Genomic DNA, 72,089 nt, shown 5'->3' on the forward strand with positions numbered 1-72,089 from the left:
ATGAATAAATGAATGCTACAGCATTTGAATGTTTACTATATGCCAAGCACTATGTAAATTGTAGAGTTACATATATAGGCAAGCAAATTAATGTATTCATGATATTTACATTCTAATGAGGAAAGACAATCTATAAAGGGAATTGTGAGGTATGAGGTATAGGTGGGAGGGGAACCAGCATGATATGGAAATGATCTAGAAATGATATATAGGACTGATTAACAGCAAATTAAACTCTTTGGTAGTTCTACCTGCCCCAATGTTAAGAGAATTTTTAATAAAATTGATATTTCATTCTCCTTGCCAGTATATTGACCAGACTCTCTTAATTTCTCTCTGTCTGTGACTGTGATTGTGTTTATATCTGTCTCTGTTTCTGTTTCTATTTTTCTGTCTATCTCTCTCTGTCTCTCTCTTTCTCCTCTCTATTTCTGTCCATTTCTCTTTCTATCTCTCTCTTTCCTCACTTATTGACCTACCTACTCCCTGTCTATATCCAAATACAACTCTTTTTTGTGCTTTTATAGATTTTTAAACTTTTATTAATCCATTTTATCTTTAATTTCCAAATATATTCCTTTTCCCTCTGCATTCCTCTTGAGTGAATTATTCTTTGTAACAAATATTTTAAAACGAAGGGGAAAAGGCACTGTAACACAATGAACCAAATATATCAATTCTGTCTTAATAGTAAATGTAACAGTCCCTAGCATCCTATCTCTATAATGAAGAGCAAAAGGTAAATTTTCTCATCATATTTTTATTGCAGTGTCAAACTTTAAAATAATGAAATACCAATGACAAAGAGACTCAATGAGGCAGCTTATTTGTAATCTGATTTATCTTTTTTGTAGGACAATAGATGAAAGATTCATACATATATACTTATGTAGATACATAGTTATATAAATATGCATGCATATATACATATATAACTCTATATCTTTAGGATCATTGTTAAAGTACTATCTATCTATCTATCTATCTGTCTATATATATATATATATATATATATATATATACCTACACCTCTAAATATTCATATGTATACATACATATATATGTGCATGTGTGTATACATATATATAAAACTTTTGCATTAGAAACATCCAAATTTCATAAACTTTCCTAGATGTTTGTGAATACCTATTTTTCTTGAAGAATGTTTATTTTCTATTCACAACCCACCATACCCAAACTGACCAAACAAAGAAGATCAAGGACTTGCTGTTCAAAAGCAGTACAAATGAATCATCAAATTAAATTCCTTACTCAGAAGTTTTCCTAATAGTGTTCTGTGTGGGCACACCTGTTGGCCATCCTAAAGAAAGAAAGTACCATCCCAAGGACCATTTTAAAGTGAAATAAAAGCAGATCTAGATAAACTTATGTTCTCAAGGTCTATTTGTAAGTCAATTATTAGAGTAAGTTCATTTTTCCATAGAAAGAGTACAAATAAATGTGATTGATTAAGCTGACAATAACTTATAGATTAAATAGTATACATTTGTGAACAAAAAAAGTAGTTTAAATGTTTCAATATTAGCAATTAAACAAATTAAGGGAATTAAAGTCTATCAAATTTATCATAGAAGGCTGGTTCTTAAGGAAAAGAACATGCAATTAGAGTTCAAAGAGAGATGGAGCCTTTTGTTGAGATTCTGACAGAGAATTTTAGGTATTTTCATGAGCTTTTGGGGCTAATTGCATTGGTTCTTTTTGTCTATTTTTACCTCAGAACATACGGTTTTTCTTTTTTTCTTATACAGATAAACCACTTACCTTATTATGGACATAGTAATTCTTTTGGTTTATGAATGGAATGAAAGGAAAGAGTGTAAAAAGAAAAGCAGAATGGAGAAGCTTTCATGTTATAGCATAAAAGTTGACAGAAGAGAAGAGACAAGTTAAAGGGAAAGTTACAAAAGGAAAGTATCTTCAACAGGACTCTAAAATGTTAATTTTCTAGATGAGAAAGCAAAAAGAGATTAAGTGATTTGCTGTTCACAAAGATGCTGCTACTGCTGCTGCTGCTGATGATGATGATGATAGCCACAATTTTGATGATATGGAAAGGAAACTAGAGTTGGAGTAGGGGCCGAGAAGAGAGTGCATTGAGAAAAAAAATCATCTAAAATTAGGGTAGTGTTTATATTTTGAAATAAAGTATATCTATGAAGAGTAGAAATAAAATAGAGATTATATGAATACTTAGCTTGGTTTTAATTTGCATATAGCTTGAAATCTCCCACCCAAGAAAAGTTGCCTACATGTTTATAGTATGTATATATGTACTGAAACATATTGCTGTTTCTCAAATGAGAGGAAATGTGATCATTAAAAAACCTGAATAGAAGTCTGTGTAAATGCAATAAACATTAGCTTAACAATCATCCCTGGCATTGTCAGTTGTCATGAAATTACTTGATATATTTCCATGGTTAATAAAAAGATATTGCCCTGTGGTAGCTTATGGTTTACTACATCTGTTAGACTGGCCTGCTGAAACATCAAATTACTTTACAAGCACTCTTATAAGCAAGCATTAAAATACTTTTCTGGGTTATTAAAACTTAAAGGTGCACTTTGTATACATCCTTGGGTCCAAGATTCACATTACAAGGACTACTAAAATTGTTTTCCTCTATATTCAAGTGATATAAGATTTAAAGCAACATGAGGAAGAATATGAAAAAAAGTTGTGAGTAAAGTATGGAAGGACTCAGAGACAGATATAAATTGTATTCATAGTAGAAATATAATATTCTGCAATGTTATTTTGGTATCTACAGTGAATAATATTATTTTTGTTTCTCAACAAGGCTATGTAATGGTTGGTATTGTTATTCAAATATTATGGGCCATGCTAAAATTTAAAAAAATCTATTACAATTTATGGCTGGTATCATTCCTTCATATTTTGTTTCACTTTCAAATCCCTTCTCTCCTTAAATCATTCATCTTTATTTTTATTAAATTCATTCTGTAAGTTGGACCTGTATCCTAATTACTCTGTTTTTGCGGCTTTTTCTAAATTCATTAGTAATTTATTTCTAAAAACCAGTCATAGGACATACCCATATTCCAAAACACTTTAAAAGCACTTTAAAAAACTTTAAAATCATAATATTTCTGGTCAAATATGGCTAACAATTCATTTTACATAGTTATCCTATTATCATATTTTCTGATAAAAAAAGTATTTGCATATATGAGCATAGTAATGCATAAACAAATGCCCTATATTAAAAGAATAAGAAAAACTGGTTTAAAGTTAAATTCACAGAACCGACATTCTGACTAAAATAATTTCAGTATATATAAAATTCAAAGGAATGGAACTGAAAACACATGGACCTGTGTGGAAAATGATAATTTATTGAAACTAATCCTGGCGTTGAAAGCAGGAAACTGGGTCATTTTGGAAAGAATGTCTGGTGGTAAACTAAGAGGACTTTGACCAGTAATGATAGGGAGTTTCAAGAACTAGGAAAAAAAATAAAATCCTTACCCAAGTTATAATAATAGAACAGAAGCATAATACTAGATTATTTCAGATTATTCAATACTATGAAAACATGTTTTTGAAGATTATTATTTGACATTTCTATGAAAATCTATACTTTTCAAACACTGAACATAAATGAGTAGTAGTATAATCTAAAACCATTTCAATATAAAAGGTATCCCCAGATACATCAAATTTCTATTTTAAGAAAGTTTCAAGTCATGTTCACAGGACCAAATGGTTAAAAGATATAACATAAAATTAAAATACCATATAGTATGAGAGACTGAGTTAGAGAGACACATAAACAGATAAGAACAGAGACAGAGATACACAGAGATAGATAGAGAGAGAGAGACAGAGAGACATAGACAGAGACAGAGAGATGACAGAGAGAGAGACAGAGGTAAATTTGGTGAGAATAATGGGATCAATAGTTCATATGATGGGATTTACCTTGTTAAGAAAGGTGAATACTTTATATGAAATAGGAGTAAAGTGAAAGATAGCTTGGAAAGATGTCTGAGTGATATGAGGTGAAGAAAGAGAGGAAAATGATCTTAATCTTTTCAATGATTGTAAATTGAGAGGATGAAGGAAGAACTGAAGAGAGACGCTTGAAAAAGGATTAGAAGGTTTGGAATCATTGCTGTGGTAAGTAGAATAGCAAATTGATTACAAAGGTGAAAAAATTATTTTGCTATAATTTAGACTCTGATTATACATCATGAATTTAAAATGTACCAGTTCTATTAAGTAAAATATAAAAGAGAAAAGAAGGCATATGATGGGAATAATACAGGATGTGAATCTGTCAAAGTATTATTAAAACTAGGACAAGGGGGGGTAAGAGATTTGAGAATAGAATTGAATTGTCACACCTGTTTATTGAATATTACTTCTTAAAATAAAATGGAGAAACCTCTTTTCCCACAAGTATTTACTGATGTCGTTATATGTCAAATCCTATAACCTCCTAGATTTAAATAAACATAAAAATTGCTAGTTATACAATATATTGATAGTATAACAAAAATATTCTTATATATTTGATATATATTATATAACAATTATTTATATTTCATATACATACATACATACAGAAAGATCATAGCCAAAATGTTCTTTGACCAGTATAACAACCATTGAATTCTCAATTTTAATAACATAGTCCCAATATTCTACTTGTTCAGTATAATCACTAAATTATTTTCTTAAGAATTTTCTCAAGAATTCTCTTTGTGTTTCTTTAAAAAAATGAGAATTTAATGTGATTCTCTCAGGAAATAAGTCCAGAAATTCTTAACCTTTTGGGGGGGAAATCTGATGAAGTTTAGAGACCACTTTTGTGATAATGTTTTTGGATAGAACATACTATTAATCATAAATAATATAAAGTCATATTGAAATGGGACTATGGAAATGTTTTTAGGCTCTTGGCTCCAGGCCAAGCACTCTTGACTTAATCTTTTTTCTTTGTTCTTTTGTCACCCATCACCATGACTGAAGAATAACAGCTAAAATTCATCACAGATTCCTAAGAGAATGACTCCAAGATTCCACTTCCTCTTAGAGAAATAATAAGAATATCTCTCTATATAAGAGCCTATTAAAGCTAGAGCTAGACTGATAGCGAATATTTGTAGAAAAACAACAAGAATATAGCAATTTATGGGAAATTGCTCAATTAAGAACTTAAGAGAATACTCAAAATGTGAAGGTGATCAACAGTTTTTAATGTAGCTATAAGTCAAGGAGGATAAGAAATGGCAATGAGATTTAGCAATTAGGAAATCATTGATAATTTTGGATATATTACTTTCTTTTGAATGTTTAGGTTGAAAGTCACATAGCAAAGTATTACAGAACAAGAGGAGAGGAAATGGGAAACTGCAAGAACAATCAACTTTTGTCAAGCAGTTTGGCAAAAGGAAAAATAGTACATAATAGCTTGAGAGAATGATGAATTCTGTGGAAAACAGGTTTCTGGGCACTAAGGAATGAACCAGTAAGTAGATTTGAGGGGAGGGGAATTATAGTTTCAATCTGCTGGAGAAGATCTCTGAGGTAAAGGCACACATTCAAATGTACATGAAGAGGAGCTGGTGTTGGAAATCAGATAGGTCTTCTTTATCACCCATTGATTGGAAGAAAGGAGCAAAAGAAAATGCCACTGGGGATTTAGATAAGAGAATTGTTGAATTCTTTTTTTTTTAGGTTTTTGCAAGGCAAATGGGGTTAAGTGGCTTGCCCAAGGCCACACAGCTAGGTAATTACTAAGTGTCTGAGACCAGATTTGGACCCAGGTACTCCTGAGTCCCAGGCTGGTGCTTTATCCACTACTCCACCTAGCTGCCCGAATTGTTGAATTCTTCATAGCTTACCTAGAATGGCCAGGATTTCCTCAGTAAACTAAGGATCCAGATCCTTAGAATAAAAAAAAAAAAGAGAGAGGTGTGGGCACCTTAAGGAAGAGAATGTTTGCAACATTTTCTGTAGATAGTAGAATGGGGAATCAAATGAACAAGAATAAAAGGACTGCATTGTTATGATGAGGATCCAAGTGAAGTTAGATTAATATACATTTGCAATGTACTGTAATAACACAGTTGTGAGACTCCTTCCAACTATGTTCAATGACTTGTGAGAATGTGTGGAGGAGGCAAGTAATGGATGTAACTGAGGACTGAGGTGAAATGAGCTTGGATAGTATAAGGATCAATAGATTCAAGAACAGAAGAAAGTATAGAGTTGAAATGGCTAATAATTAAATTGAGATTGGAAAGTGAGGAAAAAGGTAATGGTCTGAGACAGTACTCCAAATTAAATCCATCCAAGCAAAACTCATATTCTACCCTTCTACTGATCTCAACTAGTTGTTAGGTTGAAAAGAAAAATTCATACTAAAGTATGAATGAAGGAATATTAATTGCAATATGCCAACATCTTTTGGAATATTAGCATTTACCAGAAGTTTCTTGTCAATCCCAAGGGATGAGCTGCTAAAATAGTAAAATTCCAGGCAGAATGACAAAGCAAAGCAAATTATTTGGGGGGACGTAAGAGTTATATTAGGGGATAAATTTTGCAGTTGAAGACCTTCCTGGCACCTTTTCACTTATACTAAATGATTGACTTATCATCACAATCCTCCTAAGAAGAGTTCCCTTGTGTATCACAAAAGGGTGTTAATCTTCACAACATTTCCTAAGTAGCAGCAGCATGGTATGATGGCGAAAACCTTGGACTAGGAACTAGGTCTGGATTTATGTTTAAGTTTTGTAATTAATTGAATGACTTGTAAATATAACTTAACCTCTCTGAAGCTTAATTGACTTGTCTGGAAAATGTGGAAAATAGAGATACTAGACATGAAATCACTTTAGTAATTACAAGGAGCTACACAAATTTTTACTATTGTACTTGCACTATAATTCCTCATGTTGTGAGGAGTCTGACTGTTCAAATGTAGATAAAGCTTATATCTAATAACATGCCTTATGGTAAAAAAATCACTTTTCTATAATTTTTTAATGTTTGTAATAATAAAAAATTTTTAATGTTTGTAAAATATTTTCTTCCTATCAGTCTTCTGGGAAAGGTAATACAAATATGTTCATTTTCCTTTTACAGATTAGGAAACTGAGATTCATAGAAGTTAAATGACTTCCCAACTAATTATCATTAGATCTGGGAGTTGAACTTATGCCTATTTACTTTAAGAATGGGACTATGTAGTGGGGGGCATTAGAAATTGAATGTAAAGTAAGAAACGACATCAGATGTCTGAATATTTCCAAGCATTTCAATGTCTGGCATTTCATAGACAAACATCTGACTGTTATTTAGGTTTTAAAAATATATGCCTTTTCATGAATTAAGATATTCCATAAACACAAAATAACCTTGCCTTGGTTTTCCTAGAAACAGAGGATCTGTATTTCACTTTTGTACTAAGTATTGAACCATAATATAATAAATTGACTTTGGCTGGTACAATAAGTAAAATTAGATACCCCTAAAATTCATTGTCTGGCAGGCTTCCATTGCAGCTGATCTCATGATGCTATATTCCCTTAAATGTCTTTCTTTCTTTCCTGAAGTTTTTTCCTATTAGCCAACTAAATAGATGGTTCAACTAGTTGAGCAAACAGACTTCTCAGCAGTGAAAACCAGCCTAAACCATTAGTTCATTCACATTAATTTTGAAGTTTCAATTTTAGCAAAAAGTTTATCCTATTTGCAACTTAAAACTGACAGGTCTCACACAGACTGACTTTTAACACCCCATTAATCTTATTTAGTTAGACTGGCATGCTCCAGCCAAAAACTAGAAACTGGATTAACTGGTCCAGTGTATTAGCTATCTCATATGTATGGTATTTTAAAATATTCTCCAGATATATAAAGTCATGAATTCTTTTCCTCCATGGGTCTATATGGTTTAAACATGAAATACATCACCTCTTTATGAAGTTGTACTTTTTTAGTTATTACAGAATGACTGTTAGGCTAGAAGACTGTTACTGATAAATGATGTTAAACATCTCAGAAAACACTAAACAGTAAACTATTAAAGTTCAACTTTGATTTGCAATATCTTCTTAGAACAGGGAAATTTTCTAACCTTCTTCCTTGTTGTAAATTTTCAGCCCCTCTAGATCTTTTTTTTTTCATGGATATTTGAGACTATTTTTCAATATTATGAAATGCTCCCAGACCTTAGACATGAATCCATTTGGAGTCATTTTGAAATGGATTGTCAATTTATTGGATTTAGTGGATGAGGTGGTGAAAAATTCATCCTCCAATCAGAGGAATTCTTTTAACAAAATAGAATTTCTTTTCCCCCTCCAAGTCTAACTCCTTAAAGCCTTTCTAAACATCATGGAAAGGCTTAATGATAGTGTTTGAAAGTGTTTTATTCATTTGTGATTTTTTTAAACTAGCTTATACAGCATGTTCACAGGGAAAACCTATGTATGACACAGAAGCTGATCTTGGAAGTCTATGTATCACATAGTCCTTAACAAAAAGGGGAAAAGCCAGTCACCACGAAATCAGGAGAACACCACAGCTAATCTCTTTTAACTTCTTTGCAACCAGAAAAGCAAGTAGTAATACACAAGGACATTTTCTCCTAGAGGTTTTGGCCATGAATTCCGTCTCTCTTTTCTCTTCTGTACATTAAGCAGAAAGAATAGAACAATAGCTTGAGGCAAAGCAAGGCCTCCTGAATAGTGTCACTGTTGGTAAAAGCAATAGACAACAAGGTTCCTTGCAACAGACAGATTCACCTGATGAACAGTACAGCTTTAACAAAAAAGTCTGGGAAATCAGCAGTGGCTTTTTCCCCTCATGCCACTTATTTATCAACATTAAATCAAAACCACTAAACATTTCCACTAAAATGCAATCATTAATAAAAACAAATACTATCATCCTAGTTGACATGCAATTTATAAAATAGCACAGGGCCTAGCAAATAGATTTTATATAAATTTTAGTTATTATTAACATTGTTATTATTACTTTTTTGATTCAGTATAGTGAGAACTTTTAAAGAAGCTAGATGGCTCAATAGATAGAATGTGGGACTGGGAACAAAGAAGACTGTTCTTCCGAGTTCCTATCTGACTTCAGATACTTACTACCTATGTGATACTGGTCAAATTACTTCAGCCCGTTTGCTCCAGCTTCTTGGAGAAGGAAATGGCAAACAACTCCTGTGTGTTTGTCAAGAAAACCCAAAAGAAGGTCACAAAGAGTTGTGCACAACTGAAAGAACTGAATAATAACAAAGAGGTAAAAACTTTACAAGAAATTGCGAAGATTGTCAGATTCTTATAGATTTCTAGACTATTATTTTAAGAAAACTAAGTCTCAGAGAGAAGGAATGATTCATGGAAGTCACAGTTTAAAATATTCAGTTATGAAAGTGATCTTCCTAAAGCACAGGTTTAACCACATAACCATCATAATTAATAAACTCCAGTAGCCTCTATTAAGTCTTTTTGAAGTTTAATTCCTCTGGAATTCAAACTCTTTCATAACCTAGCTCCCTTATAACTTTCCAACTCTTTCATATTGTATACAACCTATCCACCCACACTCCTTGATCCTACCTTCTTTGCTATTCCTTAAAAAAGTCATTTCATCTCCCAACTGAGGGCATTTTCACTGATTTTCCCCTTGACCTAGAATATTCTTCCCTCTTATCTTTGTCTCCTGGTTTCCCTGGCTTCCTTCAAATCCCATTTAAAATCTCATCTTCAACAGGAAGCCATTCCCAATTTCCTCTTAATTCCAATACCTTACACACATTTGAAATGCTCCCAGGCAAACAAAGTTATCCCTGCAGCCATCATCTGGATGTCAGATGTCAGATAGAATATAACCACTTCCCCTTCGATCTTCCTCTTTTCCAGTTTATGGAGCCTACAATGGCTAAGGTACAGACCTATGCATAAAACAGATGCACTAAGATATGGAGAAGGGAGATAAATTCCTACAGCTCATAATCAAATAATGTCATACAATGGGGAATCACTTGACTCTTTTACTTTATGATTAAAGTCATCAGATATCCCAGAAAGGTAAATGATTTTGGACCAAAAATTCCTTAATATTTTTTCTTCATATATATATAAATGTTAGCTTTATGAAGATCTTTCAATATATTTATTCCCCATGTGCAAAATTTTAAGGATCACTTCATCTAAGTTTAATTAAGTAAAATATATTCTCAGTATTGAGCTTTTGAAGTTATATTAATAATCCTAGTATATAGCCAATTTTCCCATAAAAGTCTTGACTATATAAATTTATATTAATTTAAATAAGGTCATATAATAATTAGAATTAATCTCTTATTTTCCTGTCTTACTATATCTTCAGACATTTTTGTAATTAAGATAGTTAATAGTCACATGAGAACATATTTACTCTCTTCTACTACATTAGTGTTGTCTAAAATTAGTTTTTTAAGATTTAATTTTGAATTACTTGATTTGCTCACACACCTTTTGTAGCACATGATAGAACCTGTAGGAGCATTAGTTGGAGCAATTCTGTATCTTCTCCTTTGTTGTAAAGAGCAGTCTCTAGGGAATTACCTCCTGTGGAAAAGTAATTGTGGGAGTATCTCTGTTGCTCTATGGAAAAGTAGGAACAGCTGCTAAATTGTTAGCAAAATCTACATGGTAGTATGTCAAATTAGGTACATTCCTTACCTTTTTTTTCTGACTTAACACAGCCTTCGTCTTTCAAGCACTCACTAAAAAGGAATCTATTAACCTAACTCCATGCCTACAAAGCAGGCCAGATATCACTAAACAGAGTATTTAGCAGTATTTTTCTTAGCACCCTGGGAGATACTTTTAAATACCATTTATCATGTCTGGGTTAAAATGATTAATGAGGTGTGCATTTTTCCCCTTTTCCTGATAGCATTAAAAACAGTGCAGTATGTGAAAACGGATTTTCGTGCCACTGCTGTTGGTAATACAAACATACATAAAGGTTGTTAATTACACATGTGATGCTAGAATTTTTTTTGCTTACATAGTAAGACCACAATGAAAGAAAAAATAAAAGGCCATACAATGGCCTTAAACTCCATAACTTTTTTTTCAAGATTGTGTGTTTGTGTGTGTGTGTGTGTGTGTGTGTGTGTGTGTGTCTGGGTGTGCGCATGTGCACACACTTGCACTGTAGAATCTGCCCTCTGCTTAGTGAATTGCCAAATATCCCTTAAATCACACTGAAGGGAGTTTCTACAACCCAGTCAAAATTTTTGAATACTCCATTAGGAGAACATCTGCAAATAGTCTGACACATGAGCTCATTTGAAAAGTATAGCTAAAAAAATAATATATAAAAAAAGAAAAGGCATGGATTGTTGATTTTTAAAAATAATCACCTTATAATTTAAAAAAGGATAATTATATCAAAAGTCAAAACAAATGACAAATAAATAGGCATCAGTATAAAAATATCACTCTAAAAGACTGTTGCAAATGCTTTTTAAAAAAGAATTAACACACACGCTTTGTTTATGTTGTTCCTTTTTTTCAGATGAAGAAACTGTGGAGTCTCTTATGTCATTCAATGAATGGATTGAACTGCATCATCAGTGATTGCATAGCTGAGATTAGAGGCCTATTGCCACATATGACATTAAAACATGGGGCAACATTCCACTGAAATGAAAAAAGAAATAGAATAAAAGAAACAGAAAAGGAAAAACAGGGAAGTGTGATTGAGAAATTGGAAAATATTAGGAAGTTAACCTACTAAAGCTGACTTACAACAATTCATTACATTTACCTACTCTTCTCTGTTTACAAAATGTTTGCATGTTTCCAACTTCACTTAACCAAAATTAATATTCTATCTTTGGAAAACATGTTTCACAAATGTCAGAGAGAAAATTGTACAATCATGTGTCAACTTTAATTGCCACCTGGCTTGTCTAACACAGATCAGTATAATAGAGAGGAGCAAAAAAAATTAATTGACAGATAAATATGAGGAAGAGTCAAAAAAACAAACAAAAAACATAAACCTAAGACGTACACCAGCCTCAGTGGTCAATAATTTGGAACCACATTCTAAAAACAAAACAATTTTGCAAAGACAATCAACCCCAAGGGATTAAGTGATTTAATTTTTTCTTAAATTCTTGTTCTGTTAGATCAGCATGACCTCAGGGTATTCTTGTCTCCTCATGTAAATATTGGCACTAAGCACCTCATTGTGAGGGTTTGAAAATTAGAAAATTCAGGTCTGCTGGGACTAAAATTAGAGTCAGCAGACCTGGTTTGGGATTCTGGTTCTGTCACATACTGTGGCAAATTATTTCACCTTTCTAAACTTGTTTACTAATCTGTAAAATGGGGGATAAGACTTTGAGCCACTTTATATGCCTCCTGAGATTCAGGTACTTTGTAAATCACAAAGCACTCTAAACATCAATTAAGGAAAGTCTATAAAATTAAAAAAAAAAAAAAGATTTTTGTAAGTCACTCAGAATACTATTACTTAACTATCTGAGGCAAAAATAAAGGTTCAAACGTCCCTCCCTTGAAGACACTTTCCCTTCCCTCTACTACCATTTTCTGAGGAAGCATTTTGATTGAAACCAAGAGGTAAAAACTGAAGAGAATGTTCAATCTATTAACTCTTTAAGATCAAGAGATAATTACAAGTAAAAATGTAAGTTTCAGAGCAAGGGCCACTTTTGTATGTTTATTTTGTAACCCTTGCTAATCTAATAGTAGGTGGTCCGGTAATAATTTTTTTTATTTATTTTTCTTGACTGAAAAATAAATAATGGAGAAAAGGATAATTAATGCTAAAATAACATGTTTTGATCTTGTTGCAAATATTGAGCCTACTGGGAAAAGTGTAGCAAAAAATATACCTAAAAGAGTAATATGACTGTATAAATATACATGAGAAAACAAGATCATACTGGGAAAACTTTTTAAAGTAGGTGGTTGAACATGCTGAAAGACAACCTATTTTTCTTCTGGGAAGTTTACAGATTTGCATGCTTTGAAAAAGTACTAGGAGAAATTCCAAAATGGTTATTATTTTTACCTATTTAAAAAGAGAACAACACAACCACAGAAGTTTCAGTGAATAGAAGGCCTGTTAAATATCTTGCATAGTTTTGCAGACTTATTTTTTAAATGTGACATTTAAACAAGGCATTCACATCTGTTTAACAAAAAAAAAAACAGTTTTATGGATTGTTCTAATCATGACTGAATTCAAGAGGAGAATTCAGTATTGTCATTTCTTTTTCGAAAAAACAGAGGTTAATGTCCTTTCCTAGGCAGGACACTTCCTTTCCCCCTATCCTATCTATCCAAATGAATGCTGATGAATTCCATTGAAAGTAATATCTTCATGTTTTGAATTTTTTAACTTTCTAAAGAGTAGATGAGGAAAGGAAAGAAGAAAGTTTGTGCAATGTTAACCAAGCTATAAATTGCTCTGTAAATACAGGAATGTACTAAAACTTAAGACCATTTGCAAGTTATAAATGCATTTGGAAAGTATTTTAAAATTGAATTTGTAGGGACTATGACAACTTTAATACTAAAAACCACTCAGCAAGTTTCTCAGAAATAACTCAGACATTAAAAAAAAATTACAAATCAATTAGCTAGACAGGGCTGCCTAAAGTGGATAATCTCCTTTATTGAAAATTGTTGAATTCTATGACCTACAGACTGAGAAATCATTTTAAAAGGTGTTGTTTTCCTAATATTTCTGTCAATCGTATAATTTTTCATTCATAAATACAGAATCCACTAAGCTAAGAGTAGCTACCCTGAGTTAGGAGACAAAGCCTTGTAGCTTTGAGGTTATTAGAAGGAGTGTCAAAAAGGTTAATCCAATTCCATACAAAAGCATTCTCTTGGGTCTCCAAAGTAAAATTTAAAATGTATAATCTGGTCTCTTGTGTCTGTTAATCCCTTGCACCAATGATTAGTTCCTGTTTAGGTTAGCAAATAAAAAAAGATTTAATGTAGGTTAAAGGTTGTCTGAGCTTGTTTCCTTTCAAAAAAAAAGGAAGAAAGAAAAGAAAAGAAATCAATATCCCCAAGGAAATTTAAGTAGGCTTTTAGAGTGAACAGGAACTGGACATCTCCACGTAATAAAGAAATGTTGAGTCCCTTGGTTGCATCAAATGTATTAGACATAGCACCAAATAAAATCAAAGTTAGTGGGTTACAAGGGTCAAACAAATTAATCTCTTTTAGATTTGTATCAGCATCTGAGCCCAGTAACAGGCTTCTTAATTGAATATTAAGCACTGTCACTCAACCTCAGGCTAAACAGTCCTGCTTCCACAATGACTCTCCACTGTGATTATTCTAGTCTAACATATGGAATATTTCATATCACACTTTGCAATTTTGCTCCTGACATCTTAATCTAAAGTGGAAAATGTTTAAAAGCCTATGATCTCTTAAGTGCTTTAAAATATGAACTATTTAAATATGTATTTCCTGTTAATTAGTGCCTCTCTATGTCAATGACTGTTTCTTTTACAGACAAGAAATGAAAAATTGCTTTCCCAAAAATGTATGAAGTAAACCTAAGTTGGATTTCTTTTTCTCTCATTTTTCCCTATCTTAGCATGCTATCATGCAACAAGTGTCTGTAGGCTCCCATAAGTGCACAAATGACAGTGAAATTTTCTATTAAAAATGTGCTGGATTGAAATAAACTGTGAATCAACCCCATTGTTGTTATTCAGATTTTAAATAGTGAGTGAGTGGTTTGATAAACCTAAAAAGCATGCTCCCCATAGACTTATCTAGAGTGGAGAGAATTTGCCTTCCTTTCCTGGACTTCAGCTTGAAATCACAGACTGAATGAGTATTCTTATTGGCCCTTGCCTTAAAGAGAAGGAATAAAGGAAAGGTGGATATGAATGCTGCCGCAGGAGTATATTTACAAATATTCTCTATCTAAGCAAAGCCCTAAGCAAAATTAGACTACCTTTTAGTAACACTAACACAACTGTATGTAATGGTGCAGTCAGTGGTGCAGTCAAAAGAATATTAGATTTGGACTCAGAAAACTTATGATCAAATTCCAATTCTGTTTCTTTTTATTTGCAGGACTTTCATTGGGGCAACTTCTCAAGGTCTCATTTTCCTCATCTGTCAAATGAGAAGCTTAGATTAGACCAGAACTATCCCTTTCCAACTCCAATTTCCTTCCATGATCCTAAGTTTGAAAAGGTAAACAGAAAGTGCACAAACTACTATATGTGCATTTCAGTTTAGCAAAAATGGTTTGAGTCCAAACTATGTGGTAGGCACTGTGGGAGTCCTAAAGATAGCAAGGCAGAAAACTAATGTTCTTTCCTCTCAGGGAGCTTATGCTGAAGTGAAAAAAAAAAATACTGAAATAGATAAGTACATGCAAATTTATCTATAACACCAATTGTATATATTTAGACAGAGATAGAAGAATATGTTTATATAAATATCTAAAAATACACACAATATCCTTTTATACATATATACATATGTGAATGCATGTATATATGTATGTATATTTCAAAGTAGTTTTAGAGAGGTTACTAAAAATTGAGCAAATCAGGAAAGTCCTCTTGAAGGAAATGATACTTGATCTGAGCCTTCCCAGGAGTCAGGGGTTCCAAGATGATGAGGGATGCCATACCATTCACTGGGTACAACTTTTGCAAATGTCTGGAAGTGGGAAAGGGAATGTCATATGTGGAAGAAAAGCAAGTATGTTTATTTAACATGAATATAATATCAATGAAGTAGAATAGTGTGTAATCAGATCTGGGAAGGAAGACTGGAATCAGATTGCAAAGAGTTTTAATTACCTTCTTGTTACCTAATAAATAAAGGAATGATAAGTTATTTGTCTAACATGATCAGAAAGGAAGAAAATGAATAAGAAAAGACATCCATCCATTTAAGAGTGAGTGAGTGAGTGGTTTGAAGAACCACCAAGAAAGATTACAATTTGCATAAGACTTTTGAATTTTTATTATAAAAAAGAAAACATACTAAGATGGTCAACAAAGGCAGGAAAAAATGCAGTATTTTCATAATGATTTTTTTAAATATGTGAAAAAACACTTTAAGCTCTTATTTTGTTTTAGTAGTTATTTCTTGGGAAAACAGAGCAAGATGGTAGCATTTACAGATTAATAAAATATACATTAACAAGGATAAAAAACACATCATCATATGATTTTTTTAATCCTACATGCACATTGCCTTCAATTAGGAGATATAAGGTTCAAAACACAGATAAAATGACTTTCACAAATCTTTTCAATATATGGTAGATTAATTCTGTGTCTCATATTGCTTCTCAAACTATGTTATCTTTTCAGTGGTAAACTTTGGCCTGTTTTCAACAAACAGCATATTTGGCAGGAAAACTGAAGAATTTTTACAGCAATGCAAGTGATGATTAATGAGTCAGTGCTCAATGGGAGCACATTCCTTTTCATTGGCTACCTAGTAAAACACTTCACATATATTTTCATATTGGAAAATAACATTTTCAGGATTAAAAGTATGGCAAAAATAATAGAGATATAGAAAGTGCTTCAATTAAAATATATTGCAAGTCTGTTCATGGTACATTGAATGTCACTGACCAGACAAATATCTTGAATTTCCTTATATACCTTAGCACAAATGGTGACTGGTGTTAAAACCTTCAAAAACTCCCTGCTTCACATACATAGGGAGTATCCCTCTACAGCAGCAATATATCATAGAAGTACATTGTATACTCTATTGGGTTTTATTTCATCTATGTATTCCCTACTAGGTCTTATTTCATCTATATATTCCCAGTGCATAAGATAAGGCCTTGAAAAGCATAAAAAATAGAAATTTAATATAATTGAGTAGCCCAAAAGGGCTACCTGTGGCCCAAGATATGCAGGGGGAACCTCTGAGCGAGAGATGCTTACATTATAGTAATAGAGATTTGGCAATTCAGTTATTACTCTTCATGGTAGCTCCAAAAAATCAATCCTCAACAAGCATTTAAGTGCCTTCTTTTTCAAAGTCAGTGATAGGCACTAGAGAAATAAAGATAAGCAATGAAAAAAAAAATCCTTGCATTCTAACAGTAGTGATAGAATTGTATGGCTTGGTATCCCATGAGATTAGAATGGCTAAAACAGAGATACTGAAAGGCTTTAGATTCAAAAATGGGCATTTCTCATCTTAGAATCTGAGGTCTTAGTAGCTTACCATATTTCCTGATATATAAGATGCATCCTTTTTCAAAAACTTTAGGGTCTAAAAACTGGGAGCATCTTATACAGTGTTTGTAGATTTTTTTTTAATTGCATTTACAGCTTTTTCAGGCTTGTTGTCTTTGTACTCATTGTTTCACATTTGTTACCAGTATATTAGGTTACATTTTGCCACATTCTGCCCAGGAATGGCTCAGAAAAGATTTTCTCATACAGTGCTGAATTCAAGTTAAAATTGATCCAGTTTGCAAAAGTGAATGGATATTGTGCTGCTGAACATCAGTTTGATCCTCCTCCTCCAACTGAGAAAACAATCTGAGACTGGCATTTGGGGGTGGGGGGGAACCTGCCTGAAAACACCCCTGCAGAAGAAGACCATGAGAGGCAAGTCAGTAAAATGACCTGAGTTAGAGAGGGGATTGAAGAGATGTATTGAAGTGCAACGGGCCAGTGGAATTCCTGTGTCCACAAAGATGGTTCAGCAGGAGGCAGGAAGAATTGCTGATGGAAATGAAGTGACTGATTTGGAAGGACAACATTGGTGCTTCAGGTTCATGAAACAGAATGGACTAAGCATGCATCCACACACCAGTCTTGCCCAAAAGATGCAATAAGCAGAGGGTGCTTGAATTTCATGATGAATAAAACTTGAGTTCAATAACTTTATGTAATTTTTTTTTCAAATTTCAGACCCCAAATTAAGATGTGTCTTATACTTGGGGAAATGTGGTAATTGCTTGTGAAGAGTGCAGGACAGAGAACTTGCTTCCAGGGTACACAGCATGAATACCTTTGTCTCTAGTCAATCATCTGCATAAGATTCCAAAAGATCTAGAAAGTATAAATTAGCTGAATTGAGCCTTATCACCCTAAATCAGGAGGCAGCTTTCTAAGAAAAGGAACTTTTGACCTAGGAAGGATTTTTGAACAGGAGAGGCTACATTTCTCTTATCTGGAGGTGACAAATCTCGCAGTTGAAGCTCTGCAAGAATCAAAGAGGTAGGATGTCCCTGCCATTCCTAGGCTAAATGTTGTTGGCCTCACTGCAAAAGCATAGTAACGCTCAGTCTGAGAGGAGTGTTGTCACACTCCACTTGAAGAGAATAAAATACCCTCTAGTAAGACAATGTCTGAAAGTGGGAAAAATAATCAAGTGCAACTGCCCAGGGAAAAGCAAGTTCAAGAGTGTCCCCTGAATCAGTAAACACACCACACCCAGAATAAGTCCCTTAGAAGAGCAACCTGATCAGCCCAGTAGGAGCAGTTGTCCAGCAGCAAAGCCCCCTATGAGCAAGGCAAGCAACAGTTACATGTCCCTCTGGTCCAGTTTCAAACTGTCAAGCCCAATGGCAATTCAGTCCAACAGTAGCTGGGTGACCTATACAGCCCAGTCTAGCCCCGAAGTGACTAAATGCAATGGTTAAATATACCTGGTTCAGATGTGCAGCAATTGAAACTAATGATGAATGAGCATCTTAGCCAAGTAGGCTGCTTGGCCAAGGCTAGTAGTAGTAGCCAAGCCACCTAGCTGAGAAAACAAACTCTAAAAGCACCAAGTCTAAATGAGATGCCTGCCCTTTGAGTCGGCAGTACAGCAGAAGTATTCCTCCATTACCATTGTCATGTCTAGCAGTGAATTTAATGAAGCCCTCCAATCAAAGAAAGGGCATTGTAGGGCTAAAATTCTGGAATTGTGAATTGCCTTGCCCCTTATAAATGCCTCTGTACTATTGTACATTAAATTCATATCAACCTGGGGGCAGCTAGGTGGCGCAGTGGATAGAGCACCAGCCCTGGAGTCAGGAGTACCTGAGTTCAAATCGGTCTCAGACACTAAATAATTACCTGTCTGTGTGGCCTTGGGCAAGCCACTTAACCCCATTGTCTTTGAAAAACCTAAAAAAAAAAAAAAATTCATATCAACCATTCTGCCACAGTTGACATCTCTGTACATTTGTAGCCAGGTGTATCCCTAGGCTCTTGGGGGGTATATTCTGTAACGACTGTTCTTATTCCCTTTGAGTAAATACTATTAAAGGACTACTTAAGCCCATAAATGGGAGCTTGTACTCTAGTACGAGGATGAAGGCCATTCAAAACATTGCCTGTAGAATCTTGAAAATATGAACACCCCTCTGTGGTGGGATAGCAGTTCCCTGATGCAGTTTCTCTTACCCTTACATAACTTTCTCCCCAATAACAATCCCCCAAAACTTCCTTCAGTCCCAGGTTCTCTAGTAGCTTCCCTAATAAAGCTTCATTTCCCCTTCAAAACTGATTGACTCCAATTTTTCTGACACAGCTTTCAGATCGAGCCAATAAAAAGTCCAGACTTGGAGGGTTCAAGGTCTCTCAAGCTTCAAGTATGTCCTAGTCCAGGAGTCACTGCATGCAGCCTGATGATTGACTGACCAGAAGTATTTACAGATGGATACAAGGGAGGCTTCATCGAGGGAAGTTAAGAATCACGGGATGTTTATTGCATATCCTTGCTATGTTGGAACAAAGTAAAACTTCCTCCTGTGTTAAAAGAGTTCATGTTCATGAACTCTTGAGTGTCTTATTTCATCCCAGTGCTAAACCTGAACTAAAAGGGCTCTAAACTTTTAAAATGAATATATGTGTGTATTTATACATATATATGTCAATATGAATATATACATATTTATGGCATATTATATATTACATTGTATATAATAAATATATAATAAGATATATTAAATAGGAATATTATAAAGAAATTAAATTCAAACACAAAGGTAGTTAAATGTAGAGAAGAAAGAAAGGAAGGTTAATATTGGATAGAAGGGGAAAAATCAATGTAAAAAGCTATGCTTGAGCTAAGGGAGGAAAATATCATTAGTGGCTCAGGAATTAATATTAGAAGAATTGGTATTGTTGGATTTTCCCTATAACATTGAAGGTGTTAGTAGTCACAACATTTCTTGAAGTTCTAGTTAGTTGGTTTATTTTTGTGAATTCTTGAAGTGAACCTTGGTATAAAAATTATGCACATATAAGTATATTTCATAGAATAAATAAGAAGATGCTAAATTCAAAGGTCAAAGCACATTCAAATGCAAGATGGGCAAGAAAGTCACTAGTATGAGAATCATAAAGACTCAATGGAGAAGCTGGAACCTGAACTACAAATTAAGGAAAAAGATAGGATTCCATCTCAGGCATTGAAGCTTATCCTTACAAAGGCCCAGGAGTTAAAGTGAGTTTCAAGTGTTAGCTTGGTGTCATAGTAGATAGAGTGCCAGTTTTGGAGACAGGAAGACTCATCTTCCTGAGTACAAATCTAGTCTCAGATACTTCTTAGCTGTGTGATATTTAACAGATCACTTAATCCTAATCACCTCAGTTTCCTTATCTGTAAAGTGAGCTGGAAAAAGAAACAGCAAACCACTCCAGGTTCTCTGCCAAGAAAACCCAAAATGGGGTCATGAAAAGTTGGACACTTCTTAAAAAGACAATTGAACAACTCAAGTGTTAATCATTCATTCCCATCCATTTCTCCTTGTTTGTATAGAAGTTTATTTGTGTAGACATATATTTTCCCCTTAACTTCCTCTCTCTTCTCCCCTATTCATTCCTCCTCCTCATCTTTCTATTCTTTTCTTAAGATCTTCAATTCAAGGGGCAGCTAGGTGGCATAGTGGATAAAGCACCGGCCTTGGAGTCAGGAGTACCTGGGTTCAAATCTGGTCTCAGACACTTAATAATTACCTAGCTGTGTGGCCTTGGGCAAGCCACTCAACCCCATTTGCCTTGCAAAAACCTAAAAAAAAAAAAGACTAGGACTTCCTCTTGCCCTATGGCACAGCCTCTCCCTAGTTACTGAAATAGCATGTACTATTGGTGCAACTCCATCAGGGTCCTCAGACTTCCCTGCCTGTTTCTCTATGACAGGCAGAACAATATAACTTTTTTCTAGATTTCTCCATTAAAGATTTGATTTGTTACATTTTCTAGTTATGTTTGGAAAAAATTATGAATGGAAGTATTTCTCAACATATTTCTTATCATTTGACTCCCATTAATGATCTCTTAATTTACATAAAAATATCTTTTCCCAAGACAGGATACTCAGCTGAGAGAATGGGGAGAAGAGGAAGTGTGGGATGTTTAAAGAGGAATGAAAGCATGGGATAGCAAGGTGATAAAGGAAAGCATAAAAAAAATTGCTTAGCAGCAGCGAGGTCTCAGTAGAGGTTATTTTACAACATAAGTATGTAGTGGAACTAATGAGAAACATTTCATTATTTTCTCTATCTGCTTTCTGTTGTATGTATATAGGAATGAAGATGGCAGATTGTGAAAATTATTCAAGGCTTAGGTGTGGCAGGTGCAATTGGTGTGATATAGGGTAGGGACAGAAGAGAAAAGAACGGTGTACATTTGAGCAGATTCACCAAGTACTCATGATGAAGAAAAGAGATGAGAATGGCTAATGTAGGAAATTTATTTTGATGGACTATCAATTGTTATTACAATTATGAGTAATTATAAGGGTGGTACTATTCTTTTTAATGGGGTAGGAGGTGAAAGGGATAGAAAATAATTTTTTGTTCATCAAAAAAATGTTCAATAAATAACAAAGAGTTCAACAAAGAAGGTATTCCATGCTTGAGGTAGTAGGGGAGGGCATTCTTAAATCCCCTAGAAAGGGAGGAAAAGAATTTCTAGCAACCAAGAGTGACTGGCTACTCCTTTGTCATATATGCTAAGTATGAGATGACGTCCCCCTAGACCCAGTATGTGGTTAAGGGAATGTGTGTAATTAAGGTAGAGTAGGATGTTCTGTACCTAACAGTCCTTAATCTACTGCCTCATTTAATAATCTTTTTTTTAAAAAAACTATTTTAATATGGGTGACTAAATGATTTTTCAAATAATACTGGTGGGAGAGACAAGTCAAGATGGCAGATTAAAGTCAGAGACTCATCTGAGCTATCCTCAAACCACTCCAAATACTTTTAAATAATAACTCTAACCAGAACCCACAAAAAGACTGAATGAAACAATTTTCCAGTCCAAGTCTGCTTGAAAGATCCCTGGGAATGATCTGCTGCACCAGGGCTGTATGATCTTGCTAGAGCAAACCCAGTTCAGTCATTCCGGAAACCCATAAAGCCATGTGACTGATTTCATACAATGTAAACTATCTCACTGAAAAAAAACACCTGACAGGGGAAAACAGATCCAGAATAAATAATTTTAAAATTTTTGTATTACCTGAAATTCATGATAAAAAAAAAGCTTAAATTCTATTTTTTAAAGAAATTATCCAAGAAAACTGCCTTATATTCTAGAAGGAAAGGGTAAAATAGAAACTGAAAGAATCCACTGATCGTTGAAAGGAATCTCAAAATGAAAACTCCCTGGAATATTATAGCCAAATTTTGGCACTCCCATATCAAGGAGAAAATATTACAAGTAGCCAGAAAGAAACAATTCAAATATCATAGACTCTCACAAGATTTCACAGCTTCTACATTAGAAGATTATAGGATTTAGAACATGAAAATCCAGAAGGCAAAGGAGCTTGGATTACAACCAAGAATCAGCAAAATTGAACATACTCTTTTAGGGGGAAAAGTTGGAGGACATTCAATGAAATAGGAGACTTTCAAACTTTTCTGAATGGAAAATTTGATCTTCAGATACAAGATTCAGGAGAAGCATTAAAAAAAATAAACAGGAGGGGACGGCTAGGTGGCACAGTAGATAGAGCACCGGCCTTGGAGTCAGGCATACCTAAATTCAAATCTAGCCTCAGACACTTAATAATTACCTAGCTGTGTGGCCTTGAGCAAGCCACTTAACCCCATTGCTTTGCAAATAAAACCTAAAAATAAAAATAAAAAATAAACAGGAAAGTAAAATCATAAGGGACTTAATGATGTTAAACTACTTATATTAATGTTTGGAAGATGATACTGATAATTCATATGGATTTTCTCATTTACTGGGCAGTTAGAAGGAGCATATGTAGAAAAATCACAAGTGGGAATTGAATTGAAGGGATAATATATTAAAAGCTGGAATTAATGGGTGAGAGAGGAATATACTAGGAGAAATGGAAAGGGGAGGTAGAATGGGTTAAGTTATTTTATTTAACAGAGATCAGCAAAAAGCTTTAGCAGTAGAGTGGAAGGGGGGAGAGGTGAGGGGAGTGAGTGAGCCTTGCTCTCATCAGAACTGGTTCAGAGAGGGAACATACACACTTAACTGGATACAGAAAACTATCTTGTCGAAGAAAGTAGGAAAGGAAAGGGATGGGAGAAAGCAGTTTGGGGGTAGATAATAGAAGGGAGGAAAGAAGCAAAATACTTTTGAGAAGGGACAAGGTGAAAGGAGAGTAAGAATAGAATAAATGGAGTTGGGAGGAACAGGATGGAGAGAAATAAAGTTAGTAATAGCAACTGTGGGCAAAAATATTGAAACAAGTTTATCTGATAAAGACCTCATTTCTCAAACATCAATAACTGAGTGAAATTCATAAAAATTAAGAGCCATTCTGCAATTGATAAAGGATCAAAAGATATGAACAGTTTTCAGATGAGGATATCAATGCTATCTATTTAATCATTTTTAAAAATATCCAAATCAGGATGCCCAACAATTGGGGAATGGTTAAACAAGTTATGGTACATGAATACTATGGAATATTATTGCTCTCTAAGAAACCATAAATGATTAGACTCCAGAGAAGCATGGAATGAGTTGCTGGATCTGATGCTAAATGAAAGGAACAAAATCAAGAGAACAATGTACACATTAACAATAACATTGTAAGGTTATCATCCTTGATGGAAGCAGCTTCTCTCAGCAGTTCAGAGAGCTAGGATAACCACATTAGACCAGCTATGATCAATGCTATCCTCATCCAAAGGAATGAAAACAAAACAAAAAAAAAACCCTTCAGAATATGATGAACACTTTATAAAAATTATCTCTTATTTATCACTTTTCCTTAATCCTAATTCCTCATATCAAAAATGACTAATCTGTAAACATCTTTGCCACTGAGGGGAGGGGTTGGGAAGAGATGCTGGAAGGAAACTTTGTAGCTTAAAAATATACATATGCATATGGATGAATGTTGAAAAACTTTCATGACATGTATTTTAAAAAATGTCAATTGAAAAAAGATTTGCTTTAGTAAACTGAATAGCTTTATTTGCATTTAAATAAAAAGATGCATTTATTTCCTTGCAAAGAAGATTCTATAGGTTTTAGTTGCAGGCTTTATAAAGCCTTGTTGTTTGGGTTGCAAGAGAACAAAAAGAGAGAATGACAAAAGTTGGAGGGGATGTAGGAACAATGAGACATTAATGCATTGTTAGACTAGTGAAGAGATTCAACAATTCTGTTGGCTGGTTCTTGTCCTTTGTTATCAAAGAAGATCAAAATGACATCACTGTGTTAGAGACAAATTACAGTGTGTCCAACTGTGGCTGATCAGACCAATAGGATCTTGGAATTCTCTACCACAATTTGGGCACAAATAGTCCATGGGGGTACTCTAAACTTACAATTGTCCATTTCCTTTAAGCTGCTTCAATTCTACCTTCCTCCTAGAGGGCAGCACCCTCACTGATGATGGCAGGACATGCTGGGCCAGTGTCAGTCTCCCAAGCTGTACAATCAGTTCTAAAGTTCTTTAATGAGACCTTCAGGGTATCTCTGTATCTTTTCTTCTGACCCCCTTGTGAGTGCTTGCCCTGTGTGAGTTCTTCATAAAATAGTTTTGTTTTATTTTTGGCAAGCATACATCTGGCATTCTAACAACATATCCAGCCCATCATAATTGCACTCTCTGTAGTAATGTTCTGTAGAGTAATTTGGAACTATATCCAAAAGACTACAAAATCAGGTCTACCCTTTGACCTAGCAGTGCCACTACCATATTTATATTCCAGAAGACATGAAAATCGGGGGAAAGGGGACCTATTGTAAAGGATATTTATAGTGGTTCTTTTCTGGTGGGAAGGAATTGGAAATTGAGGGAATGCCCATCAGTTGGGAAATGTGAATGTGATTAAGATGAAATGCTATTCTGTTATAAGAAATGATGATCAAGATGCTTTCAATAAAGAACTTTCTTGAGCAGATGCAACAGGAAATGAATTATATACAAAATAACAGGAATGCTTCAGGGTGATCAGCTGTGAAAGACCTATCTTTTCTCAGCAGTGCTGTGACCCAAGAGAACTCTGAAGGGCTTATGATAAAGAATATTATCCATCACAAAAACGAAGCTGATGGTGTCTGAAAATAGATTGATGCTTTTTTATATACTTTATTTTTCTTGAGGTTTCTTTTTTTGGAAGGGGGTGTTATGCTTTCTTTTGCAACATGACTACTGTGGTAATGTTTTTCATGACTAAATATGTTTAACCTATCTCAAATAACTTGCTTTCTCAATGAGGGAGGATTGGGGCAGGAGGAAGGCAGAGAATTTGGAACTCAAGGTCTTAAAAGCGATTGTTGAAACTTGTTTTTGCATGTAAACCTGAGAAAAATAAAATGCAAAAAAAAAATCATAGTGGGGGAAAACCCACCCATGGGGGTGCTAAAAAATGCAGCCCTTAACCTCTCAAGCAAACCACTAGAATCCTGAATGAATGTAGTAATCTACTCTTTGGAGACTCATCATTGAGTGGGAATCGGGATTTGCTATATATTGATAACCTCCAGCACATTCATTACAAATTTTTATCCCAACATCTAGTATAGTGTACCTGGAACATAGAAGGTGCTTAATTAATAGTTATTGATTGTCTGAGACATTTAACCTCTCTAGGTTTTAGTTTATCATCTATAAAATAAAGATAATGGACCAAATAATCTCTAACATCCCTCCCACATCTAAATATAGTCTATTTATAGAATTGTTTTAGAAATTAGTCGAAGAAAACAAATATGGAAAGATCTTCTGCTTGAATGTATAAATCTAACTCCTCTCAGGGCATAGTGACAGAGGTGGTATTGGACCTTTGAATAAAAGACAATACATAATGATGTCTCAGAAGAAGACACTGCTACTAATAGACTTCTCTTGATTGGCAAAAGATCATTCTGAAAATATTTTTCTTTTTTAATTCTTTCTCATGAAAAATGAAATTTTTAGTCCATGTAAAAATTCATCTGACTTAATAGAAAAGATAGAATTTATATACCTTCAGCAACAAAGTCTCTTTCTTTGGCTCTTGTCTACTCCCACAAATGATTTAGAGATTTATTTTCAAGAGTTTTTTAATGCTTTTTCATTGAATTTTGACAAAGTAACTGATTTGACTATATTGAACCAGCTTCTTTAAAGAATTTTACATGGAGACAAATGCCACCTAAGCAAAATTTAGCAGCATTAAAAATACAGATTTAGATATTCTAAATAGGAATTGGGAACAGTGAAATCCTGGATTTCAGCAAAGGAAATCTGTGGATCAATTTAATAATGCGTGCATGCATGCATTCTGCTCAGTGTTAAATCATATGAATCCATTTATGATTTTATTTGTAATTGACACAGTGAGAAGTTTATTGAGCAAAGAAACCCTAAATAGGAATAGCACTAACTTTAAATTATTGACTTATTGCCCTTTTATGGATTTACATACAAGTGTTTTCAACTGTATTCTAAAGTTATTAGCTTACAGAGTAGGCTTATTATGTACATTACCTTGATGTACTTCTTACTCACAGCCTTATTTCATAGAATCAATTGGATTTTTTTTGCCTTTCATACAAGGAAATTTTTCACATTGGAGTAAGCTGGCTAAAAATTCCAAATATATGAAAACCTCTCTTTTCCTTAGAGTTCATTATAAGGTGGGTACACATCAAATCTAGCTAAGCAGTTAAGTTATTGATGTACTAAAAGGCCAATAATGTTATAATTTCCTCTAGGATACAAATTCACTAAAGGACTCCTCTAGTTCCAGAGAAGCAATGTGTGACTCTGAGCCAGTCATATAACCTCTGTTTGCGTAAGTTTCCTCAGCTATCAAATGGCAATAATAGCATCTGTCTTCTAGAGCTGTTATATGGATGGAATAAGATAATAATTATAAAGCACTTAGGACAGTACTTGACATATTATTTAAATCATATATAAATATTAGCTACTATAATCATAATAATTATTATTATGTTCATTCCTCAAAGTTAGTAGCAAATTTTCTCTAAACATTTAGTAACAAGATAAGTATTTCTAGCACAATACTATACTAAAAAAGTCAAAACAGCAGTCAATACAAAATTTATCCATTTCAAGGAGCTTATTGAAGGATACAGTCCAGTCAACTGAATGGTAAGATAATAGAGAAAGAAATTAAAATGCTTCTTCCCTCATTCTTCCTCTTGAACCAATGATATATACATATATATATATATATGTATATATGTATATATATATCATGTATATTATAGGGCAAAATAATAGAGAATCTATAGCATCAGGCAGATTATATAACTTCTGATCTAGGTTATGATAAATTATTCTGTGATCTCTGTGTTTGCAGTGCGTTTCAATAGCAGAACATCTATGGCAGAATATGATTTGAGAAAGAATTGCTCTTCTTATATAGAGAAAAATTCCTACTTTTAATAAATAAAAATTTTATTTTCAAAAGAATTTTATTTTAATCAGACTTTGGGAGTTCAAAGTGCTGTTTTTGACAAGGGATCTTGTGTAATCTGAGTTTCTTGAGCAGCTTAACCTTGGTATGCATTCAACAAACTCACATAACCTTAGGTAGATATATTGATCTAAGTAGGAGGTCAAATCTAGGCAGTTTTTCATATTTAGACTGAGGATGACACACACATTCAGTAATCTTGAAAGCAGGGCATTATCACAGAACAGCAACCTATTCCAGACAATGCTAAGAATTATCTTGAGAATGACCATGAAAGAAACTACCTTGTATTTGAGTAGGGAAGGAGAGGGATGGGAAGAAAATCATTGAGTGGGAGGTGGTCATGCAAAGAACTCAGTAAAGTATTTGCTTTTTCCAAAATCGAAGAAAAATGATGATTATAGGAGGTGAAAATTTTGGTGATATATAAGCCCAAGAACTTCTGAGTTTAGAGAAGAGAATGGAATTTATTGTATACAGATATGTACCAGAAAAATGGATACAGTGAAAAAAATACTGCTACCTGAAACTAAATATAGATGCAAGCAATTGAAATTTTTTCTGGTAATTACCACCCCCCTAAGGGTTATAGTCCCGGACAATATTTGGTGACATGTGGGTACCAGTTGCAATTATGTGTTCTCTAATTCATTCTATGTCTCTGCCAGGAAAACTGATATCATTTACATGGAAATTTTGTTTATTCAATGATGGTACTTTTATGATATTTTGCATCCAAGCAAATAGAAGCTGATTTGTAAGACATTCTGATACTTTGTTATAAATAAGTGGACCATGCAATGGGAATAAACAATGAAGATCAGAAGATCATCAAAAATCAATTAATGCAAACTCATGAGTTTAGAGTGTAGATTAATGCATTTTTTTGCTTTTTTTCCCCAGAATTAGCTAGTGTAGAAATATGTTTTGTATGTCTCCATAAGTATGATGAGTGTTGCATTTCTTGCCTTCTTGTTGTATGGGGAAGGGGATGGAGGGAGTAAAAGAATCTGAAACTGAAAATAAAATCTAAAAAAATTTAAAATATATTTTTGCTAAAGTCTTTTGCTTTTGCACTGACTAGATATGCTTTATATTTCTTCACCCTCTTTTCAGAAAGTCATGTTTTATAACAAAAAAATTTCAAAAAATAGAATTGAAAGAAAGAAGTGCAAGGGAGAAGGTCTTTCCACAATCTCTACTTTAGAGATGTTATAATTTTTAAATTTTGTTACATAAATATATATACATACATATTATATATAAAGTCATGCAAATATAATATGTAGTCAATCAAAATAAATTACCACATTAACTATGTTCAAACTAAAAATAAAGAAAAAAATGTTATTCAATTTGCAGTCTCTCTCTCTTGAGAAGAATACTGTGTTTCATCATGAATCTTTTGGAACTGTGGTTGGTCATTGTATTGATTAAAGTGATTAAATCTTTCAAGGATGATTATGTTTATAATATTGCCGTTATTATAGAAATTGTTCTCCTGGTTCTACTCACTTCACTTTTCAACAATTCATACAAATCTTCCCAGATTTTTCTAAAATCATCCATTTCATCATTTCTTAAAGCACAATTGTATTTCTTTATTTTCTTATACCATAATGTTCAAAGGATGACTATTTCCTTAGTTTCCAATTCTTTGTCACCATAAAAAAGAGCTGCTATAAACATTTTTGGTACATTTTCGCATGTTCCCACTTTCTTTCATTTCTATAAGGTATATAATAAATAGTGAAATTTTTTGTCTAAATATATGCATTTGATAAATGTTTAGGCATCATTCCAAATGTCTTCCAAAAACAGTTTACTAGTTCTCAGTTTCACCCACAGTGCATTAGTATAGCTGATTTCCTATTCCAGCAATTACCATTTTTCTTTTTTCCAACTTTAATCAATCTATTCCATGTGAGTTTTTAAATTTTTTAAATTTGTTGAGTTATAATTTCCATTTCTTCTCTAAATATTATTAATTTAGAGCATTTAATATAGCCATTGGTGGCTTGGATTTCCTCTTCTGAAAATATCCATTCATATCTTTTGACCAACTATCAAATGAGGATTGTAAATTTCCTGTAAATTTTATTGCTTCTGTAGCTTTGGGGTTATATTTTATAAATATGAAATATTTGTACTTTATAAAAAATTTGCATCGATAATAATTAGAAATATTAGTCAATAGTTTATTAATTTTGTCTCTCTGATTTAGGTATAATTATGGTATTTATATAATAGAAATAATTTGGCAGGACCCCAGGATTTCCTATTTTTTCAAAAAATTTAAATTAGTTTGTAATTGATTATTTTTTTGAATCTTTACCAAAATTCAATTATAAATTCATCTGATCCTGAGTTTTTTCTGTGGGGTTAATTTAAAGCTGTTCAATTGTTTTTTGAGCTATTAGGTTATTTAAGTGATCAATGTTTATTATTATTATTCTGAACATTTATCTACTAAACTTTTAATTTTTATTTTCATATAATTGGGCAAAATAACTTCTACTAATTAATTTATAGAAAATTCTTCTGCTTTATCATTTTTATATTGGCAATGTAATTTTCCTCTATGCTTTTTTTTTACAAATTAGTTATTGTTATTTTCAGCTATTTTGTTTTATTTTATTATTTTTTTTGTAAGGCAATGAGGTTAAGTGGCTTGCCCAAGGCCACATAGCTAGGTAATTATTAAGTGTCTGAGGTCAGATTTGAACTCAGGTACTCCTGGTTCCAGGGCCAGTGCTCTATCCACTGTGCAACCTAGTTTGCCCCATCGTTTTTATTTTTCAATTCAAAAGATTTTGCTTTAATTTTATTAACATTTTCTTTGATTTTTTTTGAAATTTCTATATTGGTGTTTAATTTGAATTTTTCCTGGTTATTTTTATTCAATTGATTAATCTTTTTTTCTTTTGTTGGCAAAAATATTTAAAAATTTAAATTTTCTCCTCCATCTACAACATTTTTAGAATGTTGTTTCATTGTTGTCTTTATCTTTGGTGAATTAATTTTGTTTTTGTTATTTGTTCTTTAATGACCATTTTTTAGGATTATTCAGTTTCCAATTAGTTTTCAATCTTCTTCAATAGCATTTTATTAATATGATTTTATTATATTATGGTTATTAAACTCTTTAATAAATCTACTTTCCAACATTTATTTGTGGGATTTCTGTGCCCTTATACATGATCTAATTTTTAAAAAATTCTATTTATGTTTTTGTTGAGCTGTGTGTGTGATATTTGTCTAGTTTTAAAAGGCGGTTCCCTGAAGTCCCCAATTATTTTAGATTTATTTTCTATAACTAATTCTTTTTTTTTCAAATATTTAGGAACTAAGCCATACAGTGCAAGTATTTGCATTTTAGTATCAATTCAGCATCATCATCATCATCATTGCCAGCATTTATAAAGGACTTTAAGATTTCAAAGTACTTTACACATTTTTTTAAATTGTATTGTATTTTCCTTTTATTTTCACAAATCCTAGGGAAGTAGGTTTGCATTATTTTCCTTTTGTGAATGTGAAAAATTAATCAAAGGATACATAATTTTCCCCATTTATATTTTAATCAAACTTATTTTGGTATTATCTTATCTGATACCCTAATGACTAAACTTGACCTATTTAGTTTAGATAAATCATCACTAGTTTTGCTCCATTCTCTTATTTTAACTCTTTGAGCCTGTTTATGGTTCAAGTGTGTCTCTTATAGACAACATATTGTTTTATTTTGCTTTCTAATCGATTCTTCCATGCTCTTCTGTTTTATGGGTTTAAGTGACTGAGTTTTTTGTTTAGATGAATGAGTTTTTTGTTGTTTTCTTTTTGCATAGATATAGATATAGATATAGACATAGATATACATACTTACACACACACACACACACACACACACACACGCACACACACATACAATTCTTCCCAAGGGAGAATCCAAGACTGCTAAAGGAAGTCAGAGATACATGCCTGGAAATTTAAACTGCCTGAAATGACTGAAAAGCAGAAAAATCTGAAAAGGATCAGAAATAAAACAAGTTCCCATGTAGATAGACCAATATAAAGGAGCAAAACTTCTAAGATAGGACATGTAAAATGCATTATACTATGAAGAAAATTGAACCAAAAATCAACAAAGGCTTTTGGGAATAAAAATGACTGAACTCCTCAATTATCATGGATTATCAATTTTTTTAATAATCTCCATAAATGTTCAAATGACAGAGTAAGAGATTAGAATTTAAAATTGTGCCAGAAACAAAACATCTCAATGTTTGTTAGGAACCATTGCATATGGGAGCATTGTAAATTATCTTCACCCTGGTGTCCTTGAACACCAGAATCATATCTTACTAAGTACCACGGGAGAGGAAGTGGATTACAGACTGGAAAGGTATTTAAGCATTAGTGTTTTGTTGAATAAATGGAGCACTTGGAGATCTTGAGAATGTACTTGTCTCCTTTGTTATCCTTGTCTCTCACTCCTCCAACACTCGCCTGGGGAGTTTGAGGGAGTCCAGAAATGGGACTCAACATAGGAGTCCAGAATACAGGCTCAACAAATATTAAATTAAGAAAGACAATAGTGTACAGTACTTAAAATACTTGAAGAAAAAATTCCTCAACAAAACAGAGACTGTAAAATGAAAATGACAGAATTAGAATCCAAAGGTAAAGAAATTAGAAAATTTGGCAGAGAGAAATAAAAGTCATAACTTAAAAGAGCATATTAATTCTACACAAATCAAAGTGACTGGCCTGGAAGAGAAGATATGTAGCGATAACTTAAGGCTCACAAGTGTCCCAGAAAACAACAACAACAAAAAAAAACTGAATAACATGTCATCACAAATTTTTCTTTGTTTAAAACTACAAGGCTAGTAGAGATTAAAGTTCATATTTCATTTTAAAAAAAAATCCATTTCTGCAAGCAGCCATGAGAAAAACCTTCAGCCACAAAGAAACAACAATTTACAGAACTCAAAACAGGACTTCATTATAGCCATGAAGAATTACATTGAGAAAGGAATATAGAAAAATTCCATAAAGCAAGGGAACATAGTTTCCTACCCAAAAAGCTGAGTTTGATTATCATTGAAAAATATATGGATTCTCAATAAAGAGATTTTTTAAGCTAGTCCTACAATAAAAACCAGAGACCAAAATAACATTTATCTTGAAAACAATGTAAAGAAGAAAAACACAAGAAAGCTAAGTATAACTATCAATAAAAGAACTCTCCCCTTTTTTTAGAATTGTGGTTTAAAAAGTTGACTGAACAGAAAGAAAGAGGTGATCAATAGGAACAAAGAGACTAATTAATGGAAACATAAAGAATCAGGGAAAATAATTTAGAAGGAAATCCTAAATTAATATCTTGTGGCACAAAATGCACACAATCTTTCATCTTCCCTTGTCAATTAATATCATTTGTAGGAGGAATAATAGAGGGCTATCACCGAAGTAGGAAGAATAGAGATAAGGTTCCTTGGTATGTAATCTTACTTGACATATGTTTGAAGAAAGAAGGGATTATAATTTATTGATAAATTTCTTCATGACCAGATGAATAAATTTATTTGAAAATATATCTGAATAGATTTAAGCTACAATTTGTAACAATGAGGGAGATTTAGGGGCAGCTAGGTGGCACAGTAGATAGAGCACCAGCCCTGGAGTCAGGAGGACTTGAGTTCAAATTTGACATCAGACACTTAATAATTGCCTAGCTGTGTGATCTGGGCAAGTCACTCTTAATCCCATTGCCTTAAATAAATAAAATTTTTTTTTTAAAAAATGAGGGAAGTTTTTTTGAAAATTGATCAAATCAGATTGTTCTCCCATAAAATGTGGAGGTTAGATAAGATCAAGGACTTCTTAATCTGTGGTCCACAGATTCCCTAACCCTAAAGGATCCACTTAATCAATTTCAGGGAGTCTTGGATGATAAAAAAATATGACTTATTTGAATATAAGGATCCATAGACTTCACAAGAATGCTATAATCCATCACATATATCCACAAACACACACACACACACACACACACACACACACATACACACCAAAAATTAAGAATCCTTGTATTAGATGGTCTCTGAGTTACCTGCCAGCTCTACATCCTATGATCTTATACTTGAAAGAATTTTATTCATAGGAAACAATTACAAAAAAGTCTTCAACCAAGTAGATTAAAGTAAAGTAGCTATTATGAGTTAATTCTTTATTTTGCTGGTAGAAATAATGACAAATGGATTTGACTAAATGAAATAATTCATTACATTACTCTTCATTATATAATGAGAATCTGAGGTGAGGTTTACAGTGAAGACATTTATTATCTTTAAACAAACCTTAAAAATGAAAGAAGTTGAAAGATCTTTCTGGTAACACACATGCGCATGAGCACACACAAGAGAGTAACTGAATTAACTGCCTTCTATTTTTATCTTATGTATTCAATTAATCAGACATTATCAGACATAATCAGAGAAGTAAATCATTCATAAAGATAACCCAAACTATTGGAGAGACTATTTTTCAATCTGTTGGATGTTTTACTTATTGACATAGATTATTTCTGGACTTTGTAGACACAGATGCCTCCTTTCATGCACTTGCAAAACATCAGAAGACAGAAATATTATCCAAATTTAAATTCTTACTTGTGAAAGGAATATGTTAATTTACAGTTTATAACTACATTTTACATTACATGACTCTAAAATATTATTCATTCATTAAAAAATTCTGAAATCCATACACATACTCATCATGACTATCAATACCTTTAACCCTAGGTACATTCTTTGGCCATCACTCTATTGTGTCTTTTTGTATATATACATACATGCATACGTACACACACACACACACACACACACACACACACACACATGCATATATATTCTTTCTTTCCCAAGTTGAATTCTATAATTAATCAGTTCAATTAAATATTGTGTTCAATCACTCATTCTTCCTGGGCATTCTCATTTCTCTGGGTTTTCCTAACAAAATTCTTCTGGATCTCTTATCTCCTCCTTATCAGACTCTTTTATGAATCATGATATCAGGTTCTCTATTTTTGAGTATAGCCCAAGTCCTTATCCTAGGTCCTTTTTCATCTCCACCTTTTCTTTTAGCATTATTATCACTCTATACAAAATCCAGCTGGAATTTCTATTGAACTTTTATCTGCATCACCAACTCTCTACTGAAGGTGTGAAATTCAATGTCCCATAGATGTTTCAAAATCTAAGCTTCCAAAATCAATTCATTATCAATCTCAGCCAACTCTTTTTACCTTTCATATTACTGACAAGTACATTATCATCCTTCCAGTCACTCAAATTTACAATCTCACTGTCATACTCAACTCCTTATTCTTCCTTTCCCACAAATATCCAATAAATTGTCAAATTTTACAGTTTCTACATCTCTTCAATTGATCAATACTTCCTCAACTACAGCGCTATTTTATATCCTATTACCTCTCTCCTTTATTGCCTTTCCTCTTCCTATCTCACTTCTGTTTCAAATTGCTATATCTGTTAAAGGCTTCACCATCCTTCATGGATCCTAGTTCTGAAATCTCAGCCTTATCCTCAAATACTTACTGATACTTGCCCTACACATACAACAGCTTGCTAGATATTCCAATTTATACCTCCATATAAACTATACTCTCTTTTCATAAAGCTATAACCTTATATAGGATTTTTTATCACTTTTCATCTAGATTTAATATGGATTTTCCCTTTGATCATTTTATCTCAAATCTCTTCTTATTCCAATTCATCCTCCACATGGTCATCAAATAGATTTTCCTAAACTGCAGGTATCACCATTTTACTTCTTTTTCCAAATTCAATAAACTCCAGTGACTTCCTTACTTCTCATATTAAATAAAAATTCTTCTCTGTGTTATTTAAAGTTATTTACTACCTGACCTCTTCTTATGTTTACCATCTTGTTGCCCATTACTCCCCTCCTATGACCTTACTAATCTTCTTGCTATTCTTCATTCATAGCATCTTTGTCTAGTGTCTTTATTTCATCTGTTTTCCTACTTGAAATGTTCTCCCTTCTCATCAATCAGATATTGATAGCATTCCATACTTCAATGGATTTATGATCCCCTTGATATGGTTCCTTTCCCAAATTGTACAATCAAGCAACAAACATGTATTGAGTACTTACTGAATATCAGGCACTATTATAAATAAAAAGGTTGAACCAATGTTTTCTCTCAAGCATCTTCCTTTCTCATGAAGAGGTAAAAAAAACACATATATGATCTAATATGAAGAATATAAATTCAAAAAATACAAAATTAATAAAGGCAGGGTACATAGAAATAGAGGTAAACAGTATTAGATGTTGGGGAATTCAATAAAAGATTATTTATCATAGTGATACTTGAGTTATATTCTTCTTAAAAGTTATATTCTTCTTAAAAAAGTTATATTCTTCTTAAAAGAAGAATAGTATTCTAGGAGTCAGAATGAGTTCGTTCACTGGTGGAGGGGGTGGCAAGATCAAATTTCTGGAGATGAGATAGAGAAAGGACAGAAAAGCCACTTTAGCTGAACCATTGAATAGGGGAAAGTGAGTAATGTTCAATGAAAGTGTAAATATAGGTAGTAGTCAGCTTTATGAATGATTTTTAAACCTAAACAAATGAGTTTATTCTACCTAAAGGCAATAGAGAGTCAAAAGAAATCATTGAATAGGAGCCTTATATGATTAGATATGCATTTTTAAAAATTAGTTTAGAAGAGGAGTGGAGTATGGTCTAAGTCTAACAAGGTAGCCTAAACTCTAACAATTAGAAAGAAGTTGAGATAGGAATACCAATTAGAGGTCCTTTTCACAAATCTAGCTGAAAAGAGATTTTAAAATCCTACCATAAGATGATAGCTATATGAATAGCGAGTATGGTTTTTGTGGAGCTATAAATTGGAATATCTGGTAAAGCTACTGTATGTGGGGGAGAGATGTATGACTATTTGAGGATAAGGCTAAGATTTAAGAATTAAGAGACAAGAAGGAGGATGACGATTTAAAAAATATAGCAAAGTTTGAAAGGGAAGTAGGATTGTGAGGATTAAGATAGTTTGGGACATAATGAGTTTGTGATATCTCTAAGAATTACAGTTTGAAGTTTCCAACAGAAGGTCAGATTTGAACTGATTCTCAAGATAAAGAGTGCTGAATATTTATATCAAAAAGTCATCTGCATAAAGAAGACAAAGATTACAGAGAAAAAAGAGAAAGTTTGGGGAAATAGGAGAAGACACAGATCCTTAGGCAAAAGTTAGAATTTGGAAGAGTGTTATGGAAGATGAACTAAAAAAGAATAGCAAGAAGGAGTGATCAGACAGGTAGGAAAACCAAAGAAAAGAGAATAAACTCAAAAGTAGCAAATACAAGAGATGTCAAAATAGATTAGGATTGAGATGATTAGATTTTGCCAAAATTGATACTTCAGATGGAGAAGTTTCAGTTGAGTGATAAAATTTCAAGGAACAATGATCACAAAATTTTGTGGAGTGAATAGAGAAAGAAAATAGTTCTTTTTCCTGAGTTTGGATAATGAACGGAGAGATATTAGTTGAGGTATAGCATGATTGAATACGGTAAAACATAATGATGGTATTTCAACAATGGTTATGTTAAAGATTGTAGAGAAGGAACAAGCAGAGAGAGGTAGAAAACAAAGAAAAATGGAATGATTAAAACTGACAGGAAACGGGAGGAATCTGTTGATAAAGAAGGTAGATAAAGAGCAAATAATAATCCAATATCCATAGCTTCTTATTCTGTGAGACACTTGTCCATGGGCTCTTATAAATCCTCTAGAAAGTGTTCACCTATCTTATTGGACTCCTTCCTTCATGTCTATGGATTTGTTCTGAATACTAAAAGAGGCTTTGCATCTTTTATTCCTGGCTTTTCTTATATGATTGACTCATTTTTTTTTCTGATAATACAATTCTTAAATAACATCTTTTAAAAACTTTTTTTTAGTATTTTATTTTTTCCGTTACATGTAAAAGCAATTTTCAGGTTCAGTTTTAAAACAATAAGTTCCAAATTCTCTCCCTTCCTTCCTCCCAATGACACCTCCCATGAAAATGAAGGCAATTTACATAGGTTATATATGTGTAGTCATACAAAACATTTCCACAATAGAAATGCTATGAAAGGAAACACTGAGCAAAAAGAAGAAATATCAGGAAAAAATAAAGTTTTAAAAAAGAACGCTTCAATCTGTATGTTCAGATACCATCATGAGTTACCTTAGGTCATTGTATTATTGAGATTGGCTAAGTCATTCACAGATGATCACCTAACAGTATTGCTGTTATTCTGAACAGAGCACAATTCACTTTATATCAGTTCATATCTTTCCAGATTTTTCGAAAAGCAAGAATAGCAGAATAATTTACTATCATAATCACATACCATATTTGTCAACTATTCTGTAACTGATGGGCACTCCCTAAATGTTCGATTCATTGCTACAAGAAAAAAGCTGCTATAATATTTTTGAGTATATAGGTTTTTTCCTTTTGTTCATCTCTTTAGATATATAGATCAAGAAGTGGTATTGCTAGGTCAAAGACCCTTTGGACATAGTACCAGATTGTTCTACAGAATGATTGAATCAGGTCACATATCCACCAACAACTCATTAATGTCTCATTTCTCCAAAATCCCATAAAACATTTTACATTTTCCTTTTCTGACTTATAAGTTAAACTGACAGATATAAGGAATTATCTTAGAATTGTTTTAATTTTCATTTCTGCAGTCAATTGTAATTTACATTTTCTCACATGGTTACAGATAGCTGCAATCCTTCATCTGAAAATTGTTCATACCTTTTGATCATTTATCAATTGGGGAATGACTCTTATTATTATAAACTTGACTCAGTTCTCTAGGTGTTTGAGACTTTTATCGAAGAAAATTGCTTTAATTTTTTTTCACAGTTTCTATTGCTTACAGCATTTCCCTCTATCCTATTCCCATTTATTCCACTTTTCTTGACTGTCTCTCTTTCCTAATCTCCCAATCTGTCTCTACCAATCTGCCCTCTTTTCCTTTCACCTCATTTTTCTTATCTCCTCCCCCTTTTTCCATTCCTTAAAGAGTAAGAAAGATTTTTATACTCAAGTGAGTGTATGTTATTACCTTTTTCAACCAACTCTAATGAGAGTAAGGTTTACTCACTTCCCCTATCTTTACTTCCAATGTAGTATTTTTTTCTTGCCTTTTTTATGGGAAATAATCTGTTGCTTTCTGCATCTTTTTCCCTTTCATTTATGCATTCCTCTTTCTTACCCCTTTTAATTTTATTTTTTAGATATCATCAGTTTATATTCAACTCACATCTGTCTCTTTTACACACACACACACACACACACACACACACACACATATACACACACACATATATATATGTATATATATATATATATATATATATATATATATATATTTACTTCTAGCTGTCCTAATAATAAGAAAACTCTTATGTGGCAAGTGTTATCTTTCCATTTAGAAATGTAAATATTAAGGGCTGCTAGGTGGCACAATGGATAAAGCTCAGGAGGACCTGAGTTCAAATCCAGACTCAGACACTTAATAATTACCTATCTTTGTGACATTTGGCAAGTCATTTAACCTCACTACTGCCTTGAAAAAAAAAAGAGAAATGTAAATATTAACAACCTCAATAAATTTCATAGGCTTTCCCTTTCCTGATTAACTTTTTATGCTTCTCATGATTCTTGAAATTTGAAAGTCAACTTTTCTGTTCAACTATAGTCTTTTCATCAGAATGCTTGAAAGTTCTCTATTTCACTGGATGTCCATTTTTCCCCTGAAGGATTATATTTGGTTTTTCTGGGTCTTTTATTCTTTATTGTAACCCTAATTCCTTTTCCCTTCCAAATCTTGTGTTATTCTGACTGTGGCTCTATTGTACTTGAATTGTTTCTGTCCAGCTAGTTTCAATATGTTGTCTCTTACCTGGGAGATCTGGAATTTGGCTATAATATACATAGGAATTTTGAGATCACTTTCAGAAAGTGATTTGTAGATTCTTTACATTTCTATTTTACCCTCTGGTTCTAGAATATCAAGGCAATTTTCCTTTATAATTTCTTGAAAAATGATGTCTAGCTTTTGGTGTTTTTTGAGCATGGAAATCCAATCATTTTTAAATTATCTATGCTAAATTTATTTTCCAAGTTACTTGTTTTTGTCAATGAGATATTTCAAATTATTTCCTCTTTTCCGTTTTTTGTTTTGTTTTATTGTTTATTAATTTCTCATAAAGTCATTTTTAAGGAATTATTTTTCGGTGAAATTCTGTAACTCCTTTTCCATATGGCCAATTCTACTTTTTGTTCTGTGAATCTTTGTGCCTCTTTTACCATTTGGTCTATTCTGTTTTTTAAGTTGCAATTTTCTTCAAGGTGTCTTCTTTATCAAGATTATGTTTTCATGATTTTCTTGCACCACTCTCATTTCTCTTCCTAATTTTTCTTTTACTTCTTTTACTTGATTTTCAAAATTCTTTATGAGCTCTTCCATGATCTGAGACCAATTGCTATTTTTCTTGTAGGTTTTGGACATAGGAGTTCTGATTTTGTTTCCTTCTTGACCTTCCCTGTCACATTAGCAACTTTCTATGGTCAGAATTTTTCCTGTTGTTTGCTCATTTCCCCAACATTACTTGACTTTTAATTGTTACAGTAGGACTGTGCTTCCAGGGAAGAAGTGGGTAGTGTCTTAAGTTTCTAAGAATTTGTGCAAATGTTTGCAAAGATTCTTCTAGGTGCCTGTACATTATCAGTTCTTTAAAGGTGGCATAGCATAAGGAAAGATGGTTACTCCTTGACTGATCTGTGCTCTGTTCTGTGAATAATGACAAACACTCTTTTCTTTCCTGGGATTGCCACCTAGGACTGTGACCCAGCAAGAGAATCCAATTTTAATGTGAGCAAAGAGACCTCTGTAATATCCTTCTGACCAGTTGTTCAATTCCCTTACTGTCTGTTGCCTCCAAAACAACTGATGCCACCAGTAACACTTAAATAGTACCTACTGGGCAGCTAGATGGTACAATGGAGAGAGCACCAGCCCTGGAGTCCAGAGCACCTGACCTCAGACACTAGACACTTACTAATTGTGCAACATGGGCAAGTCACTTGCCTCACATTCAGAGACATTTCCATGTGTCCTGGTCCAACACACACACACACACACACACACACACACACACACACACATAAGCCTTTATGAGGCTTATGATTTTCCCAGTAGAAGAAATTCCCAGTCAGTGAAATTGCTCTCCCACTGCAGTTGAACAAGTTAAAATCTTGTAGATTTGCTTCATACACTGAAAAATTAAGTGATTTGTTCATAGTCAGTATATTCCAGAGACAAGATTTGAATCCAGATATTCCTGACCATGAGGTTATTTCTCTGTCCTCTATACCATGCTGCATCTCTCTATAGTATAATAGTTTTTCTCTGCTCCCCACTGCCTAAATCCCAGATATGTTATATTTCACTCCTCCATCAAGATTTTCTGGTTCCTTTAAGGGCATTGGGTCATCCCTCATTCCTGCCATTCATTCAAACCTCTATCAATTGTATTCCCTAAATTTTGGAGAATCTATTCACCTCAATTCCATTTAATCAGTTAATGGTCAGATTAGCTTTTATAAAAGAATATTTACTTCAAATGTATAACACAAATAAGCATACAAACATCCCTTGTCCCCATAACTGACATGCTATAATTTTCCTATATTATATCAATCTCTGCAGAGGGAAAGAGAATTAGGTTTAGCTTCTCTCATTTCCTAAATGAGAGGTTCCAAATACAAATCACCCTTAGACTTTCATCCTGGTACTCAGGTTTCTCAGGGCTAGTAACAACATCTTGTCTGGAATCCTAGCTCAAAGATCACTATAACTTGCCTCTCATGTGTGGAGACTCCATTCCCTGCACTTAGAACTAAAAAGGACAAAGTAAACAGTCTCACATTAAGCCTATTTCTCGGGCCACAGGGTCTAAAGGAAGGGAAAGGAAGAGGAAAGAATCTTTCCCCATGATGCATAGTGCACATACTGTGGGCCTGGAGATGCCACCAGGGGAAAAAAAGAACAAATTAGGTAGATAGACAAACTTAAAGATAACTTGGCACATATATTGCCCCAACATGAAGATAATTTTCCAACAGAGAAAATTCCAGAAGCAAATCTCTTGTGTCTCACATGAGAGACTCCATATGTAATCTGGGTTGATATTTTCAGTTATATGGAATATGTACACATATATTTAAACATTTAAATATATATATATGTATGTGCAAAATATCTGATAAAATATTTCATATTATTCTTGTAGGAAAGATGCAATAAATTGGCTACATGATAGGAAAATTAAGTATAACATCTCAATAGAAGGGAAAAGTTAATACCTAGTAGAATCAGGAAAGACCTTTTGTGGAAGATAATCATCGAGTCAATGTCTGACATGAGCTAGGTGTTCTAAGAGAAGATGATGATGGAAAGTATTTTCAGAATTAATGTCAGCTGGTGGAGAAGTAGAATTGGTTCCCTCGGTAGGCTGTGGTTTCATGCTTACTAGAAATCTTCAAGAATGGATGACCATTTTTCAGAATTATATTGTAGATATTCTCTCAGAGATGAATTAAATGATGACTGAGGCCCCTTTCACTGCTGAAATCCTATAACTGTGTCTTTTAGATATCTGACTGTATTTCTTATCTTTTTTTTTAGAAAAATGTCATTTCAATCCTGCATACTTGAATTTCTTTTTTGTGTTATAGGTAAACTTAACCATTTATCCCCATTTGTTACACATCCATTCATCTCTGAATTTATATTTGTTTTAACCTGGATCTTTTAAGATCAACCGAATGAGGCTGGAAAAGCAAAGCAAGTATGAGAGTGAGTTGTAATAGATTCCAGCATAGCACTTAAGAGCAAAGGGATAAACCTCCTGGCACATAATCCTCTAAATTAGGCTTCAGAGTTAAGACTTTTGTGACATGAATCACAGTTAGCAAGTTTCTTAATGCTCTTGTTTTGGTGTCTCTGACTGCAGGCTCACTGAGATAACAAGATGTTCAATGGTTTGTACTGTTGAAGTTTGTCTTTATAACTAAAAAGATTTTAAGTGAAGGTCTTATTTGTCTTTAAAAGGAGTATGTGTGTGGAAGACAGAAAAACCTTTGAATTATACCTAAATTAGTTTTGTGGATCTGGATTCTGGACAAAAAAAACTAAAGTGCTCATTTGATTTCCAGACTTATCAAAACCATGATATCAAACTTAGGAGATGAGGAATAAAAAATTCCAGACTTGCTACCTCTAAGGTAATTAAGGCTCTAGTAGATTTGATATGTAAATTACAGCAGATTCTCACTGTTTTGGCAGACAAATATTAATTAACCTTGATGGTGTCACCTTTAATAAAACCACAGTCTTTTGTTTTTCTGCAAACATGTCAGTGTCTCTTTCAAAAGCTTCTATCAGATTATATACACATAACTTGTAAGTGTCAGGCATTTTACACTCTAGAAAAGCAGGAAACTGATTTTCAAAGAGGGTCATTAATATTTATCTACTAGTGGCATTAATCAATCTTATTAAGAGGAAACACACAGTGGATGACTCTTCCTTGAACCAATCTGAAGAAATCTTGCCTGATTCCTTCATCACTTAGGCCACTGGTTTTCCAAATATGCATTACACATCCTATTCACTCCTCCCCAAACCTTTCTCTCCATTATTTGTCTGTGACAATTAAATGAAATTGAAAATGTTAGGAAACAAATAAAGCTGTATCTTCTATAATGTCCACGGCAGTAAAGGAATCTCCTACTCACAGCTCCCTAGGAACTGGCTCAGAAATCCTGTATCTTTCTAATAATGAAAACATTTTGTCATGTAGGCAGTGGAACTGCCCTCAGGCAAGGTTATATAAGACTCCTACTTATCCTGATGGCAGGAGAAAAGTTAGATAACTACCTTATTGGCGACCCAGGTATTTCTACAGTAAATTCAAAAAACTACCAAGAATTCTATTCCACAAGAGTCTCCAATATCAGGCTACACACCTCTAAACCATCACTATACTTTGTGGGAAAATTCAATAGTCAACTATATTTACAGATATTGCTCACATAAAACTATCATTAAATGCAGCCACAAATGACATTTTATCAATTCAATACTGAATTTTGAAAGAAAGTTTGACTTGCCTTTTAAAAAAAATCCAAGTCACATTTTAAAATAAATTTTTATTGATATTTTTATTTTTCTGTCATGCAATGTTCCTAATGTCTATCTCTCCCAACCTTGTTCCAGAGAAGCATATAATAAAAAAATAAAAGAGCAAAAATAAATTTTTAAAAAAACTATCTTACTTCCAGAGCAGAGCCAAGATGGTGTAGTGAAGCTAGCATGCTCCTGGAGCATTTCCCTATACAACTATAAATGAAGCCTCTACATAGACATTAAAGCTACAGATCCCATCAAAAAACATAGACCCCATGGAGGATCCTCAGTGAAGGTCTATCTCTTTGGGAGAAACGGGGAGGAAAATTTTAGCTAGGTGGAAGAGTTGAAAAGTCATGGGAGACTTTTAACCACAGTGCACCCCAGGTTCTAGTAGCTAGACAACAACATAAGTCCCAGAAGCTAGCTAGCAAGCCAGTAGTGAGGGTTCCATCCCCAAACAAAAATCTGAATCCTGGGAACATTAGGGCAAAAGACAGAAATAGAGATTTGGGAACAAACCATTGCATAGGCAGAGCCTGGACATAAAGGAGGGAACAAAACTGCATTGCCACTACCTGGGTTGTGAAGGTGACATCTTGACTAGCAATAAGCCAGGGATTAAGACCCCAATCCATGGACAAAAAGCTCAGGACTATACTCCCTCCACTCAAGGAGTAGAGTTCAACAATAAAAAAATTAGCAAAACAACTAAAAGATCATAGAAATCATAGAAAGCTACTATATAGATAGAGATGCTATCTCAGAAGAAAAAACAATCAACCTTTGAGGATAGTATTTCTGTCAGGTCAGTCAAAAGAAGAATATTTTAACAAAGGAAATTTAAGTACAAGACTATTAAAACAATGAAAACAAAAATGGACTATATAAGGAAAAGGCTAGGCATTAGTAGATAAACAACACCAGCTAAAGAGGCACAAAGATCTATTATAGTAGAGGGAAAAAAGGGAGGGTAAAACAATAGATTTGGCCCAGAGAGGGAATAATACACAATCTCCAATTAGGTTTAAAAATCTATTCAACCCTACTGAGAAGTAACTGGAAAAAGGTAAAGAAAAGGGAAGAAGGGACTGATAAAAGTGAGAATGAAAGTACAAGTGAAAACAAACTGATAAAAGGGAAGACACAGTAAAAGTACAGTTAAAATTGAAATTGAAAAGAAAAGTTAAAGTGTAAAGGGAGCAAAACATTGGTGAGGAGTAATAAGAGGGAAAGAAAGAAAAGTGTAAATGGGGAAGACAGCATGGAGGAAAGTGCAGAATTAGTAAACTTAACTGTAAATGTAAATGGGATGAACTCTTCCATAAAGCAGAAGCAGATAGCATAATGGATTAAAAATCAGAATCCTACAATGTGTAGTTTATAAGAGACACATTTGAAGCAGAGACATATACACATAGGGTAAATGTAAAAGGCTGGAGCAAAATATATCATGCTTCAGCAGAAGGTAATAAAAAGCAGGAGTAGTGATCTTGATCTTAGACAAAAACAAAAGCAAAAATAGATCTCATTAAAAGAAGTAAGGAAGAATACTATATCTTCTTAAAAGGCAGCATAGATAATGAAGTTATATCATTGTTAAACATATGCATCTAGTGATATAATGTCAAATTCTTAGAGGAGAAAATAAATAAATTACAAGGAGACATAGACAATAAAACTATAATAGTTGGAAATGTCAATCTCCCTCTCTCAGAACTATAAAAATCCACCCAAAAAATAAAGAAGAAAGAAGTTAAGAAGGTGAATAAAATCTTAGAAAACTTAGATAGACCACTGGAGAAAATTTAATGGGAATAGAAAATAATTTCATGCAGTACATGGCATCTATACCAAAATTGACCGTGTACTAGGGCATAAAAAATTATAATCAAATGCATAAATAATAAATGAATACAGTTCAAATCCTGATGCAATAAAAATTACATGAAATAAAGGGCTATGGAAATATAAGCCAAAAAAAAAAGCTGGAAACTAAAAAACTTTGCTTTAAAGAACAAGTGGAACAACAAATCATAGAAATAACCAATCATTAAAGTCAAGAAAATGATAATGAAACATCATATCAAAATTGATGGGATGTAGCCAAAGCAGTTTTTAGGGGATAATTTTTGTCTCTAAATGCTTATATAAATGAAATAGAGAAAGAGAAGATTAATAAATTGGGTATACATCTAAAAAGCTAGAAAAACAACAGATTAAAGATTCCCAATTAAATAACAAATTAAAATTCTGAAAAATCAAAAGGAGAGATTAAAAAAATTGAAAGCAAGTAAGCCTTGATCTAAAAAATAAAACTGTGTTGGTTTTATGAAAAAAAATAAAAAAAATAGATAAAGCTTTCATAATCTGATTTTTTTAAAAAGGAAAGAATACGAAATCACCAGTATCAAAATTACAAAGGGTCAATGAACTTACCACCAATGAGGAGGAAATTAAAGAGAGAATTTGGAACTACTTTGGCCAACAGTATGCCAATAAGTTGATGACATTTGTGAAATGAGTGTTTATTTACAAAAATACAAACTGCCTAGATTAACAGAAAAGGGAATCAAATACTTCAATAACCTCATTTCAGAAAAAGAAATTGAAGAAACTATCAATAATGACCCTAAGAAAAAGTCTCAAAATCAAGATGGATTTATAAGTGAATTCTACCAAACATTTAAGGAACAATTAATTCCAACTGTTCATAAACTATTTTTAAAAATAAGAGAAGTAGGCATTCTATCAAATTCCTTTACGGTCACAAATATGATGCTGATACCCAAACCAGGAAGAGTCAAACTTACAAAGAAAATTAGAGACCAATCTTCTTAATGAATATTGATGCAAAAATCTTAAACAAAATTTTATCAAAGAGATTACAGCAAGTTATTACAAGGATACTACAACATGATCTGATAGGATTTATACTATGTAGACAGGGATAGCTCAATATTAGGAAAACACTGAATATATCAATAATAAAACCAACAGAAATCATAAGATTATCTCAATAAAGGTGAAAAAGTCTTTGACAAACTACAATATTCATATGGGGCAGTTAGGTGGCACAGTGGACAGAGCACCAACTCTGAAGTCAGGAGAACCTGAGTTCAAATACGTCCTTAGACATTTAATGATTACTTAGCTGTGTGACCTTGGACAAGTCACTTAGCCCACTGCCTTGAAAGAACAAAAAAATACGATATTCATTCCTAGTAAACACACTGGAGAATATGGAATAAATGGAATTTTCCTTAAAATAATAAGTAGCATCTCTAAAACTACTAACAAATATTATATAGATGATTGTTCAAGACGGTGAAGTCAGGCACTGCTTGAAGCTCTCCTGGGCTTTCCCTCAGAACTGACATGAATCAAGTCTCTTAATAGATTTTGGATTCACAGAAGCCAGAGAACGGGGAGAACATCTTCCAGCAAGGTCTGTCACAGAGGAGTGTGGGAGTGTCAGGATCAGAGAGAAAAATTCTAGCAAAGGGCTGCCAGGTTGAGACCAGGGGACTACCCTGAGAATCAACATGGAAACCTTTGTGGTGTGTGTGATGAGCAGACATGGAGAGCTCAAGCACGGTTATCCAGGACACCCATCCAACCAGCTCTGTTGGTCTGGGAGGCAATGGTCTTCCCCCTTGGTTCCAGCAGACCCACTGTTCCTGAGCAAGGGCCTGACTTTCTCCAGTACAAACATAGAAACAACCTCAAGTATTTGCACCATTCCCCAAGGTCTGGGTATGGTCCAGGGACTAAACAAATTATAGGATATGTATGTGATGAAATACTATTGTTCTCTAAGAAATCATGCTGAGTGATATGAGCAGAACCAGAACATTATACACACTAACAACAACATGGGGTGAGGATCAATCATGAGGTACTTGTTCATTTCAGCAGTACAATAATCAAAGACAATTTTAGTGGACTTGTGATGAAAAATACCATCCATATCCAGAGAACGAATAGAGTTTCAATTAAGAACAAAGATTATTATCTTCTTTTTTTAAAGTTGTCTTATGAATTATGTCATTTTATTTTCTCTAATGTTTTCTTTATCTTCCTTTTGGATCTGATTCTTCTCTCATAATACATTCAATTTAGATCTATGTTTATGATGGCTACAAATGTAAAGCCTATATCAGATTGCTTTCAGGAGGGGGAGGGGAGAGGAAAGGGATATGGGGAGGAAAGGGAGGGAAGGAGAAAAATCGTAAAACTCAAAACCTTACAAAAGCTTATGTTTGGTAAATAAAAGACAATGCATATTATATGCAATAGGGATAAACTAGGAGCATTTCCAATAAGATCAAGGGTGAAACAAGGATGTCCATTATCAACAATATTATTTGATATAGTTTCAGAAATGTTAGCTTTAGGAATAAGAGAAGAAAAAGAAATTGAAGAATTAGAATTGACAATGAGAAAGTAAACCTTTCACCTTGAAGCTAATATGATAGTATAAATAGAGAATTCTGGAAAATTATCTAACAAAAACTTCTTGAAACAATTAACAAATTCAGCAAAGTAGCAGCATATAAAATAAACCCAGATAAATCATCTGTATTTCTATAATGAATAGCAAAGCCCAAGAGCAAGAGATAAATTTCATTTAAAGTAATTGCAGACACCATAAAATACTCACGAAGCTACCTGCCAAGACAAACCAAGATACTATATGAACAAAATTACAAAACATTTTTCACACAAATAAAGGCAGGTGTAAACAATTGAAAAAATGTCAATTGCTCATGTTTAGGTCGATCTAATATGATATAAATGACAATTTTACCCAAATTAAGTTATATACTTAGTGCCAAACCAATCAAACTATCAAATAACTATTTTACTGAGCTAGAAAAATAGGAACAAAATACATCTGGAGCAACAAAAGGTCAAGAAAATCAAGAGAACTGATGAAAAAAGTGCAAAGGAAGGTGGCCTAGCTCTACCAGATCTAAAACTACACAATAAAGCAGCAGTAAAACTGTCTGGTACTGGTTAAAGAACAGAGTCATGAACCAGTGGATTAGGATAGGTACAAAAGAAAGAGTAGTCAATGACTACCATAATCTATTGCTTTACAAACCCAAAGACGTTACTAGCCTCTAGGATAAGAACTCACTATTCGACAAAAATTTATTGGGAAAATTGGAAGAAAATAGTGTGGCAAAAATTAAGCATAGTCCCACATCTCACATCTCAAAATAAGATCAAAATGAATACAGGATGTAGATATAAAATGTGACACTAAAGATCAATTAACAGACCCAATAAATACTCTGTCAAATGTATGGAAAGGGGAGAAATTTATGATCAAACAAAAAATAGAGTACATTATAAATTACAAAATGAATTATTTCAACTATATTAAATTAACATTTTTTGCACTAATAGAATCAAAGCTTCCAAGGTTGGAAGGAAAACAGAAAACTGGAAAATAATTTTCACAGTTGGGGTCCTCTTAAAGCTCTCATTTTTAAATATATATAGAGAGAATTGCATCAAATTTATAAGGTTACAAGTCATTCTCCAATTGAGAAATGATCAAAGAATATGAACAGACAGTTTTCAATTGATGAAATTAAATGTATATATAATCATATGGGAAAATGCTCCATATCATTACTGATTAGAGAAATGCAAATTAAAACTACTATGAGGTACCACCATATACCTTTCAATTTGACTAAAATGACAAAAAGGGGAAAAAAGATCAATGTTGGTAGAGTTTTGAACTAATTCAACTATTCTGGAGAACAATATCCTTTGACTTTAGCAATACTAATATTAGGCCTACATCCCAAAGAAGTTATAAAAAATGGGAAAAGTCTCATGTGTTCCAAAATATTAATAACAACTCTTTTTGTAATGGCAAAGAATTGGAAATTGAGGGGATGCCCAACAATTGGGAAATGGCTGAACAAGTTATGGTATATGAATATGATGGAGTATCATTGTGCTATAAGAAATCATGAATGGTCAGACTCTAGAGAAATATGGAAAGAATTACAGGAACTGATGCTCAGTGAAGGGAGTAAAACCAAGATAACATTATACATATTAACAACAACCTTGTGAGTTGATCAACTTTGATTGATGTAGTTCCTCTCAGCAGTTCAGAAAGCTAGGGCAATTCTGGGAGACCTATTATGGACAATGTCATCCACACCCAAACAAAACCAAAAAACTACAGAATCTGAATGAACACTTTGCTTGCTTTTTAAAAATTTCTCTTATATTTTTCCTTCTCATCCCATGGTTTCTTTCTTTTCCCTTAGTCCAAATTCTTCATAGAGAAAATGATTTATATATAAACATATTAAACAGAAATATAAATGTTCAATGCTCACTAGACTGTTCGTCATTAGGGAAGGTGTGCGGGAAAGGATGGTGGAAGAAAATTTTATAACTTAAAAATATGCTTGAGGATGAATGTTGACAAACTTTCATAGCATGTAATTGGAAAAATAAAATAAAATATCAATTTAAAAAAGAAAACTATCCAATAGAATGAAAAGTATAGCATTATCTCCAGTGTTTCACATCCATGGAGTTTCCAATCACTGCAAAGAAGGGAGAGAAGCATGTCCCCATAATTTTCCTTTGACATTAAATGTGGACACTATAATTCCATAATATTAAGCTTTGATTGTTTGTTGTTTTTATTATTCCATGTACATTGCTGCAGTCATTGTTTATATTATTTTTTTCTGTTTTACTTTCTTTTTCATTAGTTCCTTGTCTGCCCATGCTTCTCTGTAGTTATCATAATCATAATCATAATGGAAGCTCCTAGAGAGAATAATCTTGTTTGTCTATCTTAACAGATAGTATTTAGCATAGTGCTTTGTAGATTATAAGCACTTAAGAAATTTTTTTATAAATAAATTTATTTGTTCATTTATCAATTCTTATAACCTGGGAGTAGTCCATTACCCTCATATTGCCTGCAACTTAAGTCATAACCTGATCAGCGGGCATCTACTTTATTTCTAATTCTTCGCAACTTCACAAAAATACTATTAGAAAGTAAGAAGCCTTTCTTTTTATCAGCGACATCTGTCTCTAATAATGAAATCTCTGAGTCAAAGGATCTGGCCCTTTTAGTCACTTTCTTTGCATAATTCAAAATTCCTTGCCAAAATGTTTGAAGCAATTCACAAGTCCTCCAAAAGCATGTAAGCATGCTCATCTTTTTATAATACCTCTAACATTAACTGTTTTAAATATTTTGGTCATCTTTGTGAATTTTATGGGTTTTAATTAGCATTGCTCTTATTTTTAGTAACTAAGAATATTCTTTCATATATAATTAATATAATATTTATCATAATAATAGAGAACAGTTAATTAGCGCAATAGATAGACTGTCAGACCTGGAATCAGGAAGACTCAACTGTCTGAGTTCAGATCTGACCTCATACACTTAACTATTGGTCTATTTTGTCTATCTATATTGTCTATAGATATAGACAGATTATAAACATGCAACCTGTGTGACCCTGGACAAGTCATTTCACTATGTTTACCACAGGTTTCTAAAATGAGCTGGACAAGGAAATGGCTAACCACTCTATTATTTTTGCCAAGAAAACCCCAGATGGATTCACAAATAGTCATATATAAATGAAAATGACTGAACAACAACATAATGGTTAAAAATTTGAAATTCTCAGAATTTTGTTCAGATCATGTAACCACTCAATTATTAGCCATCTGTCTTTGGTCTTATTTCTTTTGATTGCCAAAATACCTATAAGTCCCTCTTCATTGCTATTTAAAACAAAGTTCTCCTCAATCACTTCCTTCCTATAATAGGTAGATTAACTTTCCTTTTTTTCAAAAGTTTTTTTTCAATTTAATTTAATTGAAATTATTTCTTTTTCCTTTTACAGTCGTTTATTTCCTTTGGTTTATGCTTCACCCTATAGTAATATCAGTGAAAAGAACCTACCTACTGAATTTTGTTCTCTTCAAATATTTTATGGCACGTCTTTTAAAATTCAGGTCACATTTTGTTTCATCTTTCTTTTGGGAAGTTAGAGAATCACTTCAAATAGGTTTGGATGTCTCCAGTTAGGTGTCTAAATCTATGGAAATTGGTTTGGCTCTTTCTCCAAAGATTTAAATTCATTTATTTTTGTTTGGATTAAAGGAAGTAAAAGAAATTGTACTGTTGTATTTAATGTAAAGTGTTTAAGAATAGCATGCTATCTTGTTCAAACTATGTTCAAATATATTTTTTAAATTGTTTAGTGTTAAATCCTTAACAAAGCAATTGCAGTTACCAGCCTTAAAGATCTCCTCCAGGCTCAGAGAAGGAAAAGCTAGTTAATTCAACCCTATATGGATGAAATGAATGCCACAGGGTAGTAATTTATTTTGTTTCTGTTCCTGTTGTTTTTACTGTCATGCTGATGTGACTCATGTCCAACCCTTAAGGAAAGGGCAGATTAAGATAAAGGAAGAATTTATTTGTCTCAACTTCTTGGAATATAAGATACTCTGAAACAGACATTAGTCTTCTTGTACTCTTCACTTGTACTCCCTTGAAAAACATATTAACAATAATGAAAAGTGAAGAAAATTTGCATTACAGTTGTATGAAAAAGGGAAGATGAAAAATATTGAAATACTGCTTATTTTTAAGAGAGCAGATATAACCTAATTATTAACTTTCATTCTCTCATTCTTCTTTAATTGGTAATGCTTTCTCTACATTCAAATTTTCTATGTGTTTGAAGGTTATGTCATTCAATAGACTGCAAGCCCCTTGAAATAAGGGTCTGTTATTTTTTTGTCTTCTTCAGTGGCTAGCACATCATACCTAGCAGTTTAATAAATGTTTTTCAAATTACTGTTTATATAATAGTGTAACAATATAAGGGGTTTTTGCTTCATAATAAACATAGAACTTCTAGTATCAAATGTTTAAATGAAAGTGAATTTTATGATTGTGAAATTTTTTCTGGCCTAAGCTTTCAGAGTGAATACTATACCTAAACCATCTTGAATACAAGCCTCTTATTTGTAACTCTTCATGTGTTAAGTACACCTCAGTTTTCACTTACTCCATTTTTAGCTTTTAGTCCTATTTAATTTCTTCAGAGAGAACTCAGTTATTTTTAACACTTATCTAAAATATTTCTAAATTGTTCATATCAAAACCATATCTAATACTGATGATACGTTTGACAGTGAGAAGGATTTTGGAGTCAAGAATTTACTATAATGAGTTTGTAGTATTTGTGTCTGCTAGGAAATTGGGAGCTGGTATCACTTTTTTGAAAGAGTTGCGAAACTGGACATTCACAAAGGTTATTCCCCTGGAAATATGGCTGTGGTGGTAAGGCTGGAATCTGGGTCAAATAGAAGCTTTCCGGAGATTGGAGACAGGGAGAAAGAGAACTAGTCAGACCATTTTAAAATACTATCAATTTTTAGTGCTTGGAACAAGGGCTAACACATTATCAGATAATTAATAGATGTTTGTTGAATTGAGCTATATTAAACTCAATATAAAATACCAATTCCTCACCATGTCCCACAATAACATAAGAAGTAGAAGAACCTAATTACCTAGAATGTCAAGTCCTAAAACTGACTGTAATTCCTCAACAAATTTATTTTTCTAAAATGACCCTACTTACATCTTGATATTACCTCACCCCTATTACTGATCTTTTCTACCAGTATCTAATAAATATGTTGATATATAATCACATAATATAATCAAAGCAGATGTTGACTGTGTGATATTTTAGCATGTTTATCATTTGTCTATATCTATAAATTTATAGTTATATATTTGCTATATCTATATTATAGATTTATAATTGAAAGCATATGAAACTTCAATATCAATAGATAGATAGATAGATAGATAGATAGATAGATGCATAGATAGATACCTAGATAGATATATAGATGTGTTTGTTCCATCTCCAAAAGATGAGACTTCAGTGGAAAAGGCCATGTTTCCTTTATAACTGCTAACTTTCAACTGGAAAATTTTGCTCTCATTAGGAATCTGAACCGAGTGAATAAAATGGAAATTTCTAATCTTTGACATTGTTTTTCTTTTTTTTTAATTGCCTGACCTATGGATCAACCCATGAAAATTGAATAAACAACTTAAAATCTTCTACACAAGCACTTAGCTAAATGATGATCTATTTCAACAAAGAAACATTATTGTAAAAGGATATCCCTTTAAATTAAACGTTCTTCTTCCTGTATGTCAGGAAGACATAATTGAAAATCCTTCCTAATGTTGCATTGCCAGATACAGTTAAGAATAGATTTATTTATTTATTATTATTTGATTGCCCCTTACCATAGAAACATGAGTTACAGGAGTGGCAAATACCTTCAAAATTGAATGATTAAATCCATTTATCTTCATTTTCGCTAAGGGTAAGTCAATCCATTCTGAAGAGTGCATCCTTTAGGATAATTTTAATCGGATCATTCAGTAAAGGATACCAATTGAAAAGAGACACATATAATCAATAGAGAAGAAACTAAGAAAATATTGAGAATTTTAACACTTATCCAGTAGAATTACATGGGATAAAATATAATTTTTCATGTCAGAAACAGATTTAGAAAATGACTATATAACAAATAGATTTCAATTTGTAGATATGAATTGACCAAAAATTATAATATAAACATTTGAAATATTCCCCTTCCTTCTCTACCAAATATTTTTAAATGTATTTTATATTTTAGTGATGTATTTTAAACCTAATTTTCAAATTCATGACTCTTTCCTCTTCTACCTGCAAAGGAAACCCATGTAACAAAAATTACATTAGGAAAAAAGCAGTTCAGTAAAATTAAATAGCTTAACTATGTATTATAGCATATGCATTATTCACACACCAATAGTTCCCAACCTCTATAATGAATTGGGAAGAGGCAAAGTTTTACAATCCTTTTAACAAGGCCAAGTTTAGATAATATAATTACACAACATTCACATATATTTTATTGTTCTCTTATTTCTGCAATTATTGTGCATATTATTTCACTGGTTCTGCTTAATTCACTCTACATCAACTCATAAAGTCTTCTTTTCCTTCTTTGAATTTTTATTTGCATAATTTCTTACAAGAAATGTTATAATACTGTTATAATTGTATGCAAAAAATACAGTTCTATACAAAGTGCTGCTACAAATATTTTAATGTATATAATACTTTTGTTTCTTTCATTGATCTTTTTGGAGTATATGGTTAACACTGAGACTGGTTCAAGAGATATGAACATGTTAGTCACTTTTTTGCATAATTTTAAATTGTTTTCCTAAGTTGTCACATAAGTTCACAACTCTAGTAACAATGTATTAATGTTCCTATCTTCTTGAAACCTTTCCATATTTGACAATTTTCTGGGAAGAGGGCAAAGAATTCATTAGATTTGCATCATCATCATCATCATCATCATTATTATTATTATTCATAATAAAATACTTTAATATGGTTGTTAACATAGATTGCATATATAACAAATAATTGTCACTGGGTAGAATTGCACATTCTTATAAGGCATACTCATTGATCATACCTCCAACAGAAGACTATAGAATTCATGTTCAGTAGAACAGTGTGAAATCAGAATTAGTTTGTAGATGAAAATCTATGAAAATTCTCCACCAAGGTGTCCAGTTAACTGGTGCTATTCTCTTCTAAATTTTATAAGCTCCTCATTGGACTACAAGCACTTTGAGAGCAGAGACTTTCTCTTTTTGGTATTCCTAGCACAGTGCTTGACACATTACAGCTATTTAACAAATTGATTGATTGACTTTATGTCTAATTTATCTATTTTGAACTTATGCCTATTTTGAGCTTATTGCATCAGTTCCCAGGATTATCCACAATTAATTTTTTCATAACTTCTTATAATGAATAATATTCTTTTACTTTTTTATACCACAATTGTTCAGTCATTTTGCAATTAATTGGCATCTCCTAGATACCAGTTCTTTGTTTTTTCTCATCTTTGCTTTTTTTAATCTTTCAGAATCACGAATTTTGTTTGGTTTGGGACTATTCTCTCCCTAGAATTGTTCTTTTTCTTATTCTCTCCTATCCCTAACCCTATGTATTTTCCCTGTTTAATTTAATGTATTCCAATGCATCTGTTTCTCTGTGTGTTTTATGCATGTGTGCTTAAAGCTCCTTTATCTGATTTCAGATACAAATGCAATTCATCTGGTACCCTTCTCCCTCATTCCCATGTATTTTTCTTATACATTCCAATAATGAGAGATATCAAATCCTTTCCTTATTCTTCCTTGTACTTTCCCTTCTTCTTTCATTCTTAAAATCTTCAGACCAGAACTCTGTTTCCATTGGTTACTTCTTTCAGGACATTTTGAAAACTTTAATGTCTGAAGAGACTTTTTTCCTTTTCTCTCATTAAACTTTTAGCACTGAATCATATTATAGCTCCTCCCAACTAATAAAATCTATTTAATATTCTAAATTTCTCTTGGATCTTGTTTTTGCATTTGAAAATATCTGTTCAATTCTGATCTTTTTCATTAGAAATGCATGAAAGGACTTTATTCCATTAAAGGTTCATTTTCTCCTGCTCTCATAGAATTATGTTGAGGGTAAGCTATTCTTGGTTGTAATCCTATCTCTTTTGATTTTTTGAATATTACATACCAATTTCATCTTTCATTTATGCAGTACTTGCCAGGCATTGTATGCTCTTGACTGGTGTTCTTTGGTACTTAGACTGATTTCTTCATGCCTGCAATATATTTTTGTTGATATAAGATTATATAACTTATGAGTTGATATTAGATTCTGGGTGTGATATTTCCAGGACTCTCTCAAGGGTTTTTTCAGGAGGTAATTGAATTCTTTATACTTTTATTTTGCAGTTTTGATCTAATAGATCTGGGAAGATTTTTATTCTTGATATCTTGAATTATATTACCCAGACTGTTCTTTAATCATGACTTTCAGGGTATCTCAAATTATAATTCTCAAATTATTTCTCATATATCTGTTTTTTTCAGATCACTTATTTTTTAAATGTCTTACATTTTTATATTTTTACCATGATTTTGTTCTATTTTTTTGCCAACCCTTCAAGTCATTGATTTATTTTATCAGTTCTACTGTTCTGGCATAAGTTTTCTTGGGTAAGGTATACCACTTTCTATTTTATGCTCTTTATCCTCCTAATTCTTTCCTCTAGAGATTTTATCTATTTTTATCTCTTGCTTCATTCATTCTCAGTATTCATGCAATCCTTGTAAAAATAATTATTTTTTTTTGAGTTTCCTCTTGTATTTTTATGGAATTAGTGTTGCAATATTTTTTGTGGCAGATAGTTTTGTTTTTTTTTTCCAAGGCAAACGCAGTTAAGTGGCTTGCCCAAGGCCACACAGCTAGTTAATTATTAAGTGTCTGAGACCAGATTTGAACCCGGGTATTCCTGACTCCAGGGCCAGTGCTTTATCCACTAAGCCACCTAGCCGCCCCTAGATAGTCTTTTCTTTAACTCATCTTTTTTATCTTTAGTTTATAAATTGTAGTTTTTTGGCCAGGTCCTATTATGCTTTTGGTCCGGGTAGCTAGCCCTACTTGTTCCTAATTCCTATACTTCCTAAGATTTGCTTCTCTTATCTTGGATGTTTGAGGTTATAATGTTTTCTCTGGTTTCTCAAGACATATTATTAAGGATCTTAGAGACACTCAGTCTAAGCTGTTGAGATCAGAGTAGTTCAGCACCAGGTTAGGTGACACCACATTGCTGCCCATTACTCTCCTTGCTCCCTAGTTTTCAAAGGTCTGCTTTCTGATGACCCTTTGACCTTCCACTCTTGCTGCCTGTGAGCACAGAGCACTGCAGACTGTACTTATAATAGTCATACTGGTCATGTAAAGAGGTTAGAGGCACCCTGGTGTTAGCTTTACAGCTTGGGAGCATCATTGACTTTTTATAAAATTAAGAGGTTGAAGAAGTGACAATATAATTTAACTTTGAAATTCTTGATCATTATTTAGTCCAGCATGAAGAAAAAGTTTTACTAGAGTTAAAAATGGATGACCAGTACCCATCTTAGAAGGCAATTTTCACAGCCCCTATATCTTCTAAATACTTCAAGTAATTGGGTCAAATAGGCTATTTATTGTCTTGCTTGTAACCTACTTTGAAAAACTATAGGGGGCTTTCCTGAATACCCCCTTTCCTGTTATTTATAAACTTCTGGTTTACTTTTATACAGCTCATGGAGTAAATAAGTTATTTACTATACTTTCTCATTGTGTTTCTTGATCACTAACCAATCTGGTGAAATTTCCACATTTTTTTCTCCTTCTCACATTTGTTCTCCTTTCTACTTCCATTCAGTCAGACATCCTAGACAGAAGTAAACCTTTATTATCTTTCAATTTCTTCTCCTTCTGTCAAATTAAGTTAACAAAAGTTTTGCAAATTTTGTTAATCGTTTGCTAATTTATTTTTATTTTTAAAAAGTAAATTTGCATTTATATAGTTTGGGTTTTATATAAATATATATATATATATATATATATATATATATATATATATATATATATACACATATGTAATTTATCCTGTTATCCTCCCCTCTCCTTCTTCCCCTCCTAAGGAGTCATCTCTTTTATTGAAAAAAAATGAAAAAGAAGTGAAAAAAATAACCAAAATAAATTAATATGTCAAAAAAGTCTGAAAATATATATATATATATATTATGTCCCAATCACTTGGATCCACAACATTGGAAAAGTAGTGCATTGGAAATATTTCCTCAAATTTCATCTTTATGATCATATTAATTCTTTGTAATTTTTCAAATTTTGATTGTTTCATTGTTTTAACATTTGTATTTTATAGTTGTATATATTGTTTTCTTCACTTTACATACATCTACATTTAATCATGTAAGACTTGTCATGCTTTTCTATTCATCATATATTGCCTCATATAGCATGGCAATATTCCATTTCATTCACTTAACTAATTTGGTTGGCCATTCCCAAGCAAAAGAAATCCATTTTGTTTTCAGTTTGTTACTACTATAAAAAGTGATGTAATTTTTTCATTGATTTTTGGGGGGTAATTTACTTAAAAAAAAAGAAAGCCAAAAACCAAAAATCAGTATTATAAATGAAAAGGATAAAATAGCCACCAATGTAAAAGAAATTAAATCAATTATTAGAAAATATTTTGTTCAATTACATACTAATAAATATGACAATCTGAGCAAAATTGATGAATACTTTTAAAAATATAAATTACCTAGATTAAAGATCAGGGGAAAAGAAGGCCTAAATAACCCCATCTTGGAAAACAGAAATTAAAGAAACCATTAATGAACTCCCTAAGAAAAAATCCTCAGGGTCAGATGGCTTCATAAATCTACAAGACATTTAAAGAACAATTAATTCCAATATTATATAAACTATTTGGAACAATAGGCAAATAAGGAGTTCTACCAAATGTTTTTATGACTAAATATGTGGCTGGTAACTATACCAATAAAAGCTAAAACAGAGAAAGAAAAGTATAGACCAATTTTACTAATGAATGCAAAAAAATTTGAGTAAAATACTAGCAAGGTGATTATAGCAATGTATCATAGGAATTATACACAATTTTGAGGTGGAATGTATGCAAGAAATTTCAGGGATAGTTTAACATTAAGAAAACTATCAAGATAAGTGACTATATTAGTAACAAAGCCAACTGAAATTATACGACTATCTCAATAGATGCTGAAAAAGCTTTTGGCAAAACCAGCCCATATACTTATTAAAAATGCTAGAGAACATAGAATAAGGGAGTGTTACTTAAAATGATAAGCAGTTATTGATCTAAAAACCATAAGCAAGCACTAACTGTAAAAGGGATAAAATAGAAGCTTGCCCAATAGAAACAGGGTGAAACAAGGATGACCATTATCATCACTATTATTCAATATAGTACTAGAAATTATAGTTATGAGGATAATAAAATGGAATGATTAAGAACATGTAATGAGGAAACAAAATAATCACTTTTTTTCAGATGATATAATGGTATTAAAGAATTCTAGTGAATTAACCAAAAAAATAACAACTTTAGCCATTTGGAGGACATAAGACCCATATAAATCATCAGCATATATACATATATGTGTGTGTGTGTGTGTGTGTGTGTGTGTATATATTATAGTTATACATAGGCACATGAAGAAGTGTTCTAAATCATTTTTGATTAGAGATAAGTAAATAAAAACAATTCTAAGGTATCAGCTCACACCCATCAGATTGTCTAATATGACAAAGAAGGAAAATAATCAATGTTGAAGATGTGGGAAAACTGAAATACTAAAGTGTTTTTTGGAGTTGTCAAGTGATCTAATCATTCTCAAGAACAATTTATAAATACGCCTAAAGGACAACCAAACTATTTAACCTTTGATCTAGCAATACCACTACTAAGTCTATATTCCAAAGAGATCATGAAAACCATAGAAAGTACCTATATCCAATATTTCTAGCACCCATTTTTGTGGTGATAAAGTATTGGAAAATGAGAAGTTAATCAATTGGGAATTGGTTAAATAAGCTACAGTATATAAATGTAATTAGAATACTCTTGTTTAATAAGAAATGAACAGAAAGATTTCAGAAATACTTGGAAAGATTAGTCCAAACTAATGCAAAGTGAAATATTGTACATAATGTCAGCAACAAATTTTTGATGATCAACTATGAATGACTCAGCTCTTCTAAGCAACACAATGTTCCAAAGCAAGTACAAAGGAGGTGGGAAGGAAAATGCTGTCCATATCCAGGTAAAGAACTGATGGACTCTGAATGCAAAAGCCAAAACATAGTTTTTCACTTTGTTCTTTTATGTATTTTTTCCCTTTTGATCTGTTTCTTTTTTCACAGTTGTGACTAATATAGAAATATGTTTTACATGATAGGATAATAAAACTTATATCAAATTGCGTTCCATTTTAGGAAGAGAGAAGGAGAAACAATTGAACTCAAAATTTTGTCAAAAATCAATGCTAAAAATTGTCTTAACATGTAATTGGAAAAAGTAAACTATTATTTTTTTAAATGAAGGAAAAATAACAAGTAGCCTGGACTGCCACTCATTCTGGAAACCTCTGACCAGTGACAGAACATTCATCCCACCCCAATCAAACAACATCTGAGCCTAATGAGGAGCTAGTTCATCTTCCAAGGGACCTGCTTAACCTAGATTAGCAGTAGAGTTGGGCAGAACAGCCAAAACACTGTATCATGTGAGAAAATAATCCAAAGGGAAAGATCTAGCAATGGAACAGCAAAGCAAAGGATTAATTGTTTAATTTTAATAACATGCACCATAGTGAATGACTTGAGAATTCTCTAATAAAGGAGTTATATAGATATGAGTTATATACATATGTACCCTAACCTCAATTGTATTGTACTTTAATTTTCTGTCAAGGTCCTATCCCTCCTCCCCACTGATTCTATAAGTATTTGTGAAAAAATGTACCCCTGCCGCTATGGGCAAGAGGAGTAGAGACTTTTCTTACTATGACATTTGAGTAAATACTTTTGCTAAAGAATTAAATTTACTGCCTAAGTATTACCATCAGGGGCTCATGAACCAGGATTAAGAAGTTAATTCCTTCTGCATACCTAGTCTGACAGTATAAATATAAACTCAAAGAGTGAGACAAATTGAATAGTATGCTGACCCTTTTGTTTTCTTTAAAGGATGACTCAAATCCCTCTTGAAGTTGAGATTGAAGTTGAAGTTCTATCTTTTTGTTTGAAAATTACATTTAATTTTGTAGGCTGTGCTATATAATCTTGAGGAAAAGTTTGAGATCCATTTTTCTCTTTTTTTATATGCTTTTTTCTATTTAATCTACTAACTTCTTATACCTATATAACTATAATCATTTATATTTGAATGTCTTCATTCTTGTTGCTTATAGAATTTGTTGTTTGTTTTTTAAATTATGAAAAATAATGTCAAAATGGTTTAGTATTATTCATCTTGGTGGAAGATCTGATCAATCAATGATTTGTTGTCTTTATTGAAAAGTCTTGGACTTATAGCCTGAAGTAATTCCTTCATTGTTTTTTCATTTGTCAGCCATTTCTGAAATACCAAATAGCATCCTCATGTCCCTTTTTGCTTTAGGGAGTGGGCTTCTTGTTACTTTTTTGCTTGTCTACTACCAAATTTTCTTTCACTTTTGCATTTTGGTGTCCCAGATCTGTTTTCTCTCATAGCCTCTACTCTTTTTTTAGGTTTTTTTTTTTTTGCAAGGCAAATGGGGTTAAGTGGCTTGCCCAAGGCCACACAGCTAGGTAATTACTAAGTGCCTGAGACCGGATTTGAACCCAAGTACTCCTGATTCCAGGGCCAGTGCTTTATCCACTGTGCCACCTAGCCTCCCCTTTAGCCTCTACTTCTTTGAGGAGATCATCCATCATATAGTCAATTTGTTTTTATATTCTGCTGTTCTTTTATTTTGGTTTTTCATATTTTTGAACTGAGAGCACTCATTTCTGACTTATTTGAATTCCTACTATTTTCTTTTATAGTATAAATTCTCTTTTGAGTGACTAGCTCAATCATTTCCCTGGAGTCTTGTTTGCATAGGACTGTTTGATTCTGAGATTTTTTTGGTTTTCATCAGGGAATTGTTTTTCTTTCATCTTTTAATATTTATTTATTTTGATTGATCTGTTTTTGCTCTTTTAAAAAAAATTTTCCCCTTCCTCATGAGACTGCTTTGGTTTGTCTGCTTGTGAAATAGTTTTGTTTAGACTTTCTCCCTTGGTCTTTTGCTTTATTATACCATTTCTCTTACATTCTCAGTTACTTTCTTCTGGTTTTCCTCCCTATTTAGTGAATATTCCCTTTACTTGGCTCCAAAACCAATTATCCTCAACCTATTCACATTTGTAGTTGTGAGATTTCATTCCGAAGTTGACTGTAATGGGAGAGCTCTGGCCCCATATGGGTTTCTAGTCTCCTTGTCATCAGACACAGAAATGCTTTTCCCAGAAATTCAGTCCTTCAGTGGCTGCCCAACTCCTTCACTCCAGCATTCCCAGTTCTCTTTTTCCTACATCTGGTTAGGTTGCATCAGTTTCTGTTGCCACTTAAGAGGTAGAATGGGTTCAGATACTCCTATAACTTAAACTTGAAAAATAAGATAACTGCATGGAAGAAATAATGAACTAGAGAAATCTAGGTAAGAACTTTTGTTTAGGAGGCAGGGAGATGACTTAGTGAATAGAACACTGAATGCAGAGTCAGGAAGACTTGAGTTTAAATCCAGTCTCAGATAAATATTAGCTGTATGACCTTGGGCTAGTCACTTCATCTATTTATCTTAATCATAAGAAGAATGACATGACCTACTGCTTCAGGATGTTTGCCAAGAAAACTTCATGATCAGTATGAACCACCTGGTCAGGGAGAGAGTAAGAGATTACTGAACAACAACAACAACAACAATATGTGAGTGCTTTTAAGATTTTCATTGCAAAGTTATTTCTTGATCTTTTTCCATTGTGCAATGATTTCTTCCTTCTAATAGATTCAGTTTTATTTACTTCATGTATAATATATAGTGAGTATCTTTCCGAGTTTGTGTTTGTATGTTTATGATGGGTTTCTCAAAGAACTTTGGAAATTCCAGTATCTTGTCCATTTCATGATCTTTATATTTCATATATATGTAGTAGGTAACTTTATTTGAATGTTTCTATGAAAATTATAGCATTTTATACAATTTTAAGAGAGTTTAGAGGTAGATTACCTCTTGGTTTCTTCCACACATTATCAGACCTTAATAACAGCTTGCTTTCTTTACTCTTTATTTTTATGTGAAGCACATGCTTTAGGTAACCTTGTCCTTTTAATTTACAGAAAATACAAAGGAGAAGCTAAACATGAATTTAAAAGAGTTGGATTTTCATGAGAAATCCACAAAGGAAATTAAGGCCAACTTACAGTTTGGCTTAGACAAAAAGCTAAATCCCTTCAGAGAAAATGGGATAGCAAGAGTTTAAAAAGAACACTAAGATTCAGATACTTGAGGGAAAATAGTAAGACAGTGATACAAGATCTTGTAACTTTGAGATGAATGTTAACATAAGGCTAAAACATTTTTACTTAGGATAATACTACAACTGTTCCTTTATTGGGACTACTGAAAATCTTTGATATATATTCCTAAATTTTGCTAAGCTAAAACTTCTTTGTCCAACTGGTAACTAAATGTTTAAATCTTTACCTGTTCTGTTGAAGCTATGCATTGCTTTCCAATAGAGCCTATCATTAGAGGTATTTACTGAAAGAAATTGGCAGCACAATCTTAAGAAAAATATCTCCCATCAGGCTTCCACAAATGCAGATCGGAAATCTATTTTTGTATTCACAGGAGAGGATTACATCAGAGTCCCAATTGGAAAACTTTCCTGCTGTGGTTCTGCCTGATGTTACTCAAGAAGTGGTATGAATGTTAAAAGGATAAATTTACTTTATAAGTGATTTCAAATTTTCCTGATGCTTCACTGAGGGCTCAGTCCTCAACCCAAGTAAATATACTCATTCTAGTGAGGAAAATTGTGCAAATCTATCTGAAAATCTGGATTTTCTTCAAAACAAGAAAAACACTAAATTATGATTAAAAATTTTAAATTCTAGAAATGTTCTGTCTATGCATCTTTGAATAGAGGTTACAGTGGCACTCTTTGATGAGATAATCCTTTTTAGATCAAGGATGAAACAAATGATGATCTTCTTTCTTATCCACTAAGGTAACTTCTTTGAAATGGTCTTAGGAACTCTTTGTTCATCTCTATTTTTGTTTTGATTTTGCCCATACTTTAGTTTGCATAAGTGCAGGGAACTCCCTGTAGAAATTTGTTCCATTAGTGAAGGCTATCACCTTCTCTGAAACTTGTAGTCCTGCAAAATTGAGGCAAAATGGTATTCTCATATACACAGCTAGGATGTGTCAGAAATGCATTTTGATCACTGATTTTCATAATGCTATCATGAGTGAGGGAGGGAGGGAGGGAGGGAGGAAGGAAATTGGATGGGAGGAGGAAGGGGGGAGAGAGAGAGAGAGAGAGAGAGAGAGAGAGAGAGAGAGAGAGAGAGAGAGAGAGAGAGAGAGAGAGAGAGAGAACCTGTTTATTACTGTTGTGTATTCCTTTAAAGCTGAGCATAAAGGGTAAGTGCAAAGTCACAGAGTGACTATGAAACACTTGTTCTAATATGGCACCCCTAAAAGTTCTAAAATGATTTCTAAAAAAGAAGCCAACAGAAAAATTTCTGTCTTTTAAATGTATTCTATACTATTCTAGCACTGATTTATTGCTGCTTTTTAATTTTTGGTAATTATATGCAATCCTGAAGAAGAAAATGGCAAACCATTCTAGTATCTTTGCCAAGAAAACCTCAAAAGGAGTGATGAAGATTTGGACATGACTGAAATGACTAATCAACAAATATATCCAATCACTGAAGCATACTACTTCAGCAATGTACAAGTCTCCTTATCTCTATTTCAAAAAAGAGCAGTTCATCCCATTCCCCAACACACACACACACACACACACACACACACACACACACGCACACACAAAATTTTAACAGATAATATTGGGAAAAGACAATCTTTGCTAATTACCCATAATAGTTAAACATGCTTTTCAACCTTTTTCCTATTAATCTGAATGTCATGTTCTAACTTTAATAATAAGTTCAGTTTCCTCATTTGCAAATGTATCTCCTCCAATTCAGATAATTTTTATCCCTATTTGACTTATTACCATCTGACTTTTCCACTAAAGATAGACCATGTTTAATGGCAATATTATGTAAAATACTGCCCGGCAGGAATTTCTTGCCTGCTTTAGAAGGGCAGTGTCATAATGTTCCACCAGATTTGTCTAGACATCAAAATCTCATTTTTTAGATCCCCAAAGTTCCTTCAAATAACTGCTCTGGTAAAAATGTGATATTCATTATAATCGAGTTCTTCAGTATTCAGGGATAATAAAAGTATCACCTAGAGGAAGTTAGATTTTTGACAATGAACTAACTTTAAAACAAAAATGATATAATTTTATTTCTGGAAATTAAAAGATATTAACAGCAGCACATGATAGAATTACTCAAAAGCCAAATTTCCCCAATTTCGAAGAAGCTGTGAGTTTCTATAGCAGATTGTCTTAAAATGAATGAATCATGACATGATCTTGGGTACTTAGCTACGACATCTGTTATGTGGTAAATTGCATTGCACACCACATGCATAATGAAGGAGAGAATGGCTTTGAGTTGCTAAAGTATGCCTCATTATGTGGAGTCGCACAGATCCAGACAGTGGCACTCAGGACAGATGGAAAGGATGAGATGCCTTAGACGACACAGAGCTTGTTGTCAATGCTATGTATCTTCTAGAAAATTTATAAACTGATAAACACTCTAGAGAAAAGGAAAAGCTGCTCAGTATGCTGGCTGGGAGTAAAGAGATATACTTTGAGTAACTCCTCTGCTACTGCTTCAAAGACTTGCTTTCCAAAGCAGACCACCCACATAAGGAGGCATACCCCTCTGACTCATTAAATCCCCTTTCATTTCACACTATTAAGCATAGAAAACATTTCAAAAGATAATATGAAAACAATAAAGAATGCAGCTGTGGATGAGGAAAAATTAATTAACAAAGCAAGCTACTTTCAAAGATCAAGGGATGGAGGGAGTATTTTCAAAACATGCAAATTCTTTCACAAATACCATACACCTTAATTAGTTTAAATAAATAGAGATTGAGGGATTTGATATGTGAGTATTGAAAACTCAAAACATACCCCATCTCTAATAACAAATGTAAACATTACCCTTATTAAAACTCAAAATATGCTAATTCAGATAAACCCATAAAAATTAAGAATAAGAGGTGTATCCCATTATGCAATTTCACTATATAGATAGCCCTTAAATTTCACCATTTTACATATGAAGAAATTGAGGCTGAAAGAAGTCAACTGGCTTGCTCAAAGTCATGATGGTCAATGAGAGACAGGGCAAGGAATAGGACTGTTCTTTCCACCATACCCAGAGGTGGATATCAATGAAATTCAATGAACTGTGTGCAGCTATCCACTTTGGATGATATAGGTTGTAAGAAAAGTAAAACTAAAAATAAACATGAAACCTAAGCCAGAAGTATACCACCTGCAGCCTAGAGGCCACATACAGCCCACAGAAGTCCTAAATGCATCCCAAACCAGGTTAAAATATAGTTCCTATCTCATTGTAATGTGCAGATGTATTGATTTAAAATATATATGTATGAACATGTAGTTTTCCTAGTAAATATGCTACTCACAAGGATTCTTATGTATGTGTTAGTGATCCCAATTTCTTTTTGAGTTCTAAACCATATAGAAATTTAAATCTTTTAATGGGGATTCAGTAACCAAATTTGAGGAGTTATATGACATGATAGAACCAACTCATTTAAAATATTTTTAATAATTTTGAAAATGAATTGGAGAATGCAATGATTAGAAGAGAGATATCAATTAGGAGGCTTTTCCAATAAATTCAGTACTGCAAATTTGAGGGCCTTAATTAAAATAGTGTCAAACTGGAGAGGATAGGAAAGGTATCAGAGATATTGCTAAAGATATTGCTACATTTTGGCAGGAAATACAAGTTATTACAACTTTTTAATCTTTATTCCTACTAAAGACAGTGCTCTACACATAGTAGGCACTTTAAAAAAGACCCTTTGAATTGAATTTTAGGTGGAATGAAGGTAATTTAACAAGTTTTTGAATCCAGGAAACGCAGGAGAGCAAAGAATCAATGACAATTCCACATTTTTTAGTTAAACTGAGAGCCAAACAGTGATTACAAGTTAAGGGAAAATTTATGTGGGAGGAGAAAGATGGTATGTTCAGTGTTAGACAAATTGAATTTTAGTTGTCAACAAGTGAAAATGTCTAACAGGTATTTAGAAATGCTAGATAGTAACTCAGAGGCAAGGCCAGAAACAAAGATAAAGTGTGAAGAGTCATGTATGCAGAGGTGAAATGAGATGTCCAAGACAGAAAGTAGAGAGACAGATGTGAAAATGCCTGAGAACAGAGCCTTGAGGGATACCAGACTTAATTAATGAGAGACTAAGCAAAAGTATTCTGATAGGCAGATGGAAAGTCAGTGTGACATACTTAAAAGAGTTAGAGGACTAGAATTTATAGTCTGCTTCCAATATTAACTACCTAGGAGTTTTTAATAGAGAGAACACTAGCCTAAAGTCATGAAGACCTGAGATCAAATTCTATCTCTTTTATTAGCTGTATGATCCAGAGCAAGTCACTTAATCTGTCTACTTCAGTTTCCTTCTACATAAACTGGGAGGGAGAGAAAGGAAAGCAATAACCTACTACCCAGGCTTGTTTATGAGGCTCAAATAGCATTTGTATAAGACTTTACAAGCCTTAAATAGATACATAACTGGTAACTATTGCTTTTATTATTTCAGTATATCCTTGGGCTAGTCATTTATTTTTTCTGGGGTTCTGATCTCTATGGTCCCTTTCAGCTCTAAATCCTTGCTCTTATAATCATATAATGAAGCAGATTATATCAGTGTCAAAGAGTAGAGACAAGTGAAAGCATCAAGAAAGAGGTGGACAATAATGTTTAAAAAACTGGTATTTAAAAAAACAGGTACTGATGTATTTAATAAAAATGGAATTATGCAGCATGGCATGGTGGAAAAGTCATTGTTTCTGGAGTCAGATGATCTATATAATCTTTGTTAAGGCAATTATCCTGAGTCTCATCTTTTAAACCTGCAAAATAAGGTGGTTGAATCTTTACATTTTCTTCTAGTTTGACAATTAAAAGGTAATTAGAAAAATTGAACAAAGCAGTGATGATGGAGAGGTAGGGAAGGAAACTACATTGTAATGTAGTCATACAATACAAACATTTAAATAACTTTACTTCAACTATGAGGTGCCATATGATATTATGTTAACCTCAGAGTCAAAGGAGATGGGTTCAAATCTTGCTCATGACACATCCAGCTGCATGATGCTGGGTAAATCACTTGAACCTTCTAGTCTCTAAGATTTCAAGTTGTAGAGCAGCATTGGCAATGAAAATACCCTATACCAATGAACTTCCAATACTGTACTACCTCTGTACTTGCTTGGAAGGAGAAAAAAGAATGTTTTTCATTCATTGAGCATATACCCCAATTAAGTTACCTTTTTCCTCAAGTATATGCCCCATTCCAGTTGGGTAGGGAGTTTGGAGAAAGAGCAGAGAGGAAAGAGGCATTTTTCTTGCTTATTCGATGGTCCACTGGTACTCAATTTTATTTTGCACTATGGCCTCAACCCCTTACGGCTTAGAGTCAATTCTTAGCCCAAAGCTACAGATTCACCTTGACAATTTCCCTTAGTTATACTGTGCCAACATGAGAATGCAGATTTCCCTTGGATATTTGCTCTGTAAAGAGACTAATTTTGACGTGGGGGACTGATGTTTTCACTGGTCAAAAATACAGCACCAAAGATTTGCTACTGACGTATTCATGATAAAGACTGGAATTCTGTCTATGTATGTTAAGCATAATGATCTTGCCTCTTCAGCCTGCATTTAGTTCAGCTTAAATCCATTTGCAATTAAGCCAGAGAGGATCTTTAGTGCAATCAGATTGCTTGAACCTTAAACTAAATAGTAAAACTATAATAGAAGGCTTTAATCTCCATTCCAGTCATAAGGGTCATCATCAACCTGAACTTTGTTGGATGAGTGTCAGCCTACCCTTCTCAGGATAAGACTTTAGTTACTATACCTTTACATACTAAAGTTAAGAAAGAATAGAATACAGTGCAGTAATGCACCAAAGGAGGAGGCCCAGAGAACAAGTAGAGCAACATATTTCATCAATATATCATGATCAGCAAAGAGCAAATTAAGAAAAAAAAGTTCCTATTGAAGAAAAGGACTTGCAAGAGCAATATTTGGAGATTAAAAAAAAATCATTAGGAGTCCTACAGCATGAGAGGCAAGAGTTATCTATATACATTTTTCTCACCTATAGGTCCCTCTATATGCCTTCTCACTCTTTACCTTGGAGGCATGTATATTTGTAGGAATGTTTATGGGGGTGATGTTCTTTGGGAAATATTTATATTATATCATTAAATGAACTTGCTTTGAACTAATTGCATCTTCTACCACAGGACTTTCCAACCTTAATTTTAAAAGTTTTTGCTGAAACAATAGACAATATATTTTGATTTCCCATTTTAGCAAGAGCTCAGCCTCTTTACAAAAGCATTAGTAAACCCACATGCTACATGAGGGAAAAAGGATTAGCAGGGAAGGGGAGGTGCTTTGTAAACTATCATTTCCAATGGATGTGAGTCCATAGACTACCTTAAACTTGAACTACCTGTTTTGAAAATCTTATGTTGATTATACTTAATTTTCTACATCTTTCTCTCTCAAATGAAAAATACTCCACTATATAAAGAGGGGTTGAAGAGTCTGTGAGCAGATAGAATAGTTGGAAATAGTTCAGATTACTCTTTCCAATTGAGAAGGGAGAAATAATTTGAAGGAGTAGAATACTTTAGGAAAGTTTTGAGATCATTTTTGTTTGTTGAGGAAGGGGGATATTAAGGATAAAAGAAGCAAGCCTAAGTTTGATTCCAGGCAAACAGAAGTAGGGTAAAAGAATAAAAGTATAAGAGAATAGAATAGGATGAGAAAAGAGAGGGAGAGAGACAGAAACAAAAAGACACCAAAAGAGAGAGAGAAGATAGAAAGGTAGACAGAGGGAATGTTTCTATGGTCCTAGAGGAGTCTGAAAAGGATAGAAGATCTCAGTACCTTTCATAAATAATAGTTTTGACAAGGAGGAAGACCATTCCAAGCTTCTGAGACTAAAGAGAAGCAAAAGATCAAAAAAGCCAGAAAGCTGTTCAGGTGTGGAGGAGCAAAGATGGAAGATTTTTGTGCTAGATGATCCCAGTTTTCTTAGAAAAATAAAAGGTAAGGTTATTTGCCGAGATATAGGGATAAGAATAGATTGTGGGACTTGAGAAGAGAGAAGAGAGGACAATCACTGTGGGGAGAATAATAAGTCTGTAAGAGATGCCTAAAAAGGTTCCTTTGAAATTTTGAGGACCCAGCTAAATTAAGAATTTGGAGTGGACCTAGTATGTTATGACTTCCTTCAGCCATTGTCAACCTGGCAATTAAAGAAGAGAAAGAATACAAATGGTTTGTTCAGTATTTGGGATTAATAAATCTGTTTTTTATTTAAATTTCATTTTTTCCAATTAAGCAAAGATAATTTTCAATATCTATTTTTGGTAAGATGTTAGGTACCACAATTTTCTTTCTCTCTTCCTTCCCTCTGCCCTCCCCATAAGAGTAATCTGATGTAGGTTATGCATATGCAATAATGTTATACACGTTTCCATGTTAGTCATATTGAGAAAAAAGAATCAGAACAAAGGGGAAAATCATGAAAAAGAAAAAATAATCAAGGAATTTAAAAAAGTGAAAATAGCATGCTTTGGTCTGCATTCATACTCCATAGTTTTTTCCCTGGATGTGGATACTGTTTTCCAGCAACAGTCTTTTAAAATTGTCCTTGGTCAATGAATTGCTGAAGGAGCAAAGTCTATCATAGATCATCAGAAACTGTTGCTGCTAATGTTTAAAATTT

This window comes from Macrotis lagotis, chromosome X (assembly GCF_037893015.1).
Source record: "Macrotis lagotis isolate mMagLag1 chromosome X, bilby.v1.9.chrom.fasta, whole genome shotgun sequence".
NCBI classification, from domain to species: domain Eukaryota; kingdom Metazoa; phylum Chordata; class Mammalia; order Peramelemorphia; family Peramelidae; genus Macrotis; species Macrotis lagotis.